General features: G+C 35.7%; 3 protein-coding genes and 1 long non-coding RNA gene across 4 annotated transcripts; 1 reads left to right on the forward strand and 3 right to left on the reverse strand.

Annotated features, from left to right (window-relative positions):
• Positions 1-3,891: 3,891 nt before the first annotated feature.
• Positions 3,892-5,302, reverse strand: LOC122066507 (transcription factor MYB15-like). The gene is made up of 3 exons (XM_042630323.1): positions 5,100-5,302; positions 4,807-4,936; positions 3,892-4,567 (listed from the first exon to the last, which is right to left on the reverse strand). Exons 1-3 carry the CDS (start codon positions 5,230-5,232, stop codon positions 4,069-4,071), a joined length of 762 nt encoding a protein of 253 aa, XP_042486257.1. The 5' UTR covers positions 5,233-5,302; the 3' UTR covers positions 3,892-4,068.
• A 3,286-nt stretch (positions 5,303-8,588) lies between these two features.
• Positions 8,589-28,111, reverse strand: LOC122066504 (ubiquitin carboxyl-terminal hydrolase 14). Its single transcript, XM_042630320.1, has 19 exons — positions 27,581-28,111; positions 27,300-27,471; positions 26,446-26,558; positions 26,014-26,350; positions 23,950-24,044; positions 19,584-19,717; positions 19,445-19,501; positions 19,260-19,337; positions 15,595-15,649; positions 14,149-14,229; positions 13,712-13,910; positions 13,574-13,631; positions 13,368-13,490; positions 12,241-12,329; positions 12,038-12,127; positions 10,336-10,506; positions 10,043-10,176; positions 9,776-9,905; positions 8,589-9,138 (listed from the first exon to the last, which is right to left on the reverse strand). The coding sequence occupies exons 1-19, from the start codon at positions 27,686-27,688 to the stop codon at positions 8,960-8,962; spliced, it is 2,403 nt and encodes an 800-aa protein (XP_042486254.1). The 5' UTR covers positions 27,689-28,111; the 3' UTR covers positions 8,589-8,959.
• LOC122066505 lies at positions 18,113-19,243 on the reverse strand. Its single transcript, XR_006136376.1, has 2 exons — positions 18,600-19,243; positions 18,113-18,536 (listed from the first exon to the last, which is right to left on the reverse strand). It is a non-coding gene; the product is annotated as an uncharacterized LOC122066505 (long non-coding RNA).
• A 12,682-nt stretch (positions 28,112-40,793) lies between the features above and the next one.
• LOC122066503 (vitellogenin-2-like) lies at positions 40,794-42,322 on the forward strand. Its single transcript, XM_042630319.1, has 2 exons — positions 40,794-41,296; positions 41,392-42,322. Exons 1-2 carry the CDS (start codon positions 40,982-40,984, stop codon positions 42,001-42,003), a joined length of 927 nt encoding a protein of 308 aa, XP_042486253.1. The 5' UTR covers positions 40,794-40,981; the 3' UTR covers positions 42,004-42,322.
• The last annotated feature ends 8,537 nt before the right edge of the window (positions 42,323-50,859 follow it).

Genomic DNA, 50,859 nt, shown 5'->3' on the forward strand with positions numbered 1-50,859 from the left:
CCATAGTTTTTCACATTCCATTCATATGTTGTTATTCAGATTATTTTATTTTTAACGTTTTGCCACAAAAGGATATTTTATGAGTTAATATGAATAATCAATATATGTTTTTTTTTTTTTTTTTAAGAATAATCAATATATGTTGATCTCTTAGAGTTTTGGTCTTAAATTACTACAGTGCAGGCTTTCATGTATGGGCTTTACAATCCTCGTCAATTAAATATATGAAAAGGTTGGCACGATGCTAGAGTGCTTTACATGTGTCATCCTCTCTCCTCCTTCGGCCTTTCATATAAGACCTCATAATTCTTTTATGTCTAGATCTATGATTGTCATGCAAACCGTTAATTTACCAAAATTTGACAGCATGCCCAACCCTCCCATTAAACATATATCTTAAGACCAAGTTTTCTCCAAACCACGATGAAGGTGGAATTCCTTCACCAATGTCTATCATTGTGCTAAAATGAGTGTTAGGGAACAGTGAAAGGTATTTCAGACCTCCAACAAATAGGAGAAGAATAATAATACCCTAGATTTGTGGGTGTTTCCTTCATTGTGAGTGTAGGAAAATTCTCTCTTATATGTTGTGGTACAATTGACAATTGTTTTATAGGCATTGAGGAATGTTCTCAGGGGTGTAAATTTGGCCCTGACGGCCTAAACCTGTCTTGACCTAATATTTCTGACCCTAGGTTAAGGTTAAGCCGAGCCTAGGTTGAGGCTTACATATGGCTCAACTAAGCCGTGATTTTAACCTTGATTTATATAATATAATTTAGAGTTTTCATCATATCCTTTTATTCAAAATATTGAAATTTGAATCATTGATTTTTATGGTCAAGTGTCTTGAACATCTATTATTGTGTTGCACTAAATAATAATTTTAATTACGTATTGATTATTTGATTTTTTTTTTTTTTTTTTTTTTTGTATAGGACATAAATGATAAAAATAGGTTAATCCTAACAAAAATCATGATCAATTAAGACCAACCCGGTCCAATCAAAATCAATTAGAACGAGATCTAATTCCAATGATTTCCTTACCCAAATGAAGTGATGTCTCTTTGGCGCCACCATCATCCGTCAGCACAACACGGAGTTAACAATTAGGGATAAAGTTCTTTATTCGTTGAAGAGGATAAGTTGCACAAAAAAATTGAAACAAACAAATAAAATAGTATATATGACTAGAATTGTGTTTCACACCTGATTTTGAATAATATAAGATGCTTTGTCTTTTGAAACTTCGGCTTCCTCGTTTTTTATTGTCGTCATCGATCTTATCATCCATGTAAATATCATAAATACACGTGCACTAACAAAGGGATTGATAAGCTTTTTTTCATCCATGGTGAAGGAAGAATTCTTTAATCATAAACATCAATACCGTAAAATATGAAAAGAAAAAGATAGTTTTTATCTTAAACAATAGAGATCGAAATTTATAATGCAACAAATGCATGATCACATCCCTAGTGGTGTGGGAATTCTAAGAAAAACTTTTACCAAAACAAGAAAAAGAAAAGAAATATTTAAAAGACTGGAAAATATACAGGAGCACTACAATAAAGAAGGACTTGGAAAGACCAATAGTGGGCCAATCCAGCGCGTGGATTGAAATCATGGCTCTTTTAAATGTTAGTTTTGCATGATTATTACAAAATCCATTTCCATGTTCTGTCACTTAAACCCATGGATCAATGGTAAAGCCAACTATAATATAGCCACAGATTAGAGACTGGTCAAGTCACTTGACCCTACCAAAAGGATGAGAGAGAGAGAGAGTTTTCAAAGACTTCCCATCCCATATCATAATCAGAAATAGTAGCTACCCAATATATTCCAATACCACTCAAGAATCTCGCGTGGCCCTTTGGGTCATCTCTCAATTACAACTTTTATCATTCCCATGGTGAGAGTGGGACCCAAATATTTGGAAATTGGAATATTAGCAGATGGATTACCAACTTAATTGGACTTAAGTTTGATTTGCAATTCAATTTGGTTTCAATCTCGCAAACTACAGTTCTGATAATCTTATGTCGTTTTTGGGTGGTTTGACTCGGTTTTATCGGTTCGAATTAGGTTTTGACACCCCTAGTAAAACATATGGACTCCTCCACAACCTTTGGTTTGAAAAATGCTAAAATATGATGGTCATGAGAAACTACAATCATTTTGGTGAATTGCAAATTGAGAATTCAATGAGATTACAGAGAGAGGAAAGAAACTCTCTTCTGTATTAAGATTTCACCGTTGAAGTAGTTTCTTCTTTCAGACAGTGACAGAAAAATACAAGTGTTGCATTCCACTGAAGGATTTATTTTTGTGAATATCAAAGTAACCATAACCCTTCTCTATTGATTTATTAGTATATGTTAAGTTTGTCTTGAATTCTTGACTTATTTTGAAGATTGATCTGTTTCGACATGTTTTGGTGGCGACCCAAATGGGAAGTTTTCTGAGATTTTGTGATGGAAGTAGAGGGGTTGGGCAGATACACCCCCATAGTATGGTTCGACCCTATTGACTATGACCCGATGGGTCGACCTGCAATTTGGAGTATATAATGTATTGTTGTCTTGTTGAGAAAATCATTGTATTTTGCACGAACACTAGGATAGCTTAGTGGTGGTTGCTTCGGCTTGTGGAGCCGGCACCCAAGGGAGGAGGTTGTGGAATCAAACCCTGTCATATGTATTGTGTGAGTGTGTGTGTGTGTGTGTGTGTGTGTGTTTTCTTATTTATTCTGTACCCACCCATGGGTTGCCCAGATGGTTAGGGCGAACTGGGGATTGTGTGGATTAGGCACATGGTCTCAGGTTCGATTCCCCATCTATAATTGATTTAAGTGGAGATCATGGTTGTAGGTTGCTATGCTAGTCTCCCCGAGGATTAGTCGAGGTGTGCGTAAGCTGGCCCGGACACCTTTGGTTAACAAAAAAAAAAATATATAGTCATTGTATTTTGGGGTTAGGGTTTCATGACAAGTTTTCTCGCCGCTGCTTAAGTGTAATCTCTCTTCTACATAGTGAATTGTTTATTTTCGTATTTTCCTTGGTGTTTGCTCTAACAATATATATCTTAACGCACTTGCAAGCAACATTTCCTATGTCTAAATTTTGATTTGACATTCTGCATTCCCAACACTTAAAAACTAGTGGATTACAATGATTCCATTTTCATTTAAGTTCCTTTCTCTTCTTAGTTCCATTTCCTGTGTGCCCCATCCCATGTTTGATGTCCTAAATGGTTGTGAGACCAATCCCCTCACGAAGCCTATTAGATTAGAAAATTTTCATAGATGGAAACTGTTTCATTAGGTGGAATATAATTTAAGGTTTGGAAAACAACAACTTTCAATTTCCTTTTCTGGGATTGTTTTCCAGGAAAGAAAATTTTCTTTTCCCTTTCTTTTTCTTTGGGACATCTGGTCCCTCCTCTATACTTTTCCCTCCAATCCCTTTTCCTAGAACTTGCATATCCAAGCATTACATGTCGACCTGTCTCTTAATTTACAAATCATATCATTGTTAAACAGACAAATTTCTAATCTTGACTCTAAAAACAGTTTTCCTTCAATGGTAAATCATTTTGAACTGGTCAGAATCAAAAGATTCTCCAACAATTCTTGGGTTGATGTTTTGTTCTTCTTAATTTCTCATTGTTTGTTTGAAGCCTAATATCTCTTGATCGCATCTTTGTCTTGTAATATTCTTTTTTCTTTCCTTTCTCTGTGTTATAATATATATATATATTTAAAAAAAAAATGGCAGATTTACTACATGACTTCTATTCCAGCCTTTCGAGGAGGAGACATATAACTTGATATACTCAAATTACACTAGTAGAGTTATGTAGATTAAATTCTGAAGCATTAGAGTAGTTAACTAAATTCCAATCCATTTTTATTTCTAATTTTAGAAACAAATAACCTGACAGACAATAATTACACTAATAAAAATCTCTAGCTAGACTAAATTTCAATCTATTTTTTCTAATTTTAGACAATCCACCAAGAGATGTATCCCTAAAAATCCTCTTTCCCTCACTGAATCCTGAATTAGTTGAACATGTAATCTTCTTCATATGATCCATAAGTACAGAAGTAATCTTCAAGAAACAAGGGATAAAGAGGGAACTGAATTCCTGGGTCAACCCAAGTTTGCTGAAAATTCTCTTGGATATAAGAATTCCCTGCCATATAAGGTTCTGTCCAGAAATCCCCATTGAGTTCTTCAAATTTGTCTGGTGATGAAACAGTACTATATTCATCTCCCAGCCAATTTCTGCTAGTTACAAACATAGAATCAGTGCTTGAGGATGAGAAATCACTCAAAGATGGTCCTGGAGACAAGGGTGATGAGCTTTCCAAAGTTTGAACTGATTGAGCACTTGGGAGCAAAGTATTGAACTCTAATTTTTGTTTACTGGAGGTATCTGGTTTTGATTCTGGTAACTTCAGATTTTGTTTCAAACATTTTCTTCTGAGGTTGGTGTGCCAGTGGTTCTTGATTTCATTGTCAGTCCTACCTGGTAATTTTGCTGCAATTGTTGCCCATCTGCAAGTAAAAGAACTGGATTCAGTGGGAAGATGAATAAACCGCGAAAAAAGCTATTGGGGTTCCATGCGAAAGCAATAATCCCCTCATCAAATATAAATAGCCCGATGTGCCTTAAGGATAGAGAAAACCCCTCGGGAAAGATCTCATTTCCCACATGTCCTCGCGTGTGGAGGAGGAAATTGTTGGAGTTCTATAGGAAAGCAACATATGAAAATCTTCTATTAGTCCATCCATACTTGTTCCCTAGAGCTTGATGCATGTTGATGATGATTTCTTCTTCTTCTCTACTGAAGTTCCCTATTTTGATATTCGGCCGCAGGTAATTCATCCATCGGAGTCTGCAACTCTTTCCACATCTTGATAGACCTACAGAGAGAAGAACCAATTAAGAAGTTACAATTGATGAACATGGATTTTGATTAAGGAAGCTTCATCTATTCAATACCATAGAAAGTATATAGAAACTTGGATTCAAAGATCAGATGAGAGCATTCATAATACTATCATCTGAGCTTATACAAAGACTTACCGGCGAATTTCGGAAGCTCACGCCAGTTCCAATGGCCATATCTGGTAATATAAGCTACCAATTTCTTATCTTCTTCTGGAGTCCATGCCCCTTTCTTCAGTCCAGTTTTCTCACGACAGGGTGTCCTCCCCATTTCTGGGATGTGGGTACACTTGCACAATTCTGAAACCCACTAGAAAGTCTGGAACCCCCCAAGTACTTCCCTGGCTCAATCACTTCATGGCTCACAGAGAAAGCTACTAATCAAATTTATCCTAGAGGATCACAATAGAAAACCATGTCACCATCAGGTCCAAAAGTAAACCATGAAAGCATCTGATTGGCTCCCTCTTTTTCTCACAAGGTTCATGGATGATGCTAGGAAAGGGGTTTTTTATTTTTATTTCTTTATTTTTATTTTTATTTTTTTTAATGGGTCCAGACCCCAGGGTGGGGTGTCTCGCTGCCATCAGAAACGATAAATCGAAGATTAAAAAAAGAAAAATTCAAAAGAGCAAGTTGAGAATAGAACTATGTATAAAGGGACAAAGTGAAGGTTTTCAAATGAAGACCAAGTTTTAAACCTATTTAATGAGACTAATCCAGTCTATAGGTTCACACACAAAAAAGCTCATAAGGGAAATTGAAGAAAGGATTCCTGGAACCAACCATGAGAACCTATCCATAGATGGTTCTAAGAATCGGAATAGGATCATTGATTCTGGTTGAATCGGATTAGAATTGACTCGATTCAATTCCTATTTTTTAGGCCAAGTAATCGGATTAAATCGATACTCTCTTGCATTAGTGTCGCATGAGTGTCATAAGTGCAACACCTCCTAAGAGTTTCAGCACTGAATCTTGTGTTTCAACCCAGCACTATGGATCTCTCTTAATTTTACCATTAATCAACCTTCTTGAGAAATGGAAGCTAGGTTTACCGCCGAGGTGCGCGTAAGTTGGCCCAGACACCTTGGTTAACAAAAAAAAAGGAAGCTAGGTTCACCAGTGTTGATTTTGAGGTACACCGTCAGTTCATCAGGAGGATCGCCTTCCCAATTCGAAGTTTTTTTTCTTGAAAGTTTCAACCTTGTTGATTATGATAACAGTTGTGACTATAAATAGACTCACGACTGAAAACCCGAATTGCACGAGAAGAGAGAAAGGAGAGAGAAACAATAGACAGATAAGGAACCTTAATCCTAAATAAGACTCACAAGCTAGGTTGTGGAATCATATTGGATGATCCTATTAGGGTATTTGTAATCTCTCTTTTATTTAGTAAAATGTAATTAAGTAAACTATTTACTCATTGAACTTCGCAAAGCTGGTGGTAACACCCAAACCCACAAATTGTTAGAAGTATTAACCTCTTAGTCTTTCCTCTTAATATTATCGTCTGATAGGTCAACTGGGATGGAATACTAATACTGTTGATAACTTTAATATATTAGAAACATACAATCAGGAAATTTCAATAGTGGGTTGGACATTTTTTAGATATAATTACTTAAATAATAATAATATTTAAAATCATTGGTAAACATTTTATAGAAATGCCATCCAACCCAAAGTTTAGTCCAATCGTAAACAATGAATTCGCACTAAACATTCTCTCTGTATGGGAAATGAATTTCATATTAAGGATATATATCTCTTTTACAAATGAACGTTATGAATTCAATACACCAATAATCAACTAGTAATGGCATTAATCTTTTATATGGTAAAACACAAAGTCTTACTGCAATGATAAGAACCTCCCAAGTCCGGAGACTAGACTACCAATAATGAAAGTCTTATGGCTAAATAACAATAAATTGTATTCCATGCAAGAGTCTCACAATGATCCAATTCAATACACAAAACATATGTGTATATTAATATTTATATTTCTAGATCCTCGTTCACTAAAAATATACAATGTAACAATCATATATGAACCGAATACTTAGTAGCCTTTAGTTGCAAATTATTTTAAAATCTAACATTAGGCCATATCCAATCGCACAAAAAATTATCAAAATTAATTCAACTTAAATTATTCAAATTGGGTTTGATGGATACAAATATCCAAGAGCAGAAGCCGAAGCAAGAAAGGGCGACTGAGATCATTGCATGAGATAATGTTGAAATCTCCAAGAAAATAGAAGTTGTAGACCAAGAAGATCTCTAGATGGAGCATTAAAAGAAGACATAAGCCTGTAGAAGACGATTTTGAAATTAATTCTCACATTGATTCAATGTCCGATCCCATAGTGGATCTTTTTGGAGAATCTGCCATTCTTGGCCAATCCAGGCAGCCAATACCATCACCGATTCCAATTACTTGAACCTCGCTGGAAACAGAATCCAAAGGTACGACGTATAACTAAGCTAGATGAAATAAGTACCGTCGGATTTCAGAGAGTCCCATATGATTTATAGGAGTGTTCTGCAGGGGAACACAGCTTCCACCAGTGCCCCCACAGTCTGTCTCTTTCCTCTGCCACTAAGATTCTAAAACTCAAAAACAGTCATGGAATCATCAGGACGGATATCAATCGATCGGTATCGGATAAATCTACCTACCAATTTTTATTACGCTTTTACCCTTGGATCATACATATGTATTGAGATCAAAAAGATTAGAATTAGGGATCAGTCAAGGTTGATATCATTCTAATTCAGTCAATTCTCATCGATCGAATCCAAGTTTCAGAATCATGCTGCCCATATATATCATTTTACATGAGAGAGCAAAGGAATAGACTATGGCGAAGGCTGCGCATACCCCACAAAAAATATTAAAGTTCAGTTTTTGTCAACTAGGCTCAAATACACTTAATGGAGGCAGAGGAGGGTCAACAATAGGTTAGTTCAGAAGTCCATTATAGAAAAATGTATCATTAGATGATTAGAATAATGGACTTTGATTAGAATAATGGACTATGATTTGTGAGCCTATGAACATGGGGAAGCTTCAAGAAGATAATAACATAGGGAGTACGTAGGTACTATTTATCCTGAAATCTTTGAAGTTAAAAGACTTGCCAACCAAATTAACATTAACATGGGATCAATGAAAATGCCCGCAGAGACATCAACATGGACGGAATATTTTATCTCACAGGGCATTGCAACCATAGCCTAATCGGGAATAAAGAATTATGAATCCCAAGGCATCGCGATCATAACCCAATCCGGAATAGAAAAAATTTAGGAAAATATTCTCCTCCAGTATGCAAGAAGGAAAACCCACAATCTGACAATCATATGATCCTCGTCCCAGCAACATTAATGACAACGGTAAAGGCCAAGATTTTTAAGGCATCGAGGAAGGATGAAAAGGGAGAAGCAAACCTTGGGTGATCCTCCTCACCCCACCCAGAAAATACAAACCCCAAAAAAGGGGATCGACTCACAAGCAACAGTGAATGTGGCCCACAGACCCCAAACACAAAAACTATGGCTTACTTCTGTTTACTGATCTTAAAAATTAAAAAATAAAACAAAATAAAAAGAGAGAAATTAGAGGATCAAGTAAAACCTTGGGTGATATACAGTAATCTCTCTAAAAAATTCTCAGGTCACCTTCCCTAAACAGAACAAGGAGAAAACACAAACATGCTTAACTAGTTTCAGAAGGAATGAGATAAACCACATCTAGTAATTTCTATATTCACAAATCGTTTATGAAAGCTCCAATAAAATTGAAGGAAAAAGAATGTTTTATTTTGGTAGCAATTGCTGAATTAGAAATGATGACCAATGAGAACTCGGCAGCTTAGGATAAAACAGCTCCATTACCACTGCTCGAACCAATGGTCAAAGCCATTTGCAAAATGACCAAAACCCTGGTGTTACTGGTACAGGGCCAGCCAGTCACCACTCCCGCATTTTCAGCAGTTCAGTCTCTCAAAGAAGTATAAGTACCCCATGTCTTTTGGGGGATTAACAGATGCCCCAACTTTGTCATCATTGAAGATTACCCATCTCCCATCTTTGTAGACATGAGCAACATAATGCCCACACTGAGTAGAGGTACCTATGTGGCTCACCAGTCCAATAAGCTTGTACTCTGCACAAGTGTGAAAACTAGGATCAATATTCATATTGCACCGGAACAAGCTATACAATTAACACATTCAGACAACCAAATCACAGTAATGATCAGCCAAGAAGGAAGACTTTTGACTGCCAATCATTGATATACTATCGTGTCCCTGTTGCTTAAACATCCTAATATCTCTAAACGTCTAAACATCTGTTCCATTACATGGAGCAAATCCTAGTAGAAAAGGCCACAAAAACTGACAAGTAATGTTTCATTCCAAAACATTGACCACCCAAAAAAATAAAAATTTTCACCACCCAAAAGCATGTCTCAGATTTGAGCAGTTACATTAGGAGATTTAGAATGATAAACTACTGATTGACGGATCATTAACATATTGGCCGAGTTAACTCGTGGCCGGCCAGGACCAATCCAGCCAATACCACTGATCTCCCCAAATTATCCCCTCATGGATTTACAAAATACCAGCTGTGTTGTCCGAATAAACTCAGCTTTGGCCAGGACCCATCCAATCCTGAGTTCCAATCCCTAAATCCTTGTGATAAATACAATGAGTTACACATGGAAGTAATAGAAGCATCTGGAATTCTAGATGTTTATATTGGTCAGCAGAAAGAAAGGTCAAGCCCAAGAAACTTACTTCCTCCTCCATCAGGTAATCCCTCATCAGCCACACTTTGTGCACTGCTAGATGTGGTATCCATTTCTGCCGAAGCAGAAACCTGGGGGTTGTTAAATATCCAATCTGTGGCCTTCTCAATGTCCCCGCCCTGTGAATAGTTGAACATCAATAATGCAGTAGTGAAAGCTCCAACATTTGCAAGGCAAAAAAAAAGTTGGGGGAGGATGGCAGGGGAGAATATTCTTATTAACCAAAGACAATACTAAGAGGATACAAGAACCACACCGATGCTTTTAATGCTTTTCTAGAAACCTCTTCCTCAAATCCAAATGACACCAATGTATCAACTTTTGATTGGTCAACAAATGATAACAGCACCTCAGCAGTCTGTGCCTCTTGTGAAATAGGATCATCTATATCTGGAAACAAGAAACAACAAAATACATCAAGCCAGCTAGCCAGCTAGCCCACTCAAACTTGGGCTGTGCAGACATCCTTTTGAAGCCTGAAGTGACCTATGATATTGTTGTCTTTGTGATTATCACAGAGACAAATTTTGTATCGTAAGGCCACAATACCTGGATCATTCATGTGAGAAAGTAACCAATTCATTGCTTCCTCCACACCAGTATTTGATGTGTTGATAGCAGCTTTCTGACAGTGAAGATAGACAAATCCCATGTCTGCAAGCTGGGATACAATATCCTCATTGGCTGAAGGTTTACTTGCTTCTACTCCAGTCCCAGCAACTGCACAAAAAAAAAAATTAGTAAGGATAACCCTTATTTCATCACTTGTTTGGAGGCATGAAGGCCTCTACTCAGATGCATGCATGAAAGCATCCCGGATAGGGGAAACTGCTTCAACTAACAAGGAATCCTTTAGAAAAATGAGAACATGCTTTATTCTGGTTACCATTTTCCTGTCTTCAAATTTTTCCAGCGTAGGTTCCTAACCCACTCATTCTAAAAGCTCAAACAACCGGGAAAAAAATAAAGAAACAGGGAAACTGAAACCTTGACAAGGAATTCAGTCCTATAATGGAGGGCAACAAAGGAGGAAAATAATTGGCAATATAGATATCAAAGAATTAAAAAAAAAAAAAAAAAAGAAAAAAACTGTTCATTATCTCTGTTCTTCAATTATCGTAGATTTTGAATGCACTCAGCCAGATACTTTGGTTCACCTTATAGGAAAATGCAAAACAAAGTGTTCAAATGCACTGAGTGAAGGGGGGAGGGGAATATTGAGAATAGAAAGAAAAGGGGGGATGAGATCCTTCATATTAAGGCTTGGAGTCCTCAGTTCAAAATATCCATGATTTAAAAAATCTGTCCCTTGTTAAGGCACAAGAAATCTGTCCTTTATTAACCTGGAAAAAGCTTATGACAAAGTCCTAGATAGTTAATCTGGCAAGTACTAGAAAGAGAAGTATTTCAAGTAAATAAAAAACATAAGTAAAGATATGTATGATAGTGTGGCGATTAGTGTAAAAACTGTGGGTTCAAGGTAGCAAATCCCAATTACAAGCAGGTTACATGAAGAATTTGTTTGCGCTTATCATGGATGAATTAATCAGAGACATTCAAGATGATGTTCCATGGTATATCTATTTTACTAATGACTTGCTTTGGTGGAAGAGATAAAAGTAGGGATTAATACCAAGTTGGAGTTACGGAGATCAATCTTGGAATCAAAAGGTTTTAAGATAAGTAGAACAAAGATGGAGTTATGATGTAACTTCAACTACAGGACGGACTATGAGGTGGTGCAAATCGATGAGAGGGAGGTGCATTCAAAGAAGGTTATTGATGTAGTATTTTTTTTCTTTTTCTTTTTTTTTCTTTTTTGGGATGAATGTTATTGATGTAGTTTCATTTCTTCCTCTTCCCAGCTTCAAAATTAAAAAAATAAAAAAGAGAAAAGAGGCAGTACCATTGCCTCATTTTCATTAAAAATCCCTCATTGCCTCAAACATAGCCTGGTTTCGGAAAAAGTAGAATAAATGAATAACAATCCATAATTTAAAAATAATAAAAAAAAAAATAATAAGAAGAAGAAGAAGAATTTATCCAAAAGAAAATAACACAAGAGTTTACTTTAGAATTCAGATTCCTAATTCAACTCATGATTTTTCCACTAAACGTGTAGAACATATGGATCGGTACAACCAACTAAAGGCTTGACCCTTCTTTCAGGTTGTAGTGGCATACTAAGAAAAGAAAATGATCTTCAAACTGTAAAGATGAGGTTAGTAATACTGTTCCATGTTAAACAGACCTGTTTGTGGTAAAAGTTCTTCTCCCGGCTGAAGACCCTGGCTTCGCATGTGACCAATATCTATAACATCAGGAACATCTATATAGACATCTGGAAAAATGACAACAGTGGCACCAGTTATTCCAGAAGTTGAGACAACTTATGTAAAACCAAGAAAACATACACTGATTGCAGGAAAAAATAGCAAAAGTCATCAAAGTTACCAAGCTTTTTGGGCACCCAGCCTTCCTCCATAACAAATTTCCGCATATGCAACACTAGGTAATCAGGAAATGAAGTCAAGCCAGCAGTTCTGCAAAAGATGAGACAACTCAGAACATTTCTACTTAAAGGTACAGGGAGAATTGAATTCAACAAATTCAGCCTTATCCCAAATTAATGGGGTCGGCTAATGGATCCACCCAAAAAAAAAAAAAAAAGGAAGAAGAAGAAAAAGAAAACAAAAGAAGAAGAAGAGTTTGAGAGGAAAGTGGCACAGCCCACCAAGTTCGGACAATCTCAGCTAAACAGGGTTGGCTACATGGATCCTTGTTCGCCAATAGGCTCTATCCAATGTCAAACTTGAGGCAAGATCGAGACTATGCATGTCATTCCTCACCACTTCACCTATGGTTATTTTAGGCCTGCCCCTAGCTCTTCTAGCTCCTTCAATCTGAATTAGGTCACTCCTAACTGGGGCGTCCTCAAGTCTCCTTTGAACATGGCCATACCACCTCAAACACCTTTCGCGGAACTTGTCATTGATTGGAGCAATTCCCAAAACAGCTCTAATATGCTTATTCCTTACTTTATCCTTCCTAGTGTTGCTACATATCCATCTTAACATCCTCATCCCCACTACACATAACTTTTCTATATAAAACTTCTTAACTGCCCAACATTCCACCCCCATACATCATAGTTGGACGCACAACAGTCCTATAGAATTTTCCTTCAAGTTTTAAAGTACACCAGTCACATAAATCCTCCATGTTCTGATCTTTCGAGGGAATGGGGAAAATAATTTGACAAAGGTGAGGAAAAATACTGACATTGATCATCTTTATTACTACAACAATACCAGGGCATTAGCAGCCTGGTTTCAAGGACTTCACACTTTCTCAAATTCTGAGTAGCTTTTACTTCCAAGTAGTCAACAGGTAGCTTACTCACCCAATCTAGGCCCGAATTGATGAGTTTGCATGCCCCACAGGGCGTAGGACTAACATTAATGAAGTGAGGTGCATCACACATTCCCTATAAATGAGAAGTTTCTTATGCTTTCCTAGAACATGAAAATAATACAAGTTGATGATGTTTACAAACAAACGAGTAAACTGACAACGCTTACTTAATTGCTGTTGTCTTAGAATTCAAGGCAGCACTGAAAAAATCATGAACCTCCTCTGGAGCTGAAAAGCTTGCCAAACATGCTTCTAGGGGCACCCTTGGGCGTATAATTTCCTCTGCAGAACTGACAGATTAAGATAACATTAGTAGGATATAGGAAAATGATGGAATCAAGTATTACATTGGATGCTTGTTGATTTAACTCACACTTCCTTCCCTTCCAAACTCTTTTCTGCTTTCAACCTCTGAAATGCTTCTAGCTGTTCTGAACTCTCAAATCATGAGACCATTAGGAGACAACTTGAGGATGGGACCAATACATAACCTATTATTGCAGGAATTTACCTTTATTAATAGCTTCATGCAAAGGAATATTCAAAGAGAGAATGCAGTCAACCCTTTTATTGTAAGCAACTTTTCCAGATGAACACTGAAGTCGTTCTTCAATACCAAACTTGAAACTCCTTGATGGATCTGGTTCAGTTTTTCCAGTATTAGCCCGTTCAACTTGATCAAGAAGATGTAGGAAGAACTCCAAAGCATCCTAAAAAGTAGTTGATGGCATAAGAAAAAAGGATATATTAGTCAAGTACAACTCAATTAAACCTCCACAAGGATTTAACATATGATTTGATTTTCAGGACATTATTCTATATCAATGGCACTTATACCATTAAAGGGAACTACATTAAGGACATGTCCACCAGAATATGAAATCAGACACCAAGTAAAGATGGCATATTCACAGCTTCAGAATCTAATTAAATTAAACAACACATTACCTGCTGCCGCATGCTAGAAAACTCAGGATGGCTAGCCGCAATAACTGCTTTAAACATGCGAGGAGTTATCCCTTCCTGCTTCTGAAAAAAAAAAAAAAAAAAAAGGAGATGCATAGTAGTCAAGTGTGGGGAGAGAAAATTTTAATAATAAAATATATATATATATATATATTTTTTAAAGTCGATATACACTATTGAAATCTAATGGTCAGTGTGACCAACTGGAAAAGAAGGGCATCACAAAAGATTAATGATTACTTCAAGAAGAAATTTCAAGAGGGATCTAGATGAATTGCATAGCATAAAATAAATATAAAATGAAATTCATCAGCAGATCAGGTCTTTTAGGCTTCAAGATTATATAGCGACACTCATTTTCTCTTCTTTATCTTTCATTGCTTGGAATATCAGAAGGCAAAAGTATCTCTGAATGGGCATGCCCAAAGAGTATCTTTGGAAAGGATATATAGCTATGCCATGTGAAAGTGTCATGTGGCACTTCTGTTGGATGCCTCGGTAATGATCTGGATATGCCACATGTCAAATTCCAGGCTCAATTTGAATCATATACCAACCCACGAATCAGCATCCGCCCTCTTGGTAGTCTACGCATTGGTATCATGTACCCTCTTGGTGGTCTAAGCAACGGTATGCACCTCTTAGTACTCCTGAATTTCTACTGCTTTATTTTTCAACTTGGTCAACTCTATCTACACTGAAACTTGATGTGTGAGAAGGTTCCCTGGTGTCTACCTGACGACAAAATTCCACCCCTATCTGACCAGCCACGTCACACAACTGAGTGTGCACATCCAAAGATTCCCTTTAAATGTGCCGGTCCAAAGAAACGAAACCCATATGTAACCCAAAATGATCACATTGATACATTTATCGGCAGAACAGATTGAGAAAATAAATTCAGGCATGAATAGTTTACAACATAAATTGGGTTTGGCATCAAGGTTTGTATGTAATCCTTGCCTCGGGTAACCAGTCTGGATCAGGATCAACCAAAGCCAATCCGAGTTTTAAATAGGATCTGCAAGGATCAATCAAGTTTAGCCTTGATGCAATCTGGATTACTTGGGAACAATCAAGCCCCTATCCATTGGATCTGTATCCAATCTGAATTTGATTAAGTTCTACCACCTGATACTGAGCAAATCCGAATCAGATATATCCCTGTCGTGATCCAAACCACATTAAAAATCCTATGGAATAATGTTACAGATCAGATATCATAGCTGACTACTCTATTTCACGTTGTCAAAAGTGAAGCAGCAGACTCAGAAAGGATGTAAAGGGATTTCAATTTCAATTTCTGGTTAAAATCCTAAAATCTGATGAAGAATTTGCAATTTCAATTTTCTGTTTAAAAAAAATATATATATTTCCCTCTAAAACAGACATGGCATAAAGATATCATGACTTCAATAATTTACATACCTCCTTTGCCGGGACTGAATATTTCCCAGACAGCAAACCATGTCCCAGTTTTGCCCTACCATTGAATAAACATATTAAACATTGAACCACCAAAAGGCACAAGTAACCCTAACAACTTGGTTTATCAACAGATTAAAAACCTTCAAATTAATCAGGAAGAATATTGGGCAGAGAAGAAAATAAAGATTGACAGCAAGTTGTTAAAATGCAGTGCTAGACATTTAAAGGAACCACAAGGCACTATGTTCTATTTTTAAATTTCTTCTCCCTCTCATAGACCCAGGGCATTTTGGTGATTTGGGAGAGTCCTAATCATGTGTAGGGTGAGTCATTTGAGTCAATTAAAGAAAGCATAAGGAGCTTGGATCTGTTCTTTTATTTTCTTCACTCTTATAACAGGAGCCAGGGTACTTGGTAATTTTAGTAATTTGAGCTATTGAGTCCTTTCCAGTGTGTACTATTGAGATCTTCATTATCAAAAGGGATTTTCTTATTCACACCCCCTAAACATGTCAAATAATTCGTAACCTTACTTTTTTACCTTTTAACATAACGCATTTTTTTCAACTAAGGTAAATAATGTCATTTCACATATGCACTAAAAAAAAGTACATGACAATGACAGCTTTTGATAATGATATAATGATAGTCATTTTCAAAATATTTTTTAAAACCCTTTTATAATACTAACACAAAGAACTTTTGGAAATAAGACAAGGGGCGATAAAAAAAAAAAGTGTCAGGTTCTAAATACACATATAGATGTGTCATTTAGACAATCCCTCATCATAATAGTAAAGAAATAAATTAATAAAAAATACCAAATCACTTATCAGAAATATTAAATAACAATATTAACCCATTAAGCACATATATAATCGCCTCCATGCTTTTCCAATGCTTAGTAAATGTTTATGAATTTGCTTGAAGCCGCGTTTCTTCTCAACCTTGAAGCTAAAATATTTTACAACCCTACATGTGATGTTTAGAAAGCCTAATGTAGTTCTAGAAATTATCTCATCACCCTTTACCTTGTTATTTATAATTTATTAATGCTACTGCAATTTACCCAGTCCAAGAGTGAATGCCTCACAGAGGCATAACAGGGCTGCTCTGCCATAGGCACCCCAGCTCAATGTTTTTCACCTTAACTCGGGCTAGGTATGAAACAATAGAAAAGCACCAGGCTAACCTGGCCTGCTTAGAACTGAATAGTCATTTCATCGCTATTTGACAGTCTTTTCACCTAAAAAATGATCTGACATGAAATCTACAAACCTATCAATTAAGTAATAGCACAACTATAAAATGCTATGAATATGTGAGTGTTTACAATTGGTGTTGACAAAAGGTAACCAACCTTTGCACATTCCATAAAAAATTCTACATATAAACTTTCTTTTAAGCAGTTAATTTCTTTTTTATAAATTAGACAAAGGTTCTATCTGTGCTAAGCTACTTAAATTACGTAGTAGTAGAATTAAAACAATGTGCACATTTAAGTGTTTTGCTCACATCAACAATCCAACATGGACTTAGAGGAGAAAACACAATATGAACATTATAGGTTCCCCCCTCCACCCAAAGTAAGTAATTTAGATTTTACTAAAGAAAAAGTAATTTAGTTTACTAAAGATAAACTAGGAAAATGTTGTAGCGATGCTTAAGATAACGAGTAACAGAGAAGAAAATCTAAGTACAAAGTAGGGGGGAAAAACAGGAAAAAAAATCCAAAATATTGATAAACAAAATGCCTAAACAGATTCTATGCACCAACCCAATGTTTCTTCCTTAATGCTCGTCAATAGTATGATATTATTGGCTCTAGATAAAACAAACCCTTGGTAGCAGATTGGGCTTCAGCCTAGCAAAACGCAAAGTTTCTTCCTTGAATGCCAATCAATAGTATGATGTTATTGGCTATAGATAAAACAACCCTTGGTAGCAAAAGCCTCTACAACAACAACAACAACATAGCCTTATCCCAACTAAATGCGATCGGCTACATGGATTTTTGCTCTCCAATCAGCTCTACTCGTAAACATACAAGATACGAGTCCTAACCCATGCATGTCTTTTCTCACCACTTTGCCAAGGGCTATTTTAGGCCTGTCACTGGCTCTTTTAGTGCCTTCCACCTGAATCAAATCATTCCTTGAACGTGGTTATGCCACCTCAAACGACATTTTCGAAGCTTATCATGTATCAGAGGTCGGAGCTACTCTTAACTCTACTCTAATGCGATCATTCTTTACTTTATCCCTCCTAGTTTTGCCACACATCCATCCATCTCAACATCCTTATCTCTGCTACATTTAGTTTATACATATGACATTTCTCAATTGTCCAACATTCCACACCATACATCATAGCCGGTCGTATAACAGTCCTATAAAATTTTCCTTTAAGCTTTAATCGAATATACCGATAATATAGCACTCCGGACGCACCACTCCACTTAATCCATCCTATTTTATTTCTTTGAATAAAATCAACTTCCATATACCTAAAGTAACCACTTCATGTTTGAGCCTAGATACCTAAAATAACCACTTCGAGGGATAACCCTCTCACGATATCCACTATCTCATTAACTGTTCAAGTATAACTAAAGTTACACACCACATACTCCGTCTTTGTTCTACTTATTTTAAGACCTTTTGTTTCCAAATTTTATCTCCATGACTCCAACTTGGCGACCCCTCCAAAGTTAAATGAGTTTCAAATAAAAAAACCAGTCTGAATGTCTCAGTTAGACCAGTGGTTTTAAGGACTTGCTATATTAGATTGTTTCTCTGCTTTGAATGCCAAAAGGTGTATCACATGGATGGATGTGGCTTGGATGAGAACCTATGTTAGAGGCTATAGGGAAAGACTTTTGAAAAGAGGGAGGAGGGAAGAAAATAAGAGAGAAAAGAAATTCTTAATCATAAAATTGACAGCTCCTACCCAACACAATCTACAACAAATATTAAGTTCATTGGACATGGCAGAAAAAGATTTACACACAGTTTACAAATTCATTTGAAACAATTGAAAATAAGCATGCCTCAGTTTGAATCCTAAGTAAGAAAAACCAACAACAAATGAATGATTGATCCCAATAAATCTACGAATGTTTCCTAGAGTTAAAAGGTGTATATTAATCTGTTGCAGTGCTAAAAAAATAAACCATAAATTTTCAGAAAAAAAAAATTTACATATTTTTAACATGGTTGATTAAGTCCAAATTTTCCTTTCCTCTATTTAAGTAATTATAATCTCACAACAATCTTTAATAACTAAATTTATGGTCAAATTGAGCAGCCAGTACACTCACATGAAATGGCTCATATTCCAGGACATTTAAGTAAATATCCCCAAAAATGCAAAATATTTGATAAGGGTGCCACTGTGGCACTTATTTCCCCCCGAATCATTTCATAATCCAAATTCAAAAGGTAAAAACTCGAATATCAAAATATTTCTAACCATTGTGTTTGACATAAATAAATCATCCATCATCGGATTTGTTTAAGAAGCAAAACTATAAAATGAAGGCATTTCAACAAATACAAACTGCCAATAATTTGAATGATCCATTTTAGAATCAAAAGGAAAATCTCACACCAGCATTACCCATGGAAGCTAAGACAGCCACAATATAAAAGATAGTATTTTCTTACAACTGTGTATTCAGGTCTAGAGTTGGATCAGCAGGAGCACTCTCAAATGCGTGTTTCAGAGACTGTTTCTTGTAATACCTGATAGAAGAATTAAATAAATAAATAGAGTTAAATAATTGAGAAAACCTATTCAGTTTCCACAAAGGTGAATGGCTAATTTATAAGCAGCAAAAAATAAGACCAACCTTGAAGAGAAAGAATCTGTTGAGAATACTATTTGCATTGTTGCCGCCAAATAACAACTGCAACAGAAAAGCAATGTACAAAGAAACAGTTATAGATAAGTAATTTTTAATGAAAAAAAAATGAAGGTACCAAAACTACCTGTTCCCAAGATTGATAAGCCCTGTGTAACCAGGTCCAAAAAGCAGTTCCACTTCTTCTCCACTTTCTTGTATGCGGTTCCAATCAAAATTGGTATTCTGGTCAAGTTCCTTTTCAGCAGTTGTCATTTCAGTCTGGAAATAAGAAAGACTTAATTTCCTTTTGCAGTGGAAATAAGAATAGAAATAACCACCCACACCACCGCAACAACAACAATATTTTGCAACACAACTACACATAATTGAAGAAATGTCTCAAAGACTGATAATCTTAGGGACCTAACCCTTTTTTTTTTTTTTTTTTTTTTTTGGGGGGGTTGGGGGTGGGTTGGTTCACAACAAAAACTATGCATCAAAGAAAGAACATCCCACCCCACCGAAAAAAAAACTGAGTACATCAATCAAAAAGCATGGAATCCCAGCTGGAAGAGAAACATATCCTATGTAACCTGATAAATTCTTCACATGCCATGGCCAAATCAATTACATACCAGGCAATATCAGCACATAGCCTAGGAAAAACTACAGGATTGTCTTCAAGAACCCATCTATTCCTTTCCTTCCACAAGGAAGTGAACCCACAACACCTTTCCTTTCTCACCAAAGGAATTTCCAGGCCACCTAATAAATAGTTTCTCCAGGGACCTACACCAAGTTGATCACTTGATTGTAACCCATAAAGGATCAGGAAAATATGCCCATACCTTAATGGCAAATTGGCAATATTGCATTGCAAGAACAAATGATCTGCAGATTCCTCCTAACAGACATAGATAGTGTGTACCCCCTTGTGCTGCAAATTATGCAAAGTAAGACCTTATTAAATGCCAAAACCCAAGCATAAGTGGCCACCCACCCTCAAGGGAATTTTCCAACGTCTTGCTAGAAACTCTTCCAATTCAATGGTCCCATCATTGCAGGAGATATTACAAAGAACTCACTCACCATGATACTTATCTGAGGTCATGGAGGCTTCTCATCACACTGTTGCAGATGACTGCTTTGGTCTGGAGGCCAAAACAACAGATGACTCCATATAGAAAGATAAATCGATTTGCTTCCAAAATTGGAGAGGAAATAGGTTCCGGATGCTCTGTACCAGAACCTAATCTAATAATTTAGGGAACTTCCAGACTTGGAACTTAATTGGGGCTTGGGAACACGCTGATGGGATGAAGTTCAATCTAAATGAGTAAATGATGACAGCAGATTAATCTAAGCCATAGATTTTGTTTTCCAGAGTAATCATTGTCTTGCTGCATTCCTCCCTAGGACAATTTGACACCAACACAAAACCACCACCATCCATTCCTCTATGTAGAGAGATCAACTTCCACCTACCCTTCTTCAAAATACGGCATTGCATGGAAATCCAATTACTATCTTCAAGCTCAAGGCACTTAGCCAATCACTAGACAAAACATCAGAGTCCTTGCAAACACCAAAAGGTTCTTTTTCATGGTTTGAAAATTTCAGTTGAAATGACCGAGATTTCACAAAAAAAATTTGGTTTTGACAAAGGTCGAAATGAAACGCAGGTCAGACTTACTAGAAATGAAATTTTGCAATTTGGGCCGAAATTTTAGTTTCGGTGTCGTTTCAACCGAAACAATACAAAACAGTGCATATAAAAGCACAGTTCCAATTGAGTGGTTTGAGGTTTGCCTGTTAGGGGGAGTCCAAAAAAATAAACCCCAGATTGGGTAAGCCAAATCACCAACATTTCTTAGAGAAACAAAGTGTTGAGGACTACAATGGATCTACAACGACGTTTTGCCACATTTGAACAAGATTAGTGCAAAATTCAAACTTAGAGGTATACCCTTTTTCCCCAAAGGTTTCAAACCTTCCGGAACTCCATATGGTACTGAAATAGAATTGGAGGAACAGTGATGTAGATAAGTCACTTGGGCTTATTTTATTGCAAATAAGCCTTGGGTTGTGTTATATATGTGTTGGGTCTTTGATCCCATGGGTTTTCTTTGAAATGGACCACTTTAATGGGCCTAAAATATGGGTAGAAGGTAGAAAAACGGGATTTAATTCATTAGTTTAGTTAGTTGCTATTTAATTCAATAAAAGCTCATTAGGCCATTGGTCGGTTGTAAAGTTCTATATGGACTATTAGTTAGTTAGTTCTACTCCATGTTGGAGTCATAAAGTCAAGTCCTAGTCCTATTTTGAATTCCTAGTTATAGTAGGAGTGTCTAGTCCTATTAGGAAACTAGCTCCTAGTTGTAGTAGGAGTGTCTAGTCCTATTGGGAAACTAGCTCCTAAATAGTTTGATTGCTATTCTGCCCTCTATAAATAGAGGAACCTATGTACTCATAATGGAAGATTTGAATAAATGAATTATTGAGTGATTACTCTTTAGCTAAAAAAACTGTTATTGAGAGGTGAGATGCCTCAACCTTTGAGGGGTGTGATAACCAAAACCTGAGTGGTGAGATACCCATTCCTTTATTATCTTTCACCCTTCTCAACCCTCCATCAATTCTTCTTTTTCTATTTTTATTTTCTATTTATTGTTATTAGAAGTTCAGACCTGTTAAAGCATACAAAATCAGAATCAGCCAGCCAAAGAGTTCTTGTTCTTGAAGCTAATCGACCCTCATTGCTGTCCAAGTTTGAGATCTAATCTACAAATCCTTTGGAGGACTAGTTCTATACTCTAAGAAGATCAATCGATCCTCTCTTGAAGGTTATCTGAAGAAGACAAGTTGATGTTCCTGCAGAATTCTTCACATTCCCTCTCTTAGGTCTAAAAATCAAGAAAGCGCGTAACTCCATAACCAGCCTTCAGAAGCCCTTCATATTTGGGGGTTTTTGTGCCCTCCCTAGGGACTATCTACACCCAAAAGTATAGCTCAATCGGACTCCCACAGACCTGGCCGCACCTTTCTCTCTCCAGCTCTATAGAAGGTCTTTCTCTCTCCTATCGGGTTGGGTTTTGAGCTAGTTTTGCTCCTATATGGGTATTGTATCCTTGGGGGTTTATTTGATGGTATTATTTCTTTGTTTCTTGCTCCTATTTGTATTGTTTGGGGTTATAAACTGCAGAGTTAGTTACTTGTAATCTACTCCTACATTAAACAGTTTCATAGGTGTGTTTCAACCTTGGTTGTACACTTGTACTTGACTACTTGTAATACTTGTACTTGTAAAACGTTAACATATTGCATAATATTAAATGGTTTTTCTTCATTCTTAATGCATATTTTAGTTGTTTTCATTGAACTTGTGTGTTCTAATAATAAATTGTGTTGAATACGGTATATTTGAGAAAGTATGCAGCAAGTTATGGCATACATGACAACCTCGGGAGTCCGGAACGAAACCAAACTACAATTTTAGATTTTTTTTTGTTTACAATCTAAAGGTTTCAATATGTTTAGAGATGCTTAATTATGGTTTCCCTGAAGATTCAGACCAAAACAGGGCCATATAATCACCGAAATGGCCAAGCAAAATGGTCAGCTGAAATAAGCAAAGTTTTAGTTGAAATCATAATCTCAAACCTTGCTTATTCTTAGTATTGTGCCATAGCCCACTGCCAGCTTATCCAGCTCAAAGAACTTCACTCAATGGCTACCACTTTCCTCCCAGCCACCATTAGGGTTATCCTTGAAGACACTTGATATAGATGCCCAAGGGGTTTCCATATCATATATTAATATTCCAACAATCGACACCCAATAAGTAAATATAGATTTCATAAAGGACAAGTTGGCACTTCAAACATGCTCTGTAGAAACAATCGAGTGGGACTAAAGGCATACCATAGCTTCCATTTTCCATTTAACATACATCCACATGTTCATCATCAAGAAATTTACTAAAAATACACTTAACATTACTGTAATTAAAAAGCGTGAAAATATAATTCTCATTTACTTCCTCACTACTTCAAACTTCTGAATTGCTTAGTTTCACATCAACTAAATTTAGCTTACAATAAAAAAGGGTGTACCCAGTGCACAAGGCTCCCGGGTCTGTGGAGGGTCATAAGATACGCAGCCTTACCCCTGTTTTCACATAGAGGCTGTTTCCCAACTAGAGCCCACAACCACTAGGTCACAATGGAGGAACCTTACCGTTGCGCCAAGTACACCCTCTTGATTGCATCTTTTTTCTCTTTTTTTTTGGGGGATGCGAGATTGTATCTTCCAATAACTTTTATATTTATCAAGTTAGTCCTTTAGTATATGCATACAGTGATACTTGACTTTTAATGAATATTACACTCCAAGCACCTATGCTTATCACTTGGTTGCCAATCTGCCTTCAAAGCCCAAAATGCCTAAGCATCACATAGCCACTTTGATTGCACTTAAATAAATGCACATCAAAAAAAGCAATGATTAACCTTTTGCAACGATGAGAAGTCGATGCCAAAAAATGCCAAATGTTGTGGTAATAGCGGGTCCTCAACAATTTCATCCTCCGGATAAGAGTAAACATCTGAGCTGCCATAACAGATTAACATAATTAAACCCATTGTATGTATAGGAAGCAATGATTCAACAACATGATAAAAACACCTAATAAATAAACAGTAAGATTTCAGGCCTCAATATTTAAGACCCTGTTGACCATCTCAAAGAGTAAGGTTTTGAGCAACTTATAATTACTAATCATTAATGCGGGGTATCAGAAATTAAATAGAGAAAAATCAGGTTTCCTCGTGGATAAGATAAGCCTACAATCTTATTAAAAGAAGTCTTTTTGATAGAAGACATGATGATGTGGTTCAAGATGACTGTGTGACACCCATTTCCACAATTACAGCTATCTTCCTAAAAGCAAGAGATCCCCTCAATCAAATGATGCAGTTATCGGTGACCAGAGATGTCCATTTTCCTGACCTAACTGCCTATTAAAAAGGAAAGGTTTTTGATCTTTCAAGTGAATTTTACATATTATATTATTTTGATGGAATCAAATTTAAGAGTGGTTTAGCAAAACCAAAACACGGAATTCAAGGACCGTAGGGACATACACAGTTGTTCTTATCGGAAGTAGGGCACTAAGAGTCAGCTGATTAAGGATGATGTCTCGGTCCCACATAGGGTTCATCTTATCCATTTCAGTGTCCTTGTCTGAGGCCTCTTTTGTGGTTTGTGAATTTTACAAATTATATTATTTAAATGGAATCAAATTCAATTAGTGGTGTAGCAAAACCAAAACACGGAATTCAAGGACCGGAGGGACATACACAGAGTGTGAGCACTGTTCTTTTTGGAAGTACGGCAGTAAGAGTCGGCTGATGAAGGATGATGTCTCGGTGACTCAGTCCCACATAGGGTTCATCTTATTGGTTTCAGTGTACTTGTCTGAGGCCTCTTTTTTGGTTTACAGTTGTAAGGATATTTTCTCATTCTCAGAGATTTTGATCCGGCACTAGGGTCTCATAATTGTTTAGGGGTATGTATAAGTCAACATGTGCCTGGTGTGTTGTATGATGGACGCATTGCACTGCAACTCAAAAGGAAAATTTTATAAGAAAGCTACAAGACCAAGCAATGATTTATGGATTGGAAAACTAGGCACTGAAGAACAACAAATAAATAATATTATTGTAGCTGGGTTGAGGACGTTGGGATGGATGAATAGTAAAACTAGCGAGAATAAAATAAAAAATAAATACATTACAGGTAATTTACGAGTAACTCCAATACATAATAAGTTAAGACTACTTATTTGAGGTGGCATAAACGAAGATCTATTAATGCACCAGTATGGAGAAGTGACATGATTCAGATTGAAGTAGTTACAAGCGGAAAGGACGGGCCTAAAATGATTTTGGAATAAGTCATGACAAAAGATGAGGATGGATCAGGGTAGATACTATGCATGGCTTTAAATAGAGTGGAATGGGAAAACAGGAGCTGTATAGAATTGAGTGGAATGGGAAAACATCCTTGTTTGAGTATTCGTAGTTCAGAATTGAAGCGCGCTGCAGAAGCACATCAAAGGGGGAAAACATCATCCAATAGAAAATAATTTTGAGTTCAAGAATTTAACATTATTGTAATCTAGATTCTAATTCTTTAGACAAAAGTTGGAGAGAAACCGCTCCTTCCAGCCCTAGTTGTCTCAAACATCTTTTCCTTCATTATTCTCATTCTATATCAACTTCAATCAACTTTGATAAGAGAAAGTTATATTCTGGAAATATAGGAAAATAGCCTACATAATCCTGTCAACCAGATGCCACTTGGTTTCTTTGTACACTGATTTCAAAAAAAGCGTTAGAAGATCAAAAGCGAAACCAAAACAACTAGCAATAGCCCAACACAGAATACAACTTCCAATTTATGCCAATGTGCATGCATCTGGTCAAATTTTAACAACTGACTTGACAATATTCATCAGGGTGATGGTGCACATTTTTCTAACTTAAAAAACTACAGATGCATGACAGCATTACCTGCTCCTTCCAAATCAGCAGTTATAGTACCAAGCTTCACAGCGAGAGGATAGTTAGTTTCTTTGTAGTGTTCAACAGCATGGTTGTTTCCACCACTTCCATCCCAGTTTCTCCTCCCACAGAGAATCATTCCGTCAGTCAAATTTAGCCAAAGATTATCAGTCTTGTCACATTTGCAGCATTTCCACCCAGATGGAGGCACAATGACACCGCTGCCAATCTGTGGAAGATCCATGGCATATCTACTAGGTAGTTTCTTATCAGCTGTCCAAGATGCTACTTGCTCTTTCCGCTCAGCACCCTCAGCCATTAGAATAGCATCAACAGCCAATCTGACCTGCAATTTTTGAAAAAAGATGTGCATAAACATTTTCAATCTAAAGAAGTCTCCCTTGAAATATTAAGCGGCAACAGAGGTTGAAAATAAAATACCTTTTCGGGCAACTCAACAGAAGGAAATGAAAGAGACACGAATTCTGGCAATATGATGATGCTGTGACTTTCTTCATATTCAGGTTCATGGTTGTCAAATCCACCTTCAACACCTGCAAATAAAACCTAGTTGCTGTAGGTGATATTTCTACATCAGAACAGCGGATGAAATTCAAAATAACGTCCATGATAAATGACTAGGTACTGAATTCAACAGATACCCAAAGCTTCCCTCTGTAGAACCAAAATAATATTTTAAACCACACCTGACTGCACGCAAGCATGAAGTGAATAAGTGAACTGGTACGTGTTTGGCTTGCTATGAGAATCATAAGTTCGTCTCCATCAAAATTAATAGGCAGTTAACTCTTAAAACACTCAAAAGCAGCATCTAAGAACTAAGTAAATATGATATAAGTCTCAACATCCATTACACGTACAAGGGTTAAAAAAATGAGAGATTGAGAAAGGGGGGAGGGAAAGGTTGGTAGAGTAGTTTCACCCTGTCCTTTATTTTCCATCACTGGTGTGAGCTTTCCCCCTCTTTTCAGTCAGTAGTATCAGTTTTCCCCTCGGGTTCTTCGATTTCCATACAAGAAACATGGGATAGGTGTAATAACAACAGGAACGGAGAAAACAAGAACGAAAAAAATGATAGTTTTCTCCAATAATCATTAACTCCAAAAGTCAGTTGCACCGTAAAAGAAATCATATCTAACATGTTTCCAGTAATTGGGATAGCTGTTGAGAAGATTGCAAAAACCAATTTACACTATTACAGGGATGCATCTTCAAAACTGGTAGATTCCGAAAGGCCATAAAACTCATCCAGTAAAGATGCATGAGTCAGATACCTATTGCAAGAAGGGTCGGCTTCTTGAGAGGTCTATCCTCAGGTACTGATTTCTTCATCTGCTTTATATGCAAGTAAACAGGATTCCCAGTCTTCTCATAGTTCCAACCCACATAATCCTTCCCAAACGCAAGAAACGAGTTCATATCTATAAACAATCCACCCTCTGATTTCTGAAACTCAAAAGAACAGACATCAAGATAAAACCTTTCAGAAATGCTTAACTTAAGAATCAAGAACAGTTAGTATTCAAGAACAGAGAATGCGAGAGTAAAAATTTACCGGAGAATCGAAAGAAATGCAGCATTCTTGTTTGTAAATTCGATTGGTAGGCTCAGGAATTCGAACTCGAGAAAGGTGCGATCTAAGCAACTCCATTGGTGTTAACATAAACCAGAAAAAACCGATAGGGTTTTGAACTTCAACAAGTGCCGATTGGAAGGAGGAGGAGGAGGAGGAGGAGGAGAAGGAGAGCAAGATTCAATTCGGTGAAGATGGAAGAAATGGGAGACAGTGAAAAGTGTTATGGAGCGGAATCTGTTCTTTGCCCTATGCTTACTTCAACTATCTCGCGCCGAAAGAAAGAAACAAACAAAGAAAGAAATGAAGCTTTTTCCTTTTTTCTCAGTCTGTGTTGGGTTCTTGGGGGTTTCAAATGGAGTCGTAAGAACTGAGAAAAGTCTGCTTCTTGCTAGGGGTAAACAAAAGATGATCTTGCGTCAAGGTTTAAAAAACCGGAGTCGGGATCCGGATTAGTCCGGCCGATATCGGTTCAGATTTCAGAATCGATAAAATGGGATAAAAAATTTCTAAACCCTAACTATCGTGAAAAACCAGTTCGATTCTGAACCGATATCGGCCAAGATGAGAGAGAGAGGGGGATAAAAAACGCCATTGAAGTACCAGAAACACCCAATGTTTGACGATTGACCGTCCACCTCTTAATAATGATGGGAATCCTGTTTATTTGCACATAAAGAAGACGAAGATGAATCAATCTCTCCACAGGTCTCCACACGCAATTCGATTGGGCAAAATAAGGTATTCTTGAACATGAAAATAATGATGAACCAGGGTTCAACTGTAGCATTACATCACCATCGGTGAAGAGATCTTGGGTGAAGAAAAACTTATTTCGTAAAAATATGATTTAAGAGCGTGGGGATGTAAACGTATTGGACAGAAAACGAATTTGGATTGAATGTGATCGAATCTAGATATTCTCTTATCGGATATAGATTCGAATTTTTTATCATTTGTTTAGTAATCTGGATCTTCCTCCATTAATTAATATAATTTGCTCTTAATCTATCTTTTAAGTGATATTGACTCTTTTTCTCATTCTCTAGAACCTATATAAACTTCAAGAACCCTTGAAATCATTAACTGATCATTAACTATATCGGATAATTATTTCATAAAAAATTTATATTTCAATCTGAATACCCTTTGATTGGATACGTATATGAGTTTGGATTTTTGCTATCCATTTACATCCCATTAATATGGCAGAAAATTTTCCTACACAGTTACTTTAAAGTTTTTTTGCAAGAGAACGTTACTCGTAGGTGCAGGTATACACCAACACATGCAACCAGTGGGAGGGTTGATACGAGAATCTTCAGTGCAGGGGTAGCATGGTTTTTCCACACTCATCTGGGCATATATCTATACCAGTGGATACCATTCTTTCTTCCATTATTTTTTTTTATAATGAAAAGGTACTTTAAATATCGCCATGTATATATGCCAAGATGGTACCATTCTTTCTTCCATTTTTTTTTTTTTTTTAATGAAAAGGTACTTTAAATATTACCATGTATATAGATGATGTGTGTACACCTCTGAATAGAAAACCATAATCTAGGTAGTTTAACCGCGTGTCAAATTAGAGTGTCTTATTCAATCAAGGGAGAAAGAAGCCTGCCAGTCTGGTGTAGGGAACATCAGTGCATGAGGTGGGGGTCAGCGTGGTCTTTTCAGACCTCTGGGCATAGACAACACCAGACTGGTAGGGTTCTTTCTCCCTTCAAGCAAATACCATGTAATAAATTTACATGTATCCCTATATATATTAATGAAATGCATGTTGTTTTATGGTTATCCTTGTTGGCAACCCGGCCACGTGACAGTGATGATGTGGCCAGTTTGGGTGATATAGATGAAAATGATGACATGGCAGTGTCTAGTGTCACCGATGAGATAACAGAGCCGCTCAGAATCAATGGCTAGAATCAAGGTAACCAAACAGTTTTTCACTCAGAATCAAGTGACAGAATCAAGGTAACCAAACAGTTTTCCACTCAGACTCAAATGACAGAATCAAGGGAACCAAACAGTTTTTTTACCAAAAGGTAATTATTCCAAAGAAACTCATTCATATGAGTTAGATCCAGAATCCTAAATCCTTAGAATCTGATCCAACGGGTAATTCGATCCAAACGCCCCCTTAATACATCATTAATAGGTGGTGTGGGTTTCTGGGTCAAAACTATAAAAATTGGTCTATTTATGATCGGGGGCTTTTTCAGTATTGAAAATGACATTTTTGGAAGATTGGTTTTTCATGAAAAAGATATATTGTAATTTACCTAGTCCAGTGCATTTGATTTCGTCACATTCCGATATCGTATGAAGAAGTTACGACATTTGTGGTAGTCGATGGCAGTTTCGGCATTGAAGATGATTTTTTTAAAGGAAGTGTTCTCTATGTAATAATACGACAAAAATCCAATATTTTCAACGGTTCTGATTTCATCGCGTTCCGATTCCGTATAAGAAAGTTACGTCATTGGAAATGTCTATGGGCATTTTGATCTTTTTACGTGGATGAGTCAGATGATTGAGTCTTCTGGAAAGTCGTAGAGCGTCCAGTTACGGTTCCAACACACTTCGTTTTATCTTGATCAGATATCGTATGAAAAAGTTATAAGTGTTTCCGTGAAACTAGTTCGAAAATCCAAACTAGAAAATCAACATATGCTCTCGGTGTTGGGTGAATTTTCTGGATTTTAATTTTGAAATTTCAAGGGCTTTTGTGTAATTTCAAGGTTTTAAAGGTCTGAATTGATAAGAGGTTTTTGGCATTAAAGTTTATAGAAGCAGGGGCTTATGTGTATATAAGAAAATGAGAGGGATCCTTAATACACGGCTCAGATTGAGCCACGTTGGTCAGATTCCGATCTGACGGTTCGTACAAGAGCTTGCGTTGAAGATGCTTATCTGAGGCTTCTCATTGGTGAAATGTATTAGATATGATGGTCTGACGCTACACCATATTGCATTGACTATTCTGTGTCGCATGTGCATCATCACCGAAGTTTAGATTCCAATCCCTTAGATCTGGATCAAGTAGATCTTATAGATCCAGATCTAATGGTCTATAAATGATTCTCCTTTATGGGTTCAGTCGACATAGATCCGGAATATACGCTGATGTGGCCAATCCGTGGTCGACAACACTTCTGACTATGTCATCGCCTACGTCATGATGACGTCATCGAGATTCAAATCTAATGGTTTGGATCTATTGTCCGTTGGTTTAATCGGACAACTTAGATTATAAGATCTTTTATATGAGATCTACGGTCAGATTTCGCCACTGTTGTGCGCACCGCCGGTGTAGCCTACGCCACCCCTACGAAGATTCCATTTCAGGTTATCTCATTGCTCCAACTTCAAATGGTCATATCTCACTCATTTTAACTCAGATTTAGGTGAATCAAGTTGTATCTTCTTCGTTTTTTCAATCTCTACACCATGGAAGCAAGAAAAATGAGTTTTGAGTGAAGGAAGGCTACGATTTTGGTAAGAGAATCTTCCCCCTCTTTGTTGATCCTTTAATGAACATGAATACTTGATGATAAATGTTCTTAGGCCATTAAATGAGGTAAAAGAGGTGGTTGAAGTGTGTTAATGATACATTAACTCAAAGCCAAGGAGGAAGAGAAGAAAGCAAGGATGTGTTTGCTTTGAAGAGCAAGAAGCCAAGGAGAGAGAATGTGTAAACACCAAACTTGTCAGTACAAGTTTTCAGTCATCCCAGGCAATCGATTATGAGATTCTCTAACCTTTGATTTACATTATATGCATGTATGTATGTTAGGGTTAGTTGTGGATGAATGTATACATGCTAGGTTAGTTGTGGATGAACTGTAAGCATGCTAACTAGTTGTGGATGTATTTACTAGGCAAGGCTTAACTGTAGGGCATTGATATAAGCCTCAATCTACTGTATTATTTATTGTATGCTTAGTGAGTGCTAAGCACCGGGAGTGGGTGCTCTCGTGTAGTGGGTGCTACACATTGTATCGGCACTATGAGTGCCATCTCAGCTTCGGCTTGAGAAAATTAGGTGTGGGTGTTCCCGACTGTGGGTGCAATCAAAAGTAGTGTATTGAGTAGGTACGAAGCCTTTACATGCACTACTCCGGGGATGTAAGCAAATTGTCGAACATCGCAAAAATCCTGTGTTGTGGGTGCTTGTTGTTTGCATTTTATATTGAAGTGCGTGGAATGTAGAATGAGTGTGCACACTTGGAAGTGCCTATGAGAGGCTGAGTGTGCATACGACTGTGTGCAAACAGGGACAGGTATATCAGGTTTTTCTTGGCCAGACATCGGACAGATTTTTAGGGATCGGAATTAGACTCACCGATTCACCCCCCTCTCAATGACTGCCGGGTTACAAGAATGCATACCTACAAATCTACAATGCTCCGACCATTATTATGCATTATACCATAACCCTTGATTTTCATAGCTCTATTTTACCATTTGGTAAGCTTTGATATGTCTCAAAGTCAACATGTGATCGGTAGGGGACACAAAATCTACATGCCCACATAATTTGAGCCTTATATGATATGTTATGTAGTAGTTGTTGGCACTTAAAGTGAATGTGTAAGAATCTTGTTCTCCATAATTTTTTATAATTAAAAAAAAATACTGTTAGACTGGTGGAGGCAACACCAGTGCATGGGGCCAATGGGAGGGCGTCCAGGAGCATCTTTAACTCATGTGGTGGGGACAATGTCATTTTTTTGCACCAATTGTGTCTAGGAGTAGGCAACACAAGATTCGCACGAGTTGTTGAAGTTGAAGGAACAATACCACATTTATTGTTTTATAAAGAGAGTTGGTATGGCTCCTTCATTTAATTTATAGTTTAGTAATGTTTAACTCACATAAGAGATGCATTTTTGCCCTTTTTAAGGTTCTTTTTCCCATACAAAAAAATAAATAAATAAATAAATTTGGTGATTGATGAATTTATTTTCTTCACAATATGCATCAACCCAAACCCTAAGGCTCTGTTTGATTGTAATGGAAATTTAAAGGGAATGGAAGTGAAATTTTCATACTTTAAAAATAAATGTTTATAATCATTGTCTCATATGATTACATAAACTACTTAATTTTTTTACTGTATTTAGTAATGATATATTTTACATATTATAGTAAAGGATTTTGAATGCAAAGTAAAGTTATAACCAAATATGGAATGATTTGAAAATGTTAAAGTCACATGGATAATGATTACATATATTTATTTTTTAAGTATGGAAATTTTACTTCCCTTCCCTTTAATTCCCCTTAAAACCAAACATAGCCTAAGCATATATTATAGGTTTATCATTTTTTATTAGAGCAACACCTTTAGACCCGCATAAAACAATCACATAGTTTCCCTCATAAATGACTTATAAACATGCTTAAAAAATTATTTAATTTTTCTTTTCCATGTTCAAGGGTCTATTGGTCCTATTTACATAGTAGACCCGCATAAGGGCCAAGAGAGACCCATAGTGGTCAATAGCCAGGGCTGCATTTCTTGAAAAACAAGAAAATTGGTGCAACCAAGCAGCAATACACTTGAGAAGAACTTATCAAATGATCAATCCTCAGACAAATGCTCAACTGAGCACTGCAAACCGATGTGCTAGTGATTCGGTTATATCATAACCTTTTTTTTTGTGATAGAGTTCAATAAACTTGCTTAACTCTTCTAGTCTTTTTTTTTGGTAGAAAACTCTTATACCTTCATGCACAACGTTTACCCCAAAGCAAAGATTATGGATGCCTCCAACTGTAATTGCCATTGATCGGGAAACTTGGTTTTGGCAAGTCCAAGGCTTGAGCCCAGCATTGCTATGGGCCATCAGCCCAAGCACATAATAATATTGGTACAATTTGCATAAACACACACATTATAGAAAAAATATATATATATATTAGATTTCTGTTTGGATGTATTTATAAATATCTTAGGGTTCTCATCATATATTTTCAAATATTAAGATTTATATAAGCCAATTTAATAAATTTTATAGAGCTTTTAGTCACTGGATCACTCACCTTAGAAGTGTTTCCTGGCGGCCCAATATTTGCTATGTGACAGGTAGTGGTGCAAGTTTGGCCTTGACTGCCCGAATCGCCCTTGGCCCACCATGATCCCGAACAAGTATCAATCCAAAAAATTTGGTCTTGAGGGCCGGCCTAACCCTGAAATTTCTAACCCTGAGTCAGGATCAGGGCGGGTAAGGGTTGATGTCTTTGGCACGCCCAGTTCGCCCTGAACCAGGCCCTGATGTTTTTACCCTGACTTTTGGCCCTGGTATTTGATGAGCACATTTATGTGTGAAATCTAAGTAGTAAAACATGCATTTTTATATATTTAGAATGGAGCTACTTTGGGTTTTACTCTCTTTTTGTAAGTTTTGTATTTTAAAGGCCTTAAACATTATCGGGCGTCATATCTCTCTAACAACAACTACCTAGTATAGCTGGTGAGTTATGGTGTGCAAAATTCCTTTGCTCAATATTTGAAGAGAGGGAGAAAAATAAGAGAAAAATAAATAGAAAAAAAAAACAAAAAAATTATAGGAAATTTCTCAAAGTTTATTTCTCTCTTCTCTCTCCTCCATCTTAATACTTTTGGTCTCATAAGAACTCACCTACTAATTGTGGTTTTTTCCATTTTAAGAAAATGAAAATTTTTACCCTATCTCCCCATTCCCTATAAATACAACTCATGTAAGAGGAGGGGAGACACTTCATTATTCTTCTAGGTTTTTTTTTTTTTTTTTTAGTTGCTTTATCTCTTTCTCTAGTTTTCTTTCTCTAGCTCTAGTTATAGGTTTATGCTTTAAACACTTTTGTAAATTCTTTTTATTCAATTAATACAATCACTTTTGTTTTTGATTCAGTCTTTTATTTTTATTGTTTAAGCAATTGAAGTTGTAATTTTCAAATTAAAGTTCTAGGTTTAGTTCTAGGTAACAAGAACAAGCTATGGAGCATGTCTTTCAAATTCAATTTTTTTCTTCAAATTTGTTTTCTCTAGTACTAGAAATTTTAGATTTGGTTTATTCCATATCTAGTTTTTAGTAATTGTAGTATCTCAAAGTTCTAGATTTATGCTTTAAACACTTTTGTAAGCTCTTTTTATTCAATTCATGCAAGCACTTTTGTTTTTTATTCAGTCTTTTATTTTTATTGTTTAAACAATTGAAGCTGTAATTTTCAAGTTCTAGTTTTAGGCTTAATTCTAAGTGACAAGAACAAGTTATGGGCCATGTCTTTGAAGTTCAATTTTTTTTTTCAGATTTGTTTTATCTAGTACTAGAAATTTCTGATTTGGTTTATTCCAAATCTGATTTTTAGTACTGATAGTATCTCAAATCGATCAAGTTTTCAGTTCAAGGGTTGAAGTTCAAGTAAGTAAGCTCATTCAGTAGTCTTCTCATTCCCCTCCCATTTCCTCTTCTAACTATCTTTTCTTTTTTAATTTATGATTTTAATTTCAGTCGTTGCATTATTACTTTTCCTTTCCTCCAAGGTTCATGGCTAATGGTGGAAGTATGTGTGTGTCTATCCTGTGCGATCCACGGTTTAGTCCCACATCGCCCCGTAACAAAGCCCCCTCAATGCTTATATGAAGCCCTATACCTTCCCCTGTCAAGCCGGTTTTGACAGGTGCGCTGGCGGGTGAATTATATTTCTTGGCTTTGGCCCTCCTAGCTATAGAACCATCATTTTATTATTTTTTATTTTAATTGCCTTCCTTTCCCTAAATCCAAGTAGAGTATCCCTTGTAAGAGTGATTCTCTGGTTAAGTAGGGAAGTTTATATTATAATGCATCATTCTGGCTAAGTAGAGAAACCTACTTGTGAGTCTCTCTCTAGCTTTATCCCATTTCTTTTACTTTATTTTTATTTCAGTATTTTATTTATTTATTATTTTTTAATTGCGTGGGGTGTTTATTTTCAGTTATTTCTTTATTTAATTTTAATTACGTGGCTTGCGTATTTAAATTATTAAATGACGAATGGTTAGGACATTATTTTAGATACATATGTTTAGGATGGTAATTAGAATTAGATCACAACTATTAATCGATTCACTTTCACATTATTAAAATAAGAAAAAACAATAAAGTGACTGCTCTCCCTGTGTTCGACCCGTAGCTACATTGATCCGTATGCTTGTAGTTACATTTTAAAAGTTCAAACAGTATTGGCCTAACTCGGCCTTGATTTTTGCCCGCTGATGCTGATTCTGATTCTGATTGTGACCATGAGGTTAAACCTAATATTAACATAATTTTAGATATTGTTTGACCTTGAGTCATTGACACCTCAAAACCCCTAATATATCTTCTCATCGATCTCTCTTGTTTTTTTACAAAAAAAAATAAAAAATCTCTCTTGCTTTTAAAAAAATAGGGTATATTCGGCCTTTGATGGCAAACCAAGGTCAAGTTTAGGGTCAATCAAAGTCATCCCGGCCTTGATGGCAAACCAGGGTTAGGGTCGGGGTTAAGGTCAATCAGAGTCAGCTCGGTTAGACCCTGAAAAATCAGGGCCAATCAGGGCGGGTAAGGGTTGGGCCAGGGCTCAAGTTTTGCGACCCTGAGTCGGGGGCTGGTTTGGGCCTAGTTAAGGAAACTCATGGTTGGGCTAGGGTTTTAAGAAGACCAACCCAACCCGACCCTGTTGCACCCCTAGTGACAGATAAGATGTGGCCCAAATTTTGTACTATATGTCACAATCGTTTAAAGTGGATATGTGAATTGGGCTCCCCAAATTCTTATTATAATAAAAAAATTTAAAAAGGAAGAAAAAATGCTACATCCTACCTTCGTATCCATATGTCTAGAGTCTAGACATAGGGGATGTAAAAAGAATGCATTGCCTATGCCGAAGAAGCCCACGCACCCACTAGCGTGTATCTACGCTAGGAGATAGTAGCGTTCAAAATGTCGTGGCTTAGTTATTATATCATAACTTGTAGAATTTTTTTTTTGTAAAACTTGTAGAATTCAAGAGACTGCTTGCCTCATATTACCACTACTACATGCCTTCATCCACAACTTTTACCCCAAAACGAAGAGGTTGTGGATGTCTTTAATTGCAATTGCCATTGGTGAGGAAATTTGGTTTTTGCCAGTCCAAGGCCTAAGCCAGTGTTGTTATGGGCTATCAGACCAAGCTCATAATTAAGTTGGGCTTGCATAACTACACACACTTACCGTTACTATAAGTTTGTAATTATTTATAAAAACATTATAACTATAGTCTTTAACAATAAAATCTAGGGATTCACCTCCCCTTGTATTTGTCCTTATTACAATCATCCTTCTCATATTTTGTTTATTACGAATAAATCTATCTAACTTATTACTGTGAGAGAGGTGTTTGTTTTTTAAATAAAAAGATGATTTTGCCCTTATGATATTTTTACTTAAAACATCCTAAATCCATGATCATATTTAGGATGTTTTAAGTAATAATATCATAAGGATAAAATCGTCTTTTCCATTTAAAAAATTAACACCTCTCTCATAGTGTTATGTTGGGTGGGTTTATTTGTAATAAACAAAATGTGAGGGGTGGATGTAATTAGAGCAAATGCGAGGGAAGGTAGATGTAAATTTTCATAAAATCTATGGTTGTGAGATACTCTTATGTAATGACATAATTATTAGCAAGATTTGCATTTTTACAATAAAACACCTATGTATGAAATCAATTCTTGTGATTTTTGTATTGCATTATTAAATTTATACGTTAAAGTGGTTAACTAGAATCCATAATAAGAGATTACCACCGATTGTACTTTATCTAATTAAGCTTGACAATCAACACTCATCCACTAATTCAAGCCTACATAATGACTGATGCTAGCTCACACATGCAAAAAACGCTAGATTTAGTTCATAGAATCCTTTGATGTATCCATATCGTATCGATTGAAACAAAAAAAAAGCCATTTAATTGATATCAACAATAATCGAAATCGATAAGAATCTACTGTATTGATCGATCCATTATCGACACCTAAATTGTGGTCATTTTTGCTTTCTTGTTGCTGTCCAGCTCTCTTAAATAGGTTATTGGACATATGAATCATTTGTGGTTTATTCCCCTTAAAGACCGGATCAGATGATCAAGCTAGATTGGAGATGCCTTCTCTCTCTATATCTGTTGTCCTAGTTTGGACATAGAACCTGCTAGAATATAAACCAAAATCAAATCAAAGAAATTTTGAAGATGAAAAGGAGAAAAGAATATAAGAAGATCCAGTAATTTCATATGTTCTTAGTCATATTTTGGTTAAAATTCTAGACAAGTTTTGCCCACTGATCTTATAGTGGCATAGTAGAGGCTTACCTACAAGTTAAACAGAAAAGTGATTATAAAGATGTGTATATGTAATAATCTATTCAAAATAAATTCTTATCTAGACCTCTCTTTGGATTTTTTTGGGTTACATATAGATTGATGTGTATAAATCTCAATTAGTTTTGGAGCTGGTATATACAATCCATGCCTGGACTTGCTTCTCCTTATATAGTAATTATTAAGAGTGTCAGTCTTTTTCAATATAGATAGGGAGAATCACATATATTTTTTCTCCGACATGAAATCGTTTATCTAGAAATTATTAACTTATAGTCAATGCTCATGAGCTAGGACTCAAACAAGTATTTATTTTATGGGAAGTCGTTCTTTGTCGGGGAGCGTAGCTTACGCCAATGCTCCATGTGTCAATCTCTCTCTCATCTCTTTGTGAAAAAAATATCTCAACCCTTTGTTTTGGGGTGGTCGGAATGGACCAAGTTCTCTTTTCCTTCTTTATTTAATTTTAAAAAAATGGGTTAAGCATATATCAAATTTTATGTCATTTTCATAAAAAAAATATTTTAAAATATCTTAGTCTTTATAATTTATTGTATTGCATAAAAATAATAGTGGCCATTAAGTGCAATATAAAAACTTATTGATAGTGAAAACTTGTTGAATATTTTTTATTAAACGAATGGAGTCTTATATATATATATATATATATATCGATGTTTGATTTTGGCTAAATAATGTATTGTAAAAAATCAGTGCATGATGATTAAAAANATAATTTAAAAAAAAAAAAAAAATGCATTTGCTTTCAAAAAACGGCCATCTTTATAGACATATCAAGGTGAGATGACTTGATGTAAGACTAATGGAGGATGATGTGTCCAAATGAACCACCAGACATTTGGATAGCATTTGACTTATGCCATATTTCGAATTCTTATGCTTGGTATTGATGCATCATGATGATATTTAATGGCATTTTGAGTGTATAGCAAGCGGAATTTGAACTTCGGTATCCATCCTTATTTTTTAGGGTCTCGTTTATCCTTATTTTTTCATTCTCACAAAGATTGAAGTGCTTGATTTGATAAGATGTAAGTTATCCACCAGTACACCCATTCCAATGTAAATGAAAAGCCTATTTTAAGTGCTTCACAATACTTCTTCTTCCTCTTCCTCTTCCTCTTCCTCTTCCAATGTATATCCATCTAAACATCTGCACCATGCATGGGAAATGGAAAAAGTCTTCTTTTCCTCACACTTTCCATTCCTATCTTTCTCCCCATCATAAGATGGGACCCATTTGTTAAGTTTCCTATTTCATAGTCCGTAATCCGCTCTCAACAAACATCTACATCTTGTGTCTTCCAAGCACCGCAAATATGGTCCTCGGTGTATTTGATAGGTCATTTGTAGATAGGGGTGTCAATCAGTCGGTCTAGCTCGGTTTTGGTCCGGGTTGAGTCAGTTTCAACGTGGAAAAGCTGAAATTGAAATCGAACCAATAAGAAAATTTTGGTTTCGGTTTCGGTGCGGTTTGATTTTGGTTTGTCTTCGGTTTCTTAAATCGATTTGTAACCGGGTTGGTTTTGGTCTTTGATCCAGTTTGGATTCGACTTTCCATACAAATGTATACAAAACTATGCAATTTTTGATTTTTTTAATGAATTTTGGAGTGTTTCGGTTTCTTATCGGTTTGGTTTCAATTTTGGTCTGGGTTTTGAACCGATTTCGATTTGGTTTCGGGTTCATCCGGTTTCCGGTGCAGTTTGGTTTGGTTTTGGGGTTGCAATACTCCAAGCCGAACCGAACCAATAAGTCATCGATTCGGTTTGATCCGTGTTGTTATCGATTTGATCTGACCGATTTTACCGGTTCGATTTAGGAATTGACACCCCTATTTGTAGATGAAGAAATATCTATGGTAGATAATCCTATGATTTGCTTTACTTGTTGCTCTAGCAAATTCTTTTAGTATCTATTGACAAAAATGGCACAAACTTTATTCTTTTTGCAATGTAGGGTCTGATTTGGTTGGATGAGGCTATAAAAACATATAGAAAAAAATTGCCTAAAAGAACCCGACCAAAGAGTTGTACAATAATCAATAGCATCTTTTGTTATTTACCCTTATTTATGATAGTCCATAACACGTTCCACTGCTCCTTTATGTACCCTCTCAAACATCATTCAAAGACCTGTTCTCCTTTAACCATGGTTAACGGAAAACTTAATCCAAAACATAATCTTTTATAAATTTACTTTTATGAAAAACTCTTTATTTTCTTGGTGAGGGGTTCGTGATAAGCTTGCAAAATGAGGAACCAAATAAAAATCAAACCCAAAATTCAATTGATTTTGGTTTAATTTATTAAAAAAAAAAAATCATTATCCAGTGTACAAAGGTTTTCCATACTTATGTAGGATTTTGAAAAGATATATAAATAGACAGTCTTACCCCTTTTACGAAGAGATTGATTCCATTTTAATTTAATTTATCATCAATATAATATCAAATCCAACCAAGCGGTTGACACCCCTAATTTAGTGACTTACAATGCACGCAGACAAGTAAATCAACTTTCGACAACCTATAGTTGATGACAAGATTGTGGAGAAACCCCACACGCGTCATTTGATTGACCCAATGACCCAGCCAATAAAAAACCTTTAGTTGAAGAGTTCTATTGACTGGTTAATTAAACATGTGACCGGTCAAATAACGGTTCGACAGATGGGCCCGACCGGATTCACTTTTTCTTGTTCGGTTGTTCCCCTCAAAATTTCGAATATTATTTAAAAAAAAAAAAAAATTGATTTTCGAAGTCTATATAAAGGGGAGAAGAGGAACCAAGAGAAACGGATGGATATCTGATGCGGTGGACTGAGGGACTAACGAGTAAACGAAACAGCGTCATTGGCGGCCACAGAGGCCGAAACGCCACCAAATCGTTCTTCGTTTTCTTCTTAGATCTCTCTCTTCCTCACAATCGCTACAAAAGTGGAACCTCAAACCAGAATCAACAAATATAGATACCTCTCATGGCGACTGAAACAATGAGGATCAGAGCGAGAAATAAGTTTTTGCTCTGTTTTCGACCTGTCGCCATGAACGAAACTTTGATTTCAGAGGGTGAGCTTTGTTCCGGCGATCAGGTTTTCGATTATATCTCTGTTGCAGACAAAAAAGGCGTTTCCATGATTTCAACTACTTTACCCTCATCGCAACTCCCTGAGAAGGATCAGGAGAGTTCCAAGTTCTCTGCAAATGATAAGTCCAGTAGTCGTCGTCCAAAGAAAAATGCTCGCCGGATCTTTTCTGCTTTGATGAATGCCGCTTTCTTCGAGTCCAAATTGGTTAGTTTTTTAGTTTTCTGTTTTGATTTTCTCGGATTTTCTCGTTTTCTTACAGTATTGTTTTCAGATTTTCATTTCCTGTTCTGTTCTTGCAGAAGAGAAAACTTCGAAACAGAAAAGTGAGACAAGATCCATGTCGGCCGGACGGTAGCCAAGTGGTGAAAACCGATAAACTTCCTTATGTAATCCGATTTCCAAAAAGTTCGGATTTTGAAGACATGAATACCGATTCCGCGGTTTCCTCATCTTTATCATCGTCATCTTCGTCTTCTACTTCTACTTTTATCTCAAGGTCCTCTACTTCTTCTGATTCATCGTCAACCGGGAGATCTTTGTCTGGATTGAACTGGGAAAACTCAATCCACTGGAATTCCTCAGAGGAAGAACAGAGCGATCGTTCTATTAGGTCAATTCAGAGCAATCTCCAAGAGCGTAGACAGAAATCGAAGAAAAAGAGAACTGGGTTTGGCTTTTACAGTTCTTACTATGGATTGCTTCTGATTCTAATTAGTATTTTCTTAGTGATCTTCTCTGGTCGATTTTATGCGATTCTCTGCACATCGACATTGTTCTACTTAGCCCCTCGGCAGGTTCATCCCATTACCCATTTCCCAGAAGATATGGAGCTAAAGCGACCGATTACTGAAACTCCAGAGTATAAGAAGAAAGTAATAATGACAGGTTTGTTGGGAAGGAGACATTGTTGAGTAACTCGTGAGCTTTTTCACAGGCAATTAATTTTGACGTGTTGAATTCCATCTCCATCTCAATCACCATCTCCCATCTCTCATCTCTCATCTCCATCTTCCCTGCTTTGTAATTAAAATTTTCAACCACCCCACTTACCCTTTTGCTGTTCCTTTTTCAATCTTTGATCATATTTTATGGCGAAAGCTCAGTTCATTGTATGTATCCATTATTACATGTAAAAAGAGAAGGAGAAGAAAGCTAGAACGCTCCTCCTTTCTTCCATATTGGTTTGTCGATAAATGAGAATTACAGGAAAAAAGGTTGCAACTTTATGCTTATCTCTTTTGTTTTATGGATTGGTTGTTTGATTTCCATTTTTTTTATTCTGTCAAAAATTGAAACCCAGAAGGCGAGAAGCTTGCATTTATTAAAGAAAAATTAAAACCCAGGAGGCCAGAACCTTGCGTGGTTTGAACGAGACAAAGATGCTAATCTGAGCAGTGACCCTGGAAAGATTACTTTGGAAAACGAGCTTCCCTGACCCAGTACTGTTTTCTTCCATGGTTTTTATAACTGGATTGAATCAGTCAATTCCACTCGTTTCTGGTTTGATTTCCACAACAACGATTCAGTCTTTTTCCAACTGAATGGGTCGGCTATATAAGAATTTGTCAATAGAAACATAAAAACAGAAGAAGAAGAAAAGGGCAATAGATAAAGAAATGAAACAAGAGAATGTAATACCACCAGTCATCCCATCTAAACCCATCTAAACGTAATAGACAACATAGATCTTTGTCCTCAAAAAAAAAAAAATTGAGGGTCCATTTGATTCTGTTTCTAAAATTATTTTTTTCCTTTTTTTTGTGCTCAGAAATAGAAAAACACTCAAAAAATCATTTGATTTTTTTATTTCGTTTCACTTATTTTTGGAAATAGAAATAGAAATTTATACCTATTTCTATGTCTGGAAACAATAATGAAGAAACAAGTTATACTTGTTTTTCTGTTTTTAGAAATAAGTGAAAAGCGTCAAAAATTGTGAAAAACCCAATACTTCACTTGACTTACTCAAACCCCCAACCCATTGTTAAAACTTCTCACTATTCAAATACGGCGATTCCAACCTGATTATACGAAACTCACAGTTTTAGATTGCCTTCATCATTCTGAAACTCATCTTCATGAAGCATATATGCAACTCCAACGCCATGTCTTCACTCGTGAGTTGCATTCCTACAACATCGTGCCTTCACTCATGTCCTAAGCTCGACTACACTATTGAAAACGTTTTGGGAAACAGAAAAATCAAATACCTAATTGTATTTCCAAAAATCATTTCTTAGCACAGACTATTTCTAGACACAGAAACAAGAGAAACAAAATCAAACGGATCCTCTGTTTAATGTTATACTAGGATCAAGATCTAGCTATTGCATGTCTTTCTTTACCAACTCATCAATGATCATTCTGAATTAATTTTCATTAAATTCAATTCTAAGGATACTAAGTCCGATTGAATTAGGTTAAGTTTGGCTGATTCCCAGTTGATTTCTACCGATTCATTGACAATTCGAATCAGAATTTGATGGAGATGGATACCAGAACAGATTCCTGCTTTTAAGGGGTTTCTTTAAAGGTGAAAGAAAATATTCTGAAATGGTTGTGAAGCAATTGAGGATAGTTTTTGGTTTATATGTGGTGCAAAGTCCTTTGTAACAAAAGTGGACATGTTTTTATGCTAAAAGAAACTGGGAATCAGTCAGTGCTGTCTCGACAAAAGCAAAATTAAATAATCAGTTTTCGTCCCTAAAGAGGAAGTATCTTAGTCTGGAAGACATACTTTTGGGAGTCATGTCGAAGCATGGAAGGAAGATGTTTCTACTACATAGTTCACAGTATTTTTCATTTTTGTAAACTATTGTTAAAAGTATTGATTCAGTGCCAAATGAGACTTGTAGTTGGTATTAATGATGCTTTTGAATGCTTTAAGGTGGAGATTGCAGTTTCCCCACCTATTATATCATATGTGCATTGCAGTCAAAGGATGGGGGAAAAAAAACGTTATAAAAGAGTGGAGAGGGGGAAAGCGTGGCCCCTACACCATCGTGGGCTTTATGAGGGGGTGCACTTGTATTCACAAGGTTGGGGGTGATCATTTGACCCCTGCATGTCTGAGTGTAGGAACCATATAACCAGATAGCATTCTCCACACCCCATCAGAAAAGGACAAGAATCTCAATAAGCATGGACTAGGTATCAGGATTGGATCAACAATAGGCTAATATTGATACCAACCCGATACCAAATCAGTGGTACAAAAATAAGGAGGGCTAAATAGTTAAAAAAACAAACAAAAAAAAAAGGTATTAAAATCTTTTGGGGGGGCAAAAGCATTTGATTCGGTCCAACTTGATGCAATCCATCGATATCAACGGTGGACGATATCACCATCAATATAGTTAACTAAATCCTTGGGAGTCAAGTGTCCCTAGACTAAAAAGAGCTTATAACTGGATGTGAAATTGTTATCATTATATAAATTTATATGGTGTGTGAGTGTTTATTGAGTGGGGTTGAAATTTTAAGGATGAGTAGATCCCAAAGTTCCTATTCAAATATCAAAATTTTGCCTAATTAAAGTTGGTCATGTGACAAAATTAAACATAACAAATTTTAAATGGACTAAGAGGGTGAATAGGACTATGAGGGGTAGACACAAGTGAAAGACTATGCCATTAAAAATGAGGATATATTTTCCACAAAAAAAAAAGGAAAAAAGAAAAAAAGAAAGGAGGATATATAATAAATGATTGAATCTGAGATTGAAACTAAATATGAATTTAGACCATTTCTTACATATTTGTCAGTCAAAATAGAATCCTTACATCACTCTTCTCCACACAATCACCCATTATTTGTTTCAAAGTTGCTACCCACCAAAATTTTTCTTAGATAAAATTCATCCAAGTACACAAAAATAACAAATGAAAAAAAAAAAAAAAACTCATTTGAACAGTCTTTCTTATTATTATTATTATTACTATTATTATTATTATTAATTTTTTTTTAATGAAAGAATGGTCTTACCTTGATAAGCTTATTAAGGTTGACCATCTCATTGTGCCAGATGAAATGATGATGTGGCAATTTTTACAATTAGATATCTAAGTACACGTAGCCTAATTCAATCAAATGTCTTACCTTGTGTCTACATGCATCTTCATGTATGTCTAATGCATGTTTAAAGTACTTCGACCATTATTGTGCACTTCTCATAATTTTGGTTTTTAAATCTCTATTTTGTAATATGCAAAACTCTGTTAAACCTGAAATTTTAAATATGATCAACAAAATTTAGGTGTTAACATAACTATCAATATCAATTGTAAATTATAATAATCACGCATAAACTCTCCTAGATTAAAATATATTATATAAATCTACTTAAGATCTAAATTTGAATGTGAAAAAAATCAAAACTTATAAAAAATAAAAAAACTCAACTTTAGTCTTATAGATAATTCAAAGTTGAGGAAATTATGTATCTCACCAACCAATTAAAACATGTCGCTAGGATACAATGATCCTATAAAAAAATTAAAGGAATAAAAATAAAAATTATTTATTCAGTGGTTGATTTGCTTTCATAAGACAAGACCCATATATTCTGTGAGGTTAGCATTTTTTATTAAAAAGAAATGAAATAATAAATTTTAATCACTTGTTATGCTTTCTTGATTCCTTATCCTTGAAGGCAATGATTTCTACCACGTGGCTATTTAGGGTTGCTTCCTACTTACTATGGACTATGGTAAGTGGCAACCTCGTAAAACATGTTTAGTTCTTGTGAGTTTGGATCTAGAAGTCAATAGGCGAGAATTAGAAGAGAAGAGAGAAGGTTCCAAACTAGTTAAGTTACATCCAGGCTTCCAGCGTTCTCTTTCTAGATTAGATTAGATTAGGGTAGAAAATAAATTTTTAAGTTTGTGTTTCTTTGCAAGAAGGCCATCAACAATCTTGGCTTTTCTATTTAGGCTGATTCTCTCTCTCTCATATCAAGGGTGATATATAATTTAACTACATACTATTTACTTATAATCATAATTTTATCCTAATTATATGGAGTTGGCTATATAGATCTAATATGGTAAAATAATAATAAGAGCAGTCGCCAAAGATAGCAATATAAGAACTTCCCTTACAAAGGGTCGGCTACATGAATTTTTGTCCTCCGCATAATTCTACCACATGCATACTAGAATCGAACATTACCATATGCATATCTTTTCTTACTACTTCGTCAATAGTTATTTTAGGTTAGCTCTACCTAATTCCGTGATGATGGATTGAACCATAATCTATATCAAAAGAAATTCAAACATGTTGAGGGGTTTCCATTATTCTTTTTTAAAAAATAAGGTAGACTCTATTAAGCAATTAAACTGGTTGACTCTGAAGCTTGGGCATTTGAGCCCCTCTCTCTAAACATTTTGAGGATCACACCAGGTTCAAGAAAAATTGACGAAACTGATGAAGTGAAGGTGAAAGTTTTTCTTCACCCACAAATTTACCTTCATCGTTACTTGGCCTATATATTGAAAATCAAAAAATGTCCCTTCAGTGTTCCATGTATTATGCTCATCCAAGTGCAATGATGACCATTGATTTAGGCCCATCCTAAAGAAAATATGGTTTGAGTAAAAAATATATATTTGTTGATAAAAACTCTAGCAAATCAGCCGTGGTTTGTTTTCCTTTTCCCTAAAGCCAATCAGCTGTTCATTGGGGCGCCATTATTTGAGATTAAAGGGAATAGTTAGAACTTTATTAGGTGCAAAAGCTTAGACAGCTTGATCTTCATAGATTCCTCTGTTTTGCAGTAGGTGAAGCAATTTTAAAATTTAAAGAGAAAACTCCCTTTACTATAAGCCTTGATCAGACAAAAAAATCTAAATCTCCTAAAAGGTTCTGGAAGGGATAAAAGTGCTTATACCCGAGTTTTCACTCTGATATATTATTTTTATTTGGAAGTTTGTGCTAAAGTTGGTAACTATAGCATATCTTTGATATTTGAAAGTCCCCCACTTTGTGAAGACAGTGTCATAATTCTTAAAACCAGACCAGGCCTGACCCAAAAGGGGCTTGGTCTGGTTCAACTTAGTATAGCTGTTTATGATTTATCAAAACCCTAGTTTATACCAATCTTTGTGTTCTAATAAAATTATTATTTTTGGTAAATCTTGTGTTTTAATAATTACTTGGCTGAAATTCCAACTTCGCATAAATTATTACGTCAAAAAGATGAAGTTTTCCCTCACCTATGATTAAGAGATCAATTGTGACATAACATTATGATTGGACTTTGGATTCATCAATAACTCACCCTTATTGTATATATTTTGAAATATCCATCTCCCATCCAATAAGAAGGTTAAATGGGGTGGATGATGAAATTCTTTATAGGCCACCACGGGTGGAGAGACTTTTTTTATTGCTTATGAGGAACCCCTCAAACCTATTTGGTCTTACTGGTTTTACGGTTCAAGCCCAAGGATGATCTCTGATTGCATGCAATCACACCTAACCCATGTAATATATCAATTGTGAGAAGACTCAATACAACAACAACAACAACAACCATAACCTTATCTCAACTAAATGAGGTCGACTACACAGATTCGATATAAATATAAAATTATATATAAAGATATTACATAAGTGAAATAAGATTTTTTTTTTTTTGGTGGAAATAAGTGAAATAAGATGAGGTAGGAGAAGAAGTGAGAGCAATAGTCATAAAAGCATCACATGAACATTCCCTACAAGGGGTCAGCTACATGGATCTTTGTCCTTCACGAAACTCTATCCCTAGCAAAATCATATTTGATCCCCCCTAGATTTTACAAGGTTTCCAATATCTTCTATATAGTGATCCCATCATTTCACCATGCCATTTATTCAGATAGGCTGATTAGTTAATCCTAAGGTTATTCCTATTAAGTTTGAAAGATCCTTAATATCTTGCTTAGAAGAGAAATGTTCCTTCTTTTTATTTTATTTTATTTATTTGGTAAACTTCTTCTTTTTTACTTTAGAAACTTGAAGAAGACAAAACTGCCATGTGACAAATATGGTGATCAATCTTGCTACATTCCTTTCTATGCTTGAAAATAAAAACAAGTAAGTTGAATTTAGATGGTTCAGCTCAAAAGTAGATTCAAAATTGTCTCATTTCATGCTTGAGAATCTAGCTTAACCAACCAATCAAGTAAGGAACTAAAAAAAATATAATAATGTATACTGAAAACATTAAGATATTTAAAGCTTGATGGTTGATATACCTTTAGCCAATGAACTTGGATCAATTATTGGCAAATCATATAATTAATTTCTTTAATTAAAGAAAACGTCTAAATTACACTCTAGAGTTGTATTTTGAACATGACACCTTATTTTAATTATCTTTTATTTTAATTTGAAACATGATTCGATTAAAGATATATATTTCAAAAATAATTTAAAAATGACTTACTAGAAAAATGCAAAGAGAATAAAATTGCGAACTATTTTGACACCTTAAGAAATTTATTAATTAAAAGTTCTATTGTTACTTTGATTATTCTTTTTCTTGTTACTTTATGAAGCAATTTTGATGCTCTCCTTGCCAGTCTTGTGCATAGTTACCATTATTTGTATCAAATCATGAAAGAAATACTTGGAATGTGATATATGATCCTTATGTATGTTAACTTGCTCATATTTATAATATGGACAACATTTTATGACCATCATTATCATTGACATTGTTGTTAATAATTTTAATTTTATAAAACTTTAAATATTCGAACATGAATTCCACGAGCCTCTTATTTTGGATGAGAATTAATATTATTTTATGTTATAATTGGTGCATGTTTGTATACTTTTTCTTCCTTGATAAGGAAAGAAATAATCAAATAAAAAGATTAAACAACATTAGAATCAACTTAGAGGGTTCGTATGATGCAAGTATATTATCCATCTTTTTTTTTCCCCCAAGTTATGGCTTGTGGCTTGGGAGATATTTATGGAATCATAGCTCTTGAATTTATTAATATTTTATCGAGATGGTCTCCTACATCAACTGTGTCCCACGCCAACAACCATTCTATGAGGTTCTTTTTTTATTTTCTCTTCTTCCCGCCACCCTTCCTTGCGAGGCTCATAACCTTTCTCTGTTTCTATTCCTCTCCCCAGTCTCACCTCTCCCTTAGTCTTACTTTACTCCCCGACCCTCCTATCTCTCTCCGATCATTGGCGGCCACAATTATGCTTATTAAGTGTTGCAGTTTCCTACTTCTAACAAGAAGGAACAATGAAGGGAAGCTTTCGCCTTTTCTCCAATACACCATAATGTATTTTGGATTGTACAGTCTATTGTAATTTTGCAATGATATGTATAGTAGATTCATATGTAGATATACTATATACATGTTAGTATAGAGTATAATCACATTGTATCCCATAAAACTATTTATGCTTTATTTCAATGGCATAGATTTAATGATGCTAATCCGACGAACAAAAACTAACTAAATAATTCTTCCTTCACCATTTGATCTACGTTTTTATGGTTTGATTACTCTTACAATCTCACCATATTGTTGAGAGAGAGAAAAATTCCCTAGTGCCAGTGTTACGGAGTGTTCACTTTTTAAAATTTATCAGGACAAAAATAAATTAAAAATCCCCAATAAAGTCAATTAGCTTTATGTCCTTTCATTTATTTTATTAGTGTGGAAAAAGGAAGGTTGTTTGGTTGCGTGGAGCCTGAGCCTGTGCCTGTACATAGGAAGAACAAAATGACCATCCTGCCTCCCATGAAAGACCCCCTGTGCGTGCTCTCATTGACCCCAATGGTGGTGTAGGGGCCATGCAATATGGCAATGATCCCCATCCTTGTACATGGGTGTTAATTTGTGTCTCCTCTTTTTTGAGGATTTATTAAGCATTGTAAAATCTCTATTGCCCTCTTCTTTTTAATATATTGTCCTCTCTATTTTATTTTGGGGAGGGCCTTTGTAATTTCTGCCATCCCCCCTCCAAGAAAAAAGAAAAAAACTCTAGACCTTGCTTTGAGGATTTTGAATCAATAAAGATGAACAACTTGATTTGAATTGGAACCAGTTAAGTCCAACCATGTTTTCTTCATTTTTTTCTCATTGTTTCCTTCTTTTAATCAACAAACTAGCAAATAAACTAATCTGTCATCTTTTGTAGAAGATCCCCAAATATATTGAATAAAAACTTTAAAAAATAATAAAATTAAAAAAAAATTTTTTTTTTTTTAAACTTTTTCTTCCCAATTATGTTATCTAGGGTTCCAATCGACCCCGGCTGATTATGGGTCAATTCAATATGAATGGAGGCCAACCCCCTTTTGGATTCATATACCTGAGCCCTGCTTTAGACAACTAAATAGCGTTAAATGTAAAGAATGAAGGCAAATCTTTATCCATATATATGTGGTAAGGTCAAGAAAAAAACTTATATGTCCTTGAGAGGGTAAAGGAAAAGTCATTTCCCAACTATAGCACATATTCACCAACTCTAAGAAAAATATTGTTGGGTGGACTGCTTGCATTATAAACAAAGAAAAATGTGTCTCATTATAATATAATTACATATATATATATATATATTTTTTTTTTGGATAAATATAATGCAATTACATGATGACTTGCCAAATGAGACTTGTAGTTGTTATTAATGATGCCTTTGAATGCTTTAAGTTGGAGATTGCAGTTTCCCAACCCATCATATCATATGTGCATTGCCGCCAAAGGTACAGAAAAAAAAAAGTTTTAAAAGAAAATGTTGGGGGGGGGGGG

Source organism: Macadamia integrifolia, unplaced genomic scaffold (genome assembly GCF_013358625.1).
Source record: "Macadamia integrifolia cultivar HAES 741 unplaced genomic scaffold, SCU_Mint_v3 scaffold2422, whole genome shotgun sequence".
Taxonomy (NCBI): Eukaryota; Viridiplantae; Streptophyta; class Magnoliopsida; order Proteales; family Proteaceae; genus Macadamia; species Macadamia integrifolia.

Excerpts from the sequence above, each read along its gene's own strand:
- LOC122066507 (XM_042630323.1), bottom strand. The coding sequence starts at position 5,232 with ATGGGGAGGACACCCTGTCGTGAGAAAACTGGACTGAAGAAAGGGGCA. Across the intron at positions 4,937-5,099 it reads TGAGCTTCCGAAATTCGCCG|GTCTATCAAGATGTGGAAAG; the intron begins GTAAGTCTTTGT and ends TTCTCTCTGTAG. Across the intron at positions 4,568-4,806 it reads CATCAAGCTCTAGGGAACAA|ATGGGCAACAATTGCAGCAA; the intron begins GTATGGATGGAC and ends TTTTACTTGCAG.
- LOC122066504 (XM_042630320.1), bottom strand. The coding sequence starts at position 27,688 with ATGTTAACACCAATGGAGTTGCTTAGATCGCACCTTTCTCGAGTTCGA. Across the intron at positions 27,472-27,580 it reads GCATTTCTTTCGATTCTCCG|AAATCAGAGGGTGGATTGTT; the intron begins GTAAATTTTTAC and ends TTTGAGTTTCAG. Across the intron at positions 24,045-26,013 it reads TGCTGATTTGGAAGGAGCAG|ATGTTTACTCTTATCCGGAG; the intron begins GTAATGCTGTCA and ends ATGGCAGCTCAG.
- LOC122066503 (XM_042630319.1), top strand. The coding sequence starts at position 40,982 with ATGGCGACTGAAACAATGAGGATCAGAGCGAGAAATAAGTTTTTGCTC. Across the intron at positions 41,297-41,391 it reads CTTTCTTCGAGTCCAAATTG|AAGAGAAAACTTCGAAACAG; the intron begins GTTAGTTTTTTA and ends CTGTTCTTGCAG.